At 36.5% G+C, this 72,089-nt stretch overlaps 3 protein-coding genes across 7 annotated transcripts; 2 read left to right on the plus strand and 1 right to left on the minus strand.

The window, feature by feature from the left end:
- Window positions 1–11,019: 11,019 nt before the first annotated feature.
- On the minus strand, window positions 11,020–13,624 carry LOC121241720 (calmodulin-5/6/7/8-like). Of its 2 annotated transcripts, none has more exons than XM_041139608.1 (3): window positions 13,430–13,624; window positions 12,815–13,187; window positions 11,020–11,216 (listed from the first exon to the last, which is right to left on the minus strand). In XM_041139608.1, exons 1-3 carry the CDS (start codon window positions 13,506–13,508, stop codon window positions 11,120–11,122), a joined length of 549 nt encoding a protein of 182 aa, XP_040995542.1. In that variant the 5' UTR covers window positions 13,509–13,624; the 3' UTR covers window positions 11,020–11,119. The 2 variants fall into 2 exon arrangements, with proteins under 2 accessions (XP_040995542.1, XP_040995541.1); XM_041139607.1 differs by having other exon boundaries at window positions 11,020–11,219; window positions 13,430–13,615.
- Window positions 13,625–33,404: 19,780 nt separating this feature from the next.
- On the plus strand, window positions 33,405–57,012 carry LOC121241339 (vacuolar protein sorting-associated protein 26A-like). Of its 4 annotated transcripts, XM_041139071.1 has the most exons (15): window positions 33,406–33,604; window positions 33,919–33,969; window positions 34,063–34,137; window positions 35,132–35,181; window positions 35,272–35,334; window positions 44,034–44,108; window positions 44,224–44,296; window positions 45,928–45,972; window positions 46,320–46,431; window positions 49,024–49,090; window positions 54,860–54,904; window positions 55,372–55,427; window positions 55,531–55,706; window positions 56,502–56,628; window positions 56,721–57,012. In XM_041139071.1, the coding sequence occupies exons 6-15, from the start codon at window positions 44,067–44,069 to the stop codon at window positions 56,818–56,820; spliced, it is 843 nt and encodes a 280-aa protein (XP_040995005.1). In that variant the 5' UTR covers window positions 33,406–33,604; window positions 33,919–33,969; window positions 34,063–34,137; window positions 35,132–35,181; window positions 35,272–35,334; window positions 44,034–44,066; the 3' UTR covers window positions 56,821–57,012. The 4 variants fall into 4 exon arrangements, with proteins under 4 accessions (XP_040995003.1, XP_040995005.1, XP_040995002.1 ...); XM_041139069.1 differs by lacking the exons at window positions 35,132–35,181; window positions 35,272–35,334 and having other exon boundaries at window positions 33,405–33,604; window positions 33,888–33,969; XM_041139068.1 differs by lacking the exons at window positions 35,132–35,181; window positions 35,272–35,334 and having other exon boundaries at window positions 33,407–33,604.
- Window positions 57,013–62,450: 5,438 nt separating this feature from the next.
- On the plus strand, window positions 62,451–62,843 carry LOC121240836. Its single transcript, XM_041138361.1, has one exon. The coding sequence runs from the start codon at window positions 62,451–62,453 to the stop codon at window positions 62,841–62,843; it is 393 nt and encodes a 130-aa protein (XP_040994295.1).
- Window positions 62,844–72,089: the final 9,246 nt, after the last annotated feature.

A 72,089-nucleotide genomic window follows, 5' to 3' on the forward strand; every position in this document is an offset into this window, starting at 1 on the left:
ATCCTGAGGGAGGATTTCCGGAGGAATATCAGGGTCAGGCTCTGAGACAATATCATCTAGCAGAGGGTCCAGGTTCTCATTCAGAGGCACATCTTCCAAACAGGGGGCAGGTTCTTGATCAATGTTAATTGGGTCCTCCAAAATCAGAGGAGTAGGCTTTGCAAAACTAAAAGAAAAAATTGGATTCTGAGTCAAGAGGTTTCCTGCATCCTCACTGGGCGCAAGCACGCCCCCAACATCTATCACTGCTGCATCTGTAGTATTAATCCCCTGGGAAGGGGACGGTGATGCTTCGGTAGTCGGTTGTTCAGATGGTGCACAATTCGAATCAGCAACCTCGTTCTCAAGGGATATAGCTACTAGATTTATCGTCAAATCACCACCCTACATGTTACCAGAATTGTTTCCACCAGAATCTGAGTCACCTTTCTTGCGGACATGATTTTTCTCACCATGCATGGGTTTTCCCATGCGACAGGTTTTGGTATTGTGTCCCTGCACTTTACGTTTTCCACAATACGCAGGCAGAGTCTCATAGAGAACCTCCTACTTCCGACTTGTTGGCAATCCAGGAGTACCAGTCCAGAAGTAAGGAATATGTTCCTTGGCAGCATCCATCTTTAGACAAATTCTAGCTCCATCCGTCCGAGTCGCACAGCAAGTGGGATTGTCCCTGTGTATAAACCAACCAATAGGTGCAGTGAAAATACGTAAGAAGGATTCTTGATAAAAGTTAGGAGGTAATCTGAGAAGCAAGATCCACACGGGGACGCTAGATGGTTCGTGTTTCTCGTTAAATTATGGCTTCCAGTGGAACGCACAGTAAGCCATTCCATTCGCTTTGCAGGACTCACATGGCAGAGCTTTCACAAAGTCAGCTTCCGTAGTCAGCCTTACAAACACGTTGCGGGGGAGTTTCATGGATGAAACCACTGAGGTAGAGGATAGGCCCCAGCGGCTATGAATAAAGGCACGGATTGCATCTAGAGAGGGTATTTGTCGAAGGAACTTGAGCACAATGGAGAAACAAAATGGTTCAGCCAAACGAGTGATTTCTTCTTTTGAAAACTGAAAAAAAAAAGTTATTTATCCATGACCTTAGGTGCACGAGGGGCGACTGGGATGTCAGGAATGGGTTGTGGAACCGCAGCAACCAGTTCAGCATAAGGCTGACGGCCAGCGGTTTGGCCATCAGCAGATGCCATGTAGCCTCACCGAAGCAGCGACTACCAAACAAAAGAAACCCAACGATCACAAGGAAACCCTAGCAGAGCACGTTCTCATAAAGGAAGGTTTGAAACTCTTAGATTTAATGCCCAACATGATATTAATTAATACACATGTTTAGATGTTTGCAAATTAATTAAGTCATTGTATGAATTAAAGCAAGCACCAAAACAATGGCGTGAGAAATTTGATTCGGTAATTTTATTTCATGGATTTAGGCATAATAATGCTAATATGTGTATTTATTCTAAATTCACGGATTGTTATGGTGTTATAATATGTCTTCTTTTTTTTCTTTTTTTTTTTAAAAGAGCTGGTAGCCACCCACATAGCAGCCCCATCCCAAGTTTGTTAATAAAGTCTCACTTGTGGGGGAGGAATACCGTGGTAACAGACGAACACTTGGGATTTACAAAAAGACCCCATGCATCAAAACAAATAAAAATAAAAAATCATCCTATACCAAGCCCAACAAGAAACCACCTAAACTTCCTGCCACACAAAGAAAATTTCTACCTAATAGAAGGAAAACCAATCTCATCCAGTAGGATCATGCCCCTCACAGCACAAGCTAGATGGTCAGAACCTGATCCATACGTCCTCGTGATCCCCGATTCGCCTTGACGAGCAAAGAAATCAGCAACTTGGTTACCCTCATGGAAAATATGTGAAACGGAAAAAACCATGCCTACCAAACATTCAAGCAACAACTCCCAATAGTCCCAGAGGTACCACACATTACAGGCACCCAAAGTCAACCAATGAACAATTAACGCAGAATCACACTCTATCTCCACATGATTTAGGCCAAACTCTTTGCACACCATGATACCTCTCAGTAGGGCCCTTAATTCAACCGCATTATTAGTGCCCATACCCAAGTGTTCTAAGAAGGCAGCCTTGACATTCCCCAAATGATCTCTAATCACTCCAACCCCTCCACAAGATCCCAGGTTTCCCCTACTACTCCCGTCAACATTCAACTTCACCCACCCTACCGCTGGTTTTCTCCACACCACCGCACAAGGTTGGCTCACAGGAACCTACTTAATAGGCATATTAATATCGGATAGAATCTCATAATCTCTTGGAGAGAGCCTCTTACACTTATATATGTTTTCAGAAATTTGGCTAAGCCAAAACTTAACCGCAAGCCATACTTCCTCTGCCGATTCATAAGTCGCCTCCATTCTAGCCTTACACCTTCTTGCCCATAGTCTCCAAGTAACCAGACATGGAAGCAAGCCTACAAGTACACCCTGCTGGGATGCACGCTTCGTACAACTGAACCAACAAGAAATACGTGCATGCCATGATGAAGCTGTCATGCACCAAACACCCAATGTCGTCGAGGCCTTCCTCCAAACTACCGTAGCGATATCTCTAGAGCACAAAACATGATCCAAAGTTTCAGAACTTCCATTCGTACAATAATCACAATGTGAGGCAAGATTAATACCCATAGTTATAATATGAGCATCCACTGGGAGGCACCTGAACCATGCCTTCCAAACACAAACAACCACACGTCTAGGAAGGAGTTTATGCCAAAACCAATCCATCCATGGACAGCTTTCCCTTCGAACCCGTATAATGTCCCAAGCGGAAGACATGGAAAAAAGACCATCTTGATTCGGTTCCCAAATGTAAACTTCCAACCCCTCTTTACCTGCCACCACTGACTGAATTACCTCAAAAGCTTTAATCTCTCCAATTAGATTTACTAGAGTAGATTCATCCCATACATTACCAACCCAGAGGTCCTTGATTTGGAGATTAGAATTTGTAATATTCTAGTCATCAACATTTTGGGGTCCACTCGAAAGCCATTGTTCATGCCAAAAAGAGACTCGTCCTTCCTTAACCTGCACCCTAGAATGCTCATAAACCTCTAGAAAGACCTGCATAATAGATTTCCAAAATCGTGAACCATTTACACGTGAAACCGCCAAAAGAAGATTTCCTGCCTTCATGTATTTAGCTCGGAAGAACTAGGTCCAAAGATTGTCTAAAGTTAGGAGACACCACGCAAATTTCATATGCATGGCTTGCTGAACTTCATTAAGGTCCCAAATTCCTAAGCCTCCTTCCTTGACCGGTTTACAAATAGCAGACCATGCAACCCACTTCTTTTTTGCCTTTCCATTATACTCACCCCAGAAGAAAGTCAAGAGAATAGAAATTTATCTGAGTGAGAAGAACCTTAGGCACATTAAGCTCTGCTAAAAGATGTGAAAGCATACAAGACAACACATGCCTAACTAAAGTGAGACGACCACCTTGAGACAGAATTTTTAATTTCCACCCTGTAACTTTGTTTCGAATTTTAGTCACCAAAGGTTCCAAGGCTCTAGCAGTAAGATGCCCCGTCACCAAGGGCACCCCCAAATAAGTAGTTGGAAAAGTACCCTCCGTAAATCCTGTCATTCTAAGAAGGCCACATTTCCTAGACAAATTAATCTGTTTGGACAAAAATATAGCCGACTTCTCATTGTTAATTAATTTTCTAGACCAAGAAGAATATTTTTCCAACGCTAGTAATAACATTTTAATTGATCTTTTCTCCCCTTGGCAAAAATAAGAAGATCATCAGCATATAGAAGATGAGACATTAAAAGGGCTCCTCGAGGATGATAATACGAACCAATCTTACCTTCCTCAAAATCCTTTAGCAATAACTGAGTGAGAACTTCCTGCATGATAATAAACAAATATGGAGAAAGAGGATCCCCCTGACATAGACCGCGAGTTGGTTTGAAAAAACCTTTGTATGTTCCATTCATCATGATCGAGAACCAAGGGGTCTTCATACAAGCATCCACCAAACCACAAAAGCTTTCAGACAAACCAAAGCCCTTGAAGAACAGGCATAGGAAAGACCAATCAACTCGGTTATATGCATTTGCCATATCAATCTTCAATATTACATTACCTCCATTACTCTTGCGATGAAAAGAATGAACCCTTTCTTGTGCCAATGTGATAGTCTCAAAAATACTATGCCCTGAGATAAGCGCACCTTGTTTCCATGAGATCATGCGAGGAAGAAAACTAGCCAAGCGATTCACAAGGATTTTTGAAAAAAATTTATACACAACACTACACAGCCTAATAGACCTGACCTTATCAAAACTCCACAGATCTTGCACTTTAGGAATGAGAACAACAAAATATGCCGAATAAAACCTTGAGAGAGGCGTACCTAAAAAGAAATCCTGAGCAACTTCAACCACGTCCCTTTTAACTATATCCCAACACTCTAAATAGAAAACTGAGCCAACGTCGTCTAGCCCAGGACTGCTATTTTTTGGAATAGAAGATAAAGCCCTCCAAACCTCCTCCTCAGTCAGTTCTTGATAAAGAGAAATATTCTCCTCATCGTTCACCACTGAAGAAACTAGACCCGTTAAATCTGGCCGCACAGAAGAACCCTCTCTCGTAAGGAAATTCTAAAAAAATTGAACCGCCTCATTGTGAACCACTTCTGGTGAATCCAATGTAACCCCGTTAGGAAGGGTCATTTTAGAAATAGCCGATGCTTTCCTGCGTTGATTTACAAAGGAATGAAAAAACTTCGTATTACGATCTCCTTCCTCATGCCATTTCCTTTTTGCATGCTGCGCTAATCTTAGTTTGTCTCTATTTTCCCACACCTCTAATTCAGCCTTGGTACTTAAATATTCATGCTCCAAATCTGACTGGAAACCATCCTGAAGCTTGAATTCAAGAAACTCCATGCGTTCCTCTAAGGCTTTAATGGAAAAATCCACTCGGCCAAAAACCTCCTTGTTCCATGTATGCAAAACCATTTTTAGACTCTTAAGCTTGGCAACCAATCGGATTAGCCCTGTACCGTTTACCTCTGCCCTCCAAACATCTTCCAGGCACGTCTTAAAATTTTCATGTGTACACCCCAAGCTTTGAAAGCGGAACGGAGAAGGACCATAAGAATTCACTTCCTTGTCAAATCGGATCAACATAGGGCAATGATCTGAGGACTTACGATTAAGAACCTCAAGATGAACTTTCGGGAACCATTAGAACAAAGCAGTATTCAATAGTGTCTAATCTAAGCATGCCCAGCATCTAGACATTCCTCTATGACCATTGCACCATGACATTTTATAGCCACTAAGGCCAATCTCCACGAGTCCAGAATTATGAATGCATGAGTTAAATTCAACCATAGTCGATAAAGGCCTTGGGTTACCACCTATCCTCCTTACGTCATCCCGAATGGCATTAAAATCTCCTACTACAATCTAAGGAGCCTCATCCTTCTGAGCATCCTCAATATCCTGCCAAAGTTCTCTACGTTCCACTTGTGAGCACTTAGCATACACAAATGAAATATAGATCCGTTTGGCTTCCCTTATAAAACACCAATGGATAAATTGGTCTGACATACTCTGCACCTCAAAAATTAAATCAGCATTCCAAAACAGCCAAAGCTTACCACCCATTGCTTCATTTGAACAATAAGATGGAAAAGCAAGAAACCGCACCCAGAACTCCATAGAAGCCTTACCAACAAATGGCTCCGAAATTGCTAGAATCAGAGGCCTATAATCTTTCACCAGACGTTTTAATCTTCTCTTGGATGTACGCAAGCCACGCACATTCCACACCAAAATCTTCTCAATCATACATTCAGTTTTGCAAGCCGAGAACTAACCTATCGAGAGTGACGCAATTCCAGGCTCAATGATTTCTTCAAAGTAGACACCGGATTATTTAAATCTGACTCCGAGCCATAACCCTTCTCTTGGGCCAAATTATGACAAGGTTCACTCTCTTCCTGATCCGAACTATATGCATCATTTACCACAGCCGTTGTGGCAGTATTCTCTAGTGCTAACATTTCAGAAACCAGATCTTGATGCCCCTCTGCAAACTGTCGAACCAACGAGACTCCCTCCTGCATGGCGATATCACCCGTAACCTCCCAGTTCCTCTCTAAAGATTTACTTAGAACCATCTGCAACTCACCACATGCATAATCACCAAGAGCCTCCTTTTGCATATTGTTTGAAACTGCCTGCGCCAATACCTGTCCATCCTCACATCACACCTCATCAAATTGCACCTCCTTAAACTGCACCTCATCACATTGAACTGAGTCACCACCAACAACCCCCTTTCCTTTGAGTTTTAAAGCAAACTCCACACTCCCAGTGCACTCTACTAGTTCACTAGCCGAAGGTTCCTCCCATACTTGCACTACGGGATCTGTACTAGGGCCCTCAGGGGGCTCTTCTACAATAACCAGTTGCTTTGGAGTGCTAGGGGCACTTCAACCTGTTGATCCTCCTGCTCCTGCTAGGCCCCACTTGTACCACTCACCATTCCTCTTTGCTGTCTTGTTTTAATTTCTTCGGAGCTGTACGATAATTCCATTGTTGCTTCTTGACCCCAACACGACATACTACCTCTATATGGCCTTGAAGACAACACCGCTTACAATATGACCCCTACTTCTCGTAACGTACTTCTTGCCAAATTTTCTTGTGCACCGAAACCACTATAGGGAATCCTTTTACTGGTTCCTTAAAAAGATCCACCTCTACACATAATCTTGCACCTGAAGCATGAGTCTTGTTCGTAGTCGCATTATCAGTACCCAAGAACCTTATGAATCTTGATGCCAAAATCTACAAACAGGCAATCATGTACAGATGCAGGGGCAGACCTGGCAAGAAAATCCGTAGTGGGTTCACTCCTTAACTCAAACTCTTTCATCCAACAGAACAGCCGAAAGATGCATCCCTCAATAACTCGCCTTTCCCTCGCCCATGCATGGATAAAATCACGTTCGAACTTCAACTGAACAAAAACATGGTGAGCATCCATGAAGCTGATGATAGGAATCTCCAGCAAGCCCCATGTCTTAAGCATTGCAAGCCGAATGGTATCAATGGAAGGACGTGAACGTAGAAATTTCAAAACAAGTGCGTAATGGAAATCCTCTGCTACCCTCGTCATCTCGGCCTTCTTAGAAAACAAAGCCCAGTTGGCCATCAACATCCATAGGAAAACGCAAAGGCAGTTTGTAAGTGGAAGACGAAGAAGTCTTAGACACCGCCTGGGCAAATGATAAAGACGTAATAGGATTACCCTCTAGTGGAAAAGACACCAGAGGGGCGGCTGTTGCTGTCATGCAGCAACCCTAGGCAGTGAGAATGAGGAAACTCAAGAAGGCAAACTTGGAGTTTTCTTGGAGAGCTGCCTTCTCGAGAGAGTCTCATAATTAGGCAAAGTTTTGGATTACATTTCAATCACCATAATATGTCCTTATGTGTTATATTTGGAACAAATATGGAAGGAATATTTGAAACTAAGAAGTATTTATCTTCAAAGTTCAAAATGAAGGATCTTAATGAAGTTGATTATGGGTGTCAAAGTAAAGAAACATAGTGGGGGTCATGCTTTATGTCAATCTCATTATGTTGAGAAAATGCTTCTTAAATTTCAACACTTTGAAATTAAAGAAGCAAATACCGTGTTAAAATTTAAGAAGCAAATACCCTATATGACTCTTCATTTAAATTAACTGAGAATGTTGGGAGAGCGATTGTTCAGTTAGAATATGCTAGTGCAATTGGTAGTTATTCTATGCAATATATTGCACTAGGCCAGATATTTGCTTTGCAGTATGTAAACTTTATAGATATATGGGTAATCCTAGTACGGAGCATTAGAAAGCAATTGGTAGAGTCCTTGGGTACCTTAAAAGAACTAGTTCGTTAGAACTGTATTATACCAATTTTCCTGTTGTACTAGAAGGGTATTATGATGCTAGTTGGATTACTAGTGCAAGTAATAATAAGGCTATGTCTAGTTGGGTTTTCACCCTTGGTAGTGGAGTTGTTTCATGGACTTCTAAGAAATAGACATGTATTTCACATTTTACAATGGAATCTGAATTTGTAGCCTTGGCGGCAATGGGCAAAGAGGCAGAATGGCATTTGTTATTTTACATAAAGTTGTGGCCACAACCGATGTCAGTCATTTCTTTGTACTTTGATAGTGAAGCTACTATGTCTAGGGCTTATAGTAAGGTCTATAATGGAAAATCTAGACATATTAGTTTTAGACATGAATATGTCAAACAATTAAGAAGTGATGGTATTATCACTATTGTATATATGCGGTCAAGTAAAAACTTGGTGGATCCTTTCACAAATGGACTCTCAAGAGATATGGTGAATAATGCATCTAGTAGAATGGGTTTGAAACCATTCTTTTAAAAAGTCACTTGTAATAGGAATCCAACCTTACACTATTAATAAATAGTCTAAGGTTTAATGGGTGATAACAAGTTACAGTTAAGTGGCTGAGATAGCACTAAAATTTTAATGTGAGAAACCCTTCCAGGATGGTCAGTGTTGTCTGTTACGCTAAATATAGGATGAGTATTATACTCTTAATGAAGTTCAATAGTTGTATAAGTATCTGAAGTAACAAAGACACAAAAGGAACTTTACCTATGTGAACATAAGAGGTGGGGACAACTTCTAGCAAAAGTTTAAGGTTTACTTTTGTAAATGTTCATGAATGCCACGATGGAGCACATGTATTAGTTCAAATAATTGGTGAGTTATCTCGCTAAAATTGGATAAATTATGTGTGTGGTATTTCCGTTATTAACGTATAAAGTCTTGGTTTAAACCTAGGTCACCATTGACTTTGTTAAGAATTTGATATGCTTACACTAATTGAAGGTTTAAATCAAGAGATACCTTCTTGTATGTATGAGAATATCAATATTTGACTGAAAATTTAATATCACGATCTAAGTGGGGGATTGTTATATTTATTATAGATTATGATATTAAATATATGAATTTATTGAATGTTGGTTATTATTTATTTACGTGAACCACTATCTCAAAGAGATGTATTAATTTAGTAGTAATGGTATGTCATTTCAAATGAAATGGTAGGAGTACAAAACTCCACAATGCAATTTGTTTTATTTTGTGAAGTGTTGGACTTGGACAGACACAATGCTTGGGCCGGCCAAGCCTTGCACATGGGTCAAAGAGTCACAACACTTGGGTGCTTGCACATGGGCAAAAAGGCACTTTAATAGGGTGTAATGCTTCAAAAATCTATTTAATTGAAAAGACACTTATGGAGATTCAAACTAGTGTCGTCCCTTCCCCAAGGGAAGCACCTACTGACCACTAAGCTAGGCACATACCCCTTGGTCTACAAGTGAAACATCATAACCTTTAAACCAGTAATTGATAGTTGAAAAGTCACAAGTTAAGAGTTGTGATCTTATACATGCTGCCACTTCATTCTCTATAAATAGAGGATGAGACCCACGAATTTATTCATTCTATTCTCCCATATTTTTCAGTTAGAAATACACATGAATTAATTATTTAGACTATAGAGGGAATAAAAGGGTCTAACAATCACCTAGATTAGTTGGTTACTATTCACTCGCTGAGCCGTAGACTTGTATTTTTTTCAACTTCAAAATTAGGTTCATTTCATGAATGAGGTTGGCGAACAAGAAAGAAGAATACTTATATTCGTCTTTGAATTCTTATCCTTAAAGCCTCTAGTATGGTCTTAATATGTAAACATTCCTAAGTTGACACTTTCACAATTTACAATATTTGTTCTTGAAGCGTTTGGTTTAGAACTATAGTATGATTATCTTTGGTTGTATAGAGTAAATGTGATCTTCTCATATAGAGTTCATGGCTTCATGCTTTAAGATTTGCATTTAGTGCTATAAATGAATCAATCCGTACGATTGTTCGCCCGATATTCACTCTGCTAAACTCGAACCAAGCTCACCTCATAAAAAAATTGATCGTGAAAAGCATAAATCCGCTTGATTAGTATTAATGACACATACTTGATTAAATCTGACTCGACTTGATTAAGATTCGTTAAGGCCTGCTTGTTTGTGTTTGACTTGGCTTATTTGCTCGACTGATTAGAGCTCATCCATACTTCGTTGAATATATAATTATATTTCTATATATTACTATTCTTATATATATATATGTGTGTGTGTGTGCGCGCGCGCGTGCATACGCTTCTGTACATATTAAAATTGAATTATATAAGTATAATAACCTTTATAATTAAACATGTAGTATGTAACCAAATTACTTGCCATTTGCGCCAATATATTGAATATAGTCCATAATTATACGTTTAAGTACTTAAGTGCTTAAATTATAGTAGCATTATTAGAATATATATAATGTATGTGGGATTTAGGAGTTTCATATACTACAATGTAGGAACCATAAAAAAAACGTTTTCATATAATTTTTATAATCTTATAATTCAATATAGGGTTTATATATTAGTTGTAAAATTTCATTAAATTTAATTGCTTTTTTGTAATTTTATATTTTTAATTATTCAATTCATTCAAAAATAAATAATAAAAAAATTTAAAAGGGTACGAGCAAAACTCAAATAATACCTCGACTTGGCTAGTTCGGACTAGTTAAAAAGCAAGGGTAAATATCAATAAATAACTCGACTCGGCTTAAATTTGTGTTTGACGGCCAGCTCAGTGAGCTCCCAATTTAAGCTTGAGTTATTTGAGTCAAACTTACTCAAAAACCCAAAGAATCGACTCGACCTAGATCGATTACATTCCTATTTGCAACTTTGTTACTAACACTTAATTAATTTGCTTCATAAAGGCAACTGAGACAGAGCATTTGGGGTACCGATCGAGCATGTAGCACTTTCCTAGAATGTTTCTTCACTTTCCCATATATAGTTGAACTAAAAACCAAAGCAAAATCCAAGTATTCAGAACTTTAGGACTTTATTATAAGATACTAGAGAGTAGTTATTTGGATGACAACGTGAAGCAAGCACGACCATATATATAATTAGTTTGGTCGACCTAAAGGATACAGCAGAAACGATGACCTTTCTTGTTGGTACTGACCTTTGAGTGTCTGCAGGCTGAGCCATTTCTCTCTTCATCTGCCGGCCTTCCTCTTCTTCTGAAATTAAATCAAATTCAAGTAGATATAGCTCTGTTTAGGTGTTATTCTTCGTCATAAATTTTGTTATTCACAATCATATTTAGCGTCGATTCAAGAGGTAGACATATAAAACTGCTATAAATATGTCCATGCTTGTATAAAAATTAACATATTATTGGAAATGTAAAACGATTCTAAAATGAAGAATAGCTACTCCTACTTATATCATGATATGCCAATGAACATACAAGCACGCATGGTCAAGTCCAGGAAATGTGGTCAAATTCTGATTAAAACTTTGGGTGAAAAGAAGGTAATCTGATTAAAAATGTGGTCAGAATAATTCAACAGAAAAAATAAAAATAAAAAACAAAGAACTCATCACTCCCATATATATATTTGTTACCTTGCTAAACAGAGCGCTACAGAGAGATCGAATAAAAATAAATTCAAAAATTGACATTAGTTTATATGATATATTAGATCTACTTTACAATAAAATTAATTTTATAATCAAACATACCACATCAAGTCATGTCAGTTTATAGCTTTATTTTTGTGAGATCTATTTGGGTCTAATGTATTTCTCTAAAAATTATATAACTTAAGAGGTCAAAGCACAGAAAAAATCATTAATTGATATTAAAGCAATATAAGAGTAGAAAATGTGTGCGTACAAAAGAAGAAAGCACGAAGAGAAATAACCCAAAGAATCTGCATAAAGTTCTCTTGAGTCCACAATGATTTGTTTCAACACGGATAGATTCCCCATCACTCTAGATGGGAATTTGATCGCCATCTTTGTGAAACTTTGGCAAAAAATCAAGGCATCCATGTTTGGTTCTTTTCTTTCTTCCCACATATCCTTTAGTACGTAGGCCACACATTTGTTCTGATTCTAATGCCTCTATTACGTCGAATCCCATTCCATCTTTCAGGGCAATAATGAAACCGAAATGTCATGGTTTGATCAAACACAATACTTGTTAAGAATATAATACAATTACAAATAATAAAATCTACATTTTTCCATCAGCTTAAAATTTTGAGACAAGTCATGATTTTAAATGGTATCAGAGCAGAGATCCTAAATTCGAGCACTGACTCTACACTCTACCTATTTAATTAAATATTACATGTGTTGAGTCTACTCATTGAGGAAGAGACTAACCCACATTTGAGGGGGATTGTTAAGAATATAATACAAATAATAAAATCTACATCTTTCCATTAGCTTAAGCTTTTGGGACAATTGATAATTTCACATGGTATCAGAAAAAGAGAAGTGTTCAAGTTATGTAAGTATGTGAGTTTATCTTTATGAAATATTTTTGTAGTTAAAACATTGCTCAACCAAAAATAAGATAACCTACACCCTCAACAAATTTAAACAAACATAAGTAAAAACATCATACTCATCCAATAGTTCTTAGGTTCATGACACCATAAAGGCAGAAACAAATTACCAAATGTGTAGTTAGTTATAAGACACAACAAGCTAAGCAACAAGAGACTAGGCAAACAAAGTTGAAGATACCAACGAAAAATGTCACAAATATTTTATGTTTTTTCTGCTTTCCAATTTCTAGTTTTAGGTGATTGGTACTCACTTGGCCATCATGACTCTGACAAACTCATCAAAGTTGATCAGGTTATCGCCATCGACATCGGCCTCAAGAATCATCTCATTAACTTCCTCATCTGTCAGCTTATCATGGCCAAGATTTTTCATGACATGACGGAGCTCAGCTGCGGAAATGAAGCCATTTTGATCATTGTCGAACATTTTGAAAGCCGTTTTGAGCTCCTCCTCGAAATTAGAGTCCATCGTCTTCCTTGCCATCAACTTAAGGAATTCAGGTTTGTCGACGGTACCACTACCATCATTATCAACCTCCTTGATCATATCCAAAAGCTCTGCTTCAGTTGGGTTTTGCCCCAGTGACCGCATGACGCTCCCAAGCTCTCCAGTAGTGATGCAACCTGGAGCAGTTCTTGGAAAACCACGAAAGTAAGAGATGTAAGACCACTATAAATCTTCCATTGTAAGTGCATGTGTAAGGAGGGGTGATGTTTACAATTTTCTTGAAAAACCAAATCCATTGCGATGATAAATATATTCATCATAAAATACAAAACTTAGATTATGAACAAACAATGAAACAAGGCCATAAATATATGAAGAAAATACGAAAAACGTCAGAGAGGGATCTAAGAAAGGAGACCATCGCCATCCTTATCGAAAAGATTGAAGGCCTCATTGAACTGGGTGATCTGATCTTGGGTGAGTACTTGATTTGCCATTTCTTTTATGAAAGGGACTTGGCAGGTGTGGAGATTAGCAAAAGAAAACAGCAAGAGGAAATGGAAAAATCTGTGATTTTGTTTGTGTTCCCGGTGTGGCAAATGCAAGCAGATCCGTCGAGTTATGTACATAAAGGCTCTGGATGTTTCCAACAACAAAGGCATCTGGTTCTATTTCAAGCCGACCACACAATGTCGATGCATCGTATCGATTGACGATTCTAATGCCTTTGTTAGGCAGAATCTCATTCCATTTTTTGAGCATCCCACCCTCCAAATTGTCTTTCCAACCCAAATGACAGTCATGGTCAGAGGATATCGCACCAAATATATCATAAATACACAGACCATCACCAATAACATGTTTCGGGATAAGTACTGTCAAGCAACTTCCAATGTTTTAGATTCTGGTTTTTTTAAAATTATTCCGGTTTAAATGCTGAAATAAAACGTAACACCCGGCCCAATCTTAATCCAGGCACATAGAGAAGCTATGTTTCTAAGGAAAACCGCCCCATTTATAGTAGCATATGCACTCTTATTTTATTTATTTATTTTATTATTATTACTATTATTTTATTCTCTTCATTATTTTTTTATTATTTAATTTTGCTCCCTCTCTTCTCTCCACCAATATCAGACGGTTTCCTCGACAGTTTTCCTTCCCCATTACCCACATCCTAATTTCTCTCAACAACTGCTCTCCCTCATTCTTTTATTTCCCTCTCCCGTGCGCCTTCAATGCCATTACGGGTTCTCACATAAACTTTACCTTGTAAATGCTCTCTCTCTCTCTCTCTCTCTCTCTCTCTCTCTCTCTCTCTCTCTCTCTTTGATCTTCTCTGTCAGTTTATTTTTCTTTATCCACTACTCACATCCAGTTTCAAGCGTGCACCATGCACACGACGACAACCAATGGCCCATTTGCGCAACTGCACGCTCTTGCTAAATTGTATCTTTTCCACCAGCATCCAAGCAGAGGAGCACCACTTCACGCCTCCCACAGACAGTCTTCTGGTGCACACACCGCCACATGCAAGCCTCCTCCTCCTCCTCTATTTTTCTACACTGAAACAAACCAAAGTCACCCCAAACTTGAAAGCAAATTGTTGCACGTCTCCTCCTCTGTGAACCTCCTTCCACCTCCAAACCATGCAGGACGCATGACGGAAGCAACCAGTCGCGCCTACTTGCAGCACTGTGGGACAACCCCCACAACCCAGCCTCTCCGTGTCCTCAAACGGGAACCAGCCCCACGCACACGCCAGCCCCTGCACGATCACCCACCACCCTCAGGCAGCTTCGTAGGCAACAAAAGACGCCTGAGATGAAGAATTCCCATTCCGACCTGCAACCCCCACCTCTCGAGTTCTCTCTCCCTCTTTTTTTCTTGGTTGTTTTCTCTCTTTCTTCCAACCTCAAACTCTCTCTCTCTCCTTGCCAAGAGTATGTTTTCTTTCTCTCGCTCTCAGGATTCCAACTTGCACAAAATCAGCCACGGAATCATCTCCATAATTCTAGGAATAGTCATTGATTTGTAAATATTAATTCTTTCCTTATATTTGTTTATTTCCATACTTAGTCTAGCCTCTTGTATCTATTTAAATCAGAACGTATCATTGTATTAAGCAAGTCATTTGCAATAAAATTATTTAGTTCTCTACATTTTTGACATGGTATCAGCCTAAACACGATCCATTCCCTTCCCGAGAACTCCATAGCTTCCTCGTCCTCCTCCACCTCCATGTCTTCTTCTTCTTCAACCTCCACTGTTATCTCTCCATATACCCTCCACCCCTCTAATTCCCCTAGTCTAATCCTCGTCTCTGGTCTCCTTACAGGAGACAATTTCCCAAAATGGCAAAAAGCCATGACTCGAGCACTCAACACCAAGAACAAACTCAGTTTTGTTGATGGCTCTCTTCCCACCCCTGATCCGAAATCTCTAGAATACAACCAATGGAACCAAACCAAGGACATGGTTCTTACCTGGATTTTAAACTCCATCAGTCCATCTCTAGCCAACTCCCTTGAATACCACACCAATCCACGAGATGTTTGGATTGACCTTCAATCTCGTTTCAGCCACGGCAATAATGCTCGTCTCTATCACCTCAAACGTGAGCTTTCCTCCCTGCAACAAAACACCACCTCTATTCATGAGTATTACAAACATATCAAACAAATATGGGATGAATTAAGCCATCTTCAAAACCACACTGACCTCACGGATTTGTAGAAACAAGCCGATGATGAACGCGTCTTCCAGTTCCTTCTTGGCCTCAATGACTCTTTTGCCCAACTTAGAACCCAAATCCTAGCTATGGAACCTCTTCCCCCCATCACAAAAGTTTTTTCTATCTTATTTCAGGAAGAGCAGCAGTGCCTTCTGCACATCCGCCCACTGCCGACGGATTCCATGGCCTTCGTAGTCGCTCACTCCAGCACCGCCCGAAGCCATCTCCGATGCACTGAATGTGGCAAAACGGGTCACACCCGTGATCGATGCTGGAGAGTTATTGGATACCCATCTGGCCGTGACCCACGCTTCAAGCCGCGTCCCTCACTACTCGGAAAACCACCGTCTGACTTGGCTCCAGTCGCAAATCAAGCCTCTTTTTCCTTAGACTCTTCGCCGGTACCAGGATTGACTTCGGAGCTCTACCAAAAATTGCTGGACTTGCTCACCCCGACAACTCCTTCCTCCAACTTCGTCGGTAATGTCACTTCTTCCCCTTCCTTCTTTGACAGCCACCACGACTGGGTCGTGGACAGCGGCGCTAGTGCGCACATGTGCCACGATCGCCGACTATTTTCTGATCGCAAGTCCCCTCCCCCTTCTCTCTCGGTGAAGCTGCCGAATGGCCATACCCTCTCCATTATGGGTATCGGCTCTTGTAAATTGTCCCCAAATCTTACCCTCTCAAATGTCTATTATATCCCTGACTTTCATTTTAATCTCTTATCTGTCCCTCAACTCACAACTAACACAAATTGCATTGTTTCTTTTTCCTCTAAAAATTTTTTGTCTCAGGACCCACAGTCGACGAGGCTGATTGGAGCGGGTGATTTTTGCAATGGGCTTTATGTGTACCGGCCCAACAATGTTCTGGCTCTTTCCGTACAATCCACTGCTAATAAAGACTTATGGCACCGACGCCTAGGTCATCCTTCTCGTCTTCTTATTCCTCAATTATTTAATAATTCTCATGTTCTTTCAAATTGTGATGTTTGTGCTCGTTCTAAGTACACACGTTTGCCTTTTTCCTCTAGTGATAATAAAAGTTCTTTTGCTTTCAATAGAATATTTTGTGACATTTGGGGTGGCTACCATACTTCTTCTATTTGTGGTTCTCATTATTTTCTCACTATAGTTGATGATTTTTCCCGCACCACTTGGATCTATCTTATGCGTTATAAATCAGAGGCATATACAAATCTCATACATTTTTTTGCCCTTGTTCAAACTCAGTTCAATACCATGATAAAAAAAATTCGCACTGATAATGGCCAAGAATTTCTTTCTCAAAAATTTCAATCCTATCTTCACAATCACGGCATTATTCATGAACGTACTTGCGTTGAAACTCCGCAACAAAATGGCGTTGCGGAGCGAAAACACAGGCACCTTCTCAATATTGCTCGTAGTCTTCGCTTCCAAGCACACTTGCCTCTTAAATTTTGGGGAGACTGTGTACTTACAGCAGCATATCTCATTAACCGCACACCGAGTCGCCTTCTTCAAAATAAATCTCCTTTTGAAATTCTCTTCAACACCATTCCAAATTACAATCACCTCCGTGTGTTCGGTTGTTTATGTTACGCACAAACCCTTTGTGCTCATCGAGATAAATTCTCCCCCCGTGCCTCCAAATGTGTATTTCTCGGCTATCCCATTAATCACAAAGCATACAAACTCTATAATCTCGACACACACAAAATCTTTCTTTCTCGAGATGTTACCTTCCATGAAGACATCTTTCCTTTTCAAGATCTTCCAGATATTTCTCATCCCTCTCTCCCTATTCTTCCCTTACCCGTTCCTGACCTATCCTCTCATTACCGCTTCCCGAATCAATCCTACCAACACCACCCCCTCCTCCTTCTCCTACCACCATAGACTCTCCCTCTCCCTCTACTTCTCTTCGTCCTCGCCGCACTACTTCTCGACCGGCTTACCTTCAGGATTATGTTTGTCCGACTCTACACGCAGAGCCCATGGCATCATCACTCGCTACATCAACCTCAGGTACTGCTCACCCTTTATCTGCTTTTCTTTCATACTCTCATTTCTCAACTCCTCATCTTACATTTTTACATGCTCTTACCTCTTCTGTTGAACCTTCTTGCTATTCCACTGCCCTTCGTCATTCCCACTGGCGTGAAGCAATGTCTAATGAGCTCCGTGCACTTGAAGCCAATTATACCTGGACACTTGAACCACTCCCTCCTGGTAAAAAGCCCATTGGTTGCAAATGGGTCTTTAAAACTAAGCTCAAAGCCGATGGTTCAATTGAAAGGTATAAAGCTCGCCTGGTTGCAAAAGGCTACACTCAAGTTGAAGGCCTCGATTATCATGAGACTTTTGCACCTGTTGCAAAAATGACTACTGTTAGGTGCTTGTTTGCTGTAGCCGCTGCTCAGCAATGGATCATTCACCAACTCGATGTCCACAATGCTTTCTTACATGGTGATCTTGATGAAGAAGTATACATGACACCACCTCCTGGATATTGCCCTAAGGGGGAGACTCGTGTCTGCCGCCTCCGCAAATCCCTTTACGGCCTCAAACAAGCATCCCGCAACTGGTTTTTTAAACTAACATCTGTGCTTCTTGATGCAGGTTTTACTCAATCTCAAGCAGATCACTCTTTATTCACCTTGGTCAAACCCACGAGTATCACCATTGTACTTGTCTACGTTGATGATATTCTGGTTGCTGGAAATGATCTTTCCCAAATTGAGACATTCAAACATGCACTCTCTACCAATTTCAAAACCAAGGATCTCGGTCCCCTCAAATATTTTCTTGGTCACGAAATTGTGCGTTCACAAAAAGGCATCTTCCTAAATCAACGAAAATATGCTCTTGATATTCTGAATGACAGTGGTCAACTTGGCGCCCGGATCGCTTCATTTCCCATGGAACAAAACTTGAAGCTCACAAATCAAGATAGCGCCCTTCTTTCTGACCCTAGTGCCTATCGGCGACTCGTGGGACGACTCATCTACCTGACCATCACTCGGCCTGATATTGTCTTTGCAGTGAACATCCTCAGTCAGTTTATGCATGCCCCCTGTCTTCTGCACATGCAAGCCGCCACTCGTGTTCTTCGGTACATCAAAGGCAGCCCAGGCCAAGGCATTTTCTTTTCCTCTTCCACTACTTTACATGTAACTGCTTATACTAATTCAGATTGGGCCAGCTGTCCTACTACTCGTCGCTCTACCACCGGCTATTTCATTCAGCTTGGCACAAGTCCTATTTCATGGCGCACCAAGAAACAAACGACAGTAGCTCGCTCTTCCGCTGAAGCTGAATATCGTGCCATGGCCGTCACTACTTGCGAGCTCACCTGGTTAAAACAACTCCTCACTGATTTTGGTATTTCTCATCCTGAACCTTTCAACTTACATTATGATAATCAATCTGCTCTGTACATTGCTCATAATCCTGTGTTCCATGAACGTACCAAGCATATTGAGATTGATTGTCACATTATTCGAGATAAGATCCGATCTGGTCTCCTCACTGCAGTCCATACGTCATCATATGAGCAAATTGAGGACATCTTCACCAAAGCCTTAGGACGAGAACTTTTTCATCACTTTTATGCAAGTTGGGCATTACGGATCTTCATGCGCCAACTTGAGGGGGAGTATTGACACAACCCAATCTGCTCATTCTCAGGATTCCAACTTGCACAAAATCAGCCACGGAATCATCTCCATAATTATAGGAATAGTCATTGATTTGTAAATATTAATTCTTTCCTTATATTTGTTTATTTCCATACTTAGTCTAGCCTCTTGTATCTATTTAAATCAGAACGTATCATTGTATTAAGCAAGTCATTTGCAATAAAATTATTCAGTTCTCTACATTTTTGACACAGTGCTCTTCAGTCGCACCGTACACCATTGACCTAGCCAACCACCGCTTTCGTCATCCCTGGCCATTTCTCTCGGTGAGCCTAGACTTTATCGCACAATTTTGTCTTTCTCCAGTATTCTGTTTGCTTTTTTCTGGTTTTTGGTTCCTACCTACAGATTTGTTGAATAGTGTAAATAAGCCACTTTTAATACTTTGTCATATAACATTTGTAAAGCATAGTAAAGAAATTGTTTTAAGTATAATTATATTTCTACATCTAGTTTAGAAGTCAGTATGCTTTCTTTCCATTTGATGTTTATTTTGATATTGAGTTTAATTTATTTGAGATGTTTCATGTAAGTCATGTTTAGCATGAAATTATAATTTTATATAGATAGTATTTAAAGATCTTAAATTTTGGTTATATAGTAATAATTGTTATAACTATTTTCAGTAATAAATAATAAGATTTTATTTTATTCTAAATGCTTTAAGATCGATTTGAGTATGTCTTACTAAATGAGTTTTTCTGCTTTATATATTATTTGAGTTTGATATAAATATTTTAATAAGTTATAAATTGTAAGTGTAGATTGGCTTTTATATTTTAGAAAATGTTGAAACATTTTTTTAAATGAGCTTACTTCTTATGAGCTTGATGCAGTTTAAAATGGATTTGTTGTATTTTACAAAAACAATGTTAATAATTTTTAATGAACTTTATTTTATTGTATTAAGAGACTAACGTATTATTTTAATTTGGGTTGTGTTTAGTATTGTTATATTAGGCATGAGCTTATTCGGATAAAAAATATTAGCCATAATCTTGATTTCACAGAAAATATTTAAAGACTTTAATAAAATTATCTAGTATTAATTTTATAATTAGTTTGGTAGTATATAGTAAGTATTCAATCTTTTATTTTAAAACGCTTTAAGCCTATTATATAGAAAGCCTATTATATAGAAATAAATCTTTGATGGTTTAAATTAGATATGATTAGCAGTTTAAATTATTTTTAATATAAGTATTATTAAGGATATTTTATGAATTACTATTGATTAAGAAATTTATGATTTCCTACTATATTATATATTGGCAGTATTAAATTATCGTTTTAATAATAATTTATAGAGAGACAAGTTTTAAATATGATTAAGTTAATTTTCGAAATGAATTTAAGTTGTTTTGCCGTATTTGATAAAACAATTATATTATAATAAGTTAAGAATATATTTATTGATAATAGTATATATACGATTTCTGATATCTAAATAATTATCAAAACTATTTATGTAGTATGAATTTAAGTAGATAGAGATTTTTAGCCATTCTTTTAGAAGTTTAGTAACATTTAGTATTCCATATAGGTGATGATTGGCATTCATTTGGCATATTTGTGGAAAGATTCTAAAAAGCTAAAAAGTCCAAGTAAACGGGGTTCCTATACTAGATTTGCATAAAAAGAAAATAAACTGGGGTTAGTTTGTAAAAATGTGCATATTATGTTTTGAAAAGAAAATGTAAAAACAATCTCAGTTATGTATTCTGCATTCACTCATAAAATCTATATGAAAGAGAAAAACTACTTTTTGACATGAATAGTTTAGACATGAGCAATATTTGACATATTATATGAAAATGTCTGGATCTGTTCTGATCATATAAAAATTATATGAATGTGTTCAGCACGTGATTTGATATGATATACATCTGAAAAATCTTTGGCATGACTTATCTATTTTTATTCTGATTCTGATTTTGGTTTTGATATGATGATACTGATTCACGTGATATAGTTGGTACTAACATGATATAATATGATATGAGTGCATCCACTTTGGAAACAAAGTGGTCTTTTATGTATTTTTTTCCTGTGTGCACAATCGGGACTCCAAGAATGAATAAGGAGAAGTTTTACAATATGATACTATCTAGTTTGGCCACCGGGGATAGCACAATCTTACCTTGAGGATTAAACATAGTATATGATATGATAAGATATGATACGGTGACATGACATGATAAGATATGATACGGTGACATGACATAATATGATATAATACGATACGATATGATATGATAAGATGAAGATGTTTAGTTATGTTATGTCAAAGTGTTTTTAAATATGAACAGTTGGTTTTTTAATATGAAAAGGGTCTTTGAATATGAACAGTTTGAAAAGTCGCTCTGATTTTTCTGATAATACGTTTTGAGATGTGCATATGAAAATGAAATATTTTGTTTCTGTATACCGAACTTTCTGAAAATGCTCATGTTTACATACTAGCATATATTATTTGATTACTGAGTTGTTAATAACTCACCCCCATATCTCCACAATATTTTTAGATGTTTTGGAAGTTTCAGCTAGAGATCAAGAATAGAAAGCATGGGTAAGACTATGTGACCATAGCAGATTAAGTACAAAAAGGGTATTTTTTATTATTAGAGAGTTTATTTAATAGTTTTGTTTTGCTCTGTTAACCTAGTATTTTGAAGAAATGATGTTAATTTTGAGTTTTTGTGGTGTTTAGATTAATCTTATTGGAGTAGTTGATTTGAAATAACGAGTGTTATGTGTCATTGAAAACTTTGGGGTCTATGATTATATGGTTGAGACATGATTTTTGTGTGAAAATGAGTAACTATCCGACCCATCCGGAACCGGGGCGGTACATAAAATATTTTGGCGTTGGTACTTTTTGATGTACCATTTCAAAATTAACTATATATATATATAAACTGATAGTTAATAAAAAATAAATATATGTACATGTAAGTGTATATCATATATGTATTTGTGTGTATATATATAAATTTATATGAAAGAATTGAAATTTTCTAATATAAATATACGTTGAAAACATTAAAAAAATAGAGATATTGATGTCAAAAATATAATATTAAGAAAATCACAAATTTGAGTTGAAATACTACTGTATATATAAGAAAATCACAAATTTGAGTTGAGACACTAGTATAAATTTGAGTGTAGAATTAAGTGGCATAAAAATAAGTTAGTTATTAGTATAGAAGTAATCAGCAATGAATGATTTGATTTTAGTTTGGCTCTATGTGATAGTCGATGCCTTCAACTTTAATCAAAATCGTAGTGCATGTGTTCCATGTTCACTTACAATTTCACTCAAGACCTTTAAGAGATTTTTATTATAATGATAGTCTAAATCTATCTGACACTAACAAGAATCGTCATTGTTTTCAACTATTGTTTATGGAGGAGATTAATGTGCCAATTAAGTCGCATACCCAATCTCTATGCTTCTTTTCGGTTATCTCAATGTGACTTCCTATGCGCATTTAATTGCAGACATATCTAAGAAATTTTCCATGTCAATATAAGTTAGAACAAAATAATTAACACACATCGCAATATCAAAAATTTGCTATGCTTCTTAATTATCTCTTGTGTCATGATGTCTAATTATTAATTTCTAATTTATTTTATCTTATAGGAGATTAATTTCAAGTCAATTTCAACCATACTCCTGGGAAGGTAAGCAATCTAATGAGTTAGTCACATGCAAAAACAATTTCTTCATAGATCAAAAAAATTCATTGGGGCCATTCATAAACATGGATGGCATAAACTCAAGCTACATGATCCTCTACTTTATCATATTAAAAAAATTTGAAGAAAAGTTTCTAAAATTAGAGTAACAAGTTCAAGTGCTAAAGCAAACTCATGTAATTATATGTAATCACTATACATATACAAAATCGTCACATTTGACCCAAAAACATAAAGTAAAATGCCTAACAAATACGATAAAATGACCTTATAATACAAAGACATGCATATATTCAATAATCATAATTATGCAAAAACATATTTTAAAAAAACAAATATATGTTCACTTGGCATGTATTTGTTGAATAAGTTATTTTAACAAAAGAATTTACCAACTATTTTGTCAAAAACATGTTTTTGAGCTTTTCCTTGTGTATCCTACACCACTAGGCTTGGCCACTTAGCTAGCGGGCCGAGCCTTTCTAGGTGCATAGCTGTAGCGCAATCCTGGGCTTGCTGGGTTCACGTCCCAATTCACATCAAGCCACTCTAATTTTTTTTTCTATTATTTAGAAAAACAAGGGTGGGTTTGTTTTTTTTTTTTTTTTTTGTTCTTTTTTTTTTTTTTTTTTTTGAGGGGGTTTCAAACTCCAGACATTCATTTTAGAGATTGAGAGTTAATACTCCAAAATTTTTTGAAGCTGACAACCTAAATACATTACCCAAAAAAGGCACTGTTAGGGCTAGTAGTTTGGGTAGTGGAGTAGAATACTCCACTATTATTTATTATTTTATTATTATTTTTTACTTACTTTTTATTACTATTCACTACTATTTAATATTCTATTATTACTTTTTCATTACTTTTTCACTATTATTCACAAAATAACTGAGATTACCTCACTACTCAAATACAATCTTAATTTTTAACCCTACGGTTACTATTCATCCAGGAATAATTTGTATAGAGTCGCCGACGCCACTACCTCTCTCAACAGGGCCACCCTTCTCAGCTAGTGTTGTGCATGGTTTCCAATATATGCTTCTTCATGGTAGTTGTTCAACACCGGCCTGTTGCAAAGTAACTTTAGAGGCAGGAACGCAAGCTTGCACTGACCATCATTGCACGTCGCGGCATGAGTCACCTTGCATAGCAGCACGGTACAAAGGCCAGAGTGCTGACTACGTGAAGCAATGACGTTGCTCTGTGCACGACAAAGCTCGCTCGCAGCACCTGCATGATGTGTACTGCTCTGGGCGAAGTAGAGATGTTTCTTGTTCTGTGCAGAGCCCATCTGCAACAGAGCATGTGGCAACAAAAGCGCTACCAACTATGGTAGTAGTGCTTGTCGTTGTAGTGACCGTTGTGACCCATGCAATTGACTTTGCATAGTGCTTCGCAACACACTTTTGGGTGTGCAACACACAGGGGCAACATCTGCATGCTGTAGTGCTCGGTGTTGAGGGTGCATGTTGCACTGCGTGCAACCCACACTATACAACAAAAACAGCATTTTGCATCGCATTAAGTCAATGTGAAAGTCCCACAAAACGACGTCAATAATTATTTTCGTTCAAATCCAATCGACACAATATGGACGCTATTAAAGCGTCTCAAAAGGTTTATAGCGTCCAAACTTGTGTATGTCGCAAAACGGCTCATATTTACAGTGAAATATATCGCTACCATTATGGAAAAAAACTAAATGTAAAAGTAAAAGCCGATGGTAGAGAAAAATACATTTGCGGCATTATTTTTGTGATGCAAATGTAAGATATCATCATAACAAAATATTATTCGCGAGTTTCTTTTATGGTCGCTTATATATATATATATATATATATTGCTGCAATTATTTACTATTTGCATCAATAAAGATCTTCACAAATGCAATATTTGTGTTACGTAAAAGGTCATTCACGTGGTCTCGAAAATATTTTTGACTAACTATTTATGTCATAAATATAAATTATTTGCAGGAAAATAGTTTTCCGACACAAAAAATATTGTTGTAAATAATGATAATGCCGCAAATAATGGTTTTTTGTGGCACATATTATCTCGTCACAAATGCCAATGAATTGTAGATAAAGGTCAGTTATATTTGTGGCTAAGTAGCAGTGCCGCAAATATAAACATTTTGCTGGAAATTGAACTATTGCGTCCCTAGAACTAATGACAAAAATGGTGAATTTGTTGCCTCAAACAATGTTGTTTTTGTGGCACTTATTATCTTACTGCAAATACGAATGAATTGCATTTAACTGAATTTGTTAGCATCATAAATTTTATATCATTTTTCCAAAAATTGCATTTCGAAATGATTTTAGTGGACTGGAAAAAATTAGGGATTGAGTAAAACTTTGTTATGGCGATAAAATTTTGTTACTAACATTCTAATGTTAGATAATTTCTGCAATGACGGAAAATAAATAGACGCAAAAGGCCATTTCTGTTGTAGTGCCACTTGTTGCACTTCTCTGAACCACCCTAGTGTAGGAGACGTGGCTAGGTTTGGCTGCGATACCAATTGCCGCAACACCAAAGGTGCAGAGCAACATCACTGATTATCTTTGGTTGAGTTTTCTAGTGTAATACGCCTCCATATATAGTCAAAGTGACAGCTCACTAGTAGCGAGATTGGTATGAAGAGTTGCAAACCGTGACGATGGTAAAGGTTTGGTAAAGTTATCTACAACCTAGTCATTGGAAAAGATGAAACGAACTATAAGGTTGCGGGAATAAACGTGGTCATGAACGAAGTGGTAATCAATGACAATGTACTTAGTTCGAGAATGAAATAGAGGATTTGCAATGAGATATATTGCAACAATGTTATCGCACCATAAGATATATTGCAACTAGGGGTGTAAATTCAAACCGGAAAACCAGTTCGGTTACCGGTTTTGAACAGGTCCGGTCCGGGACCGGTTCTTAGAATATGAAAACCGGCTAGTTCCTGTTTTAGGATTTTTCGGCCCGGACCGGACCGGAACGGTTAATAAAAAATATATATAAAAAAATAATATTTGTATTATTGTATATATAAGTTTTATACAAAATATTATATATATATATATATATTAATATATATAAGTTTTATATATTAGGTATAATTATAAATTTTTATGTGAAATTTTTATATATAATTATATATATTCATATATGAAATAATTTCTGATTATATTTTATAAATTATTACATAACATGTTAATACTAAATCACTAAAAGTTTATAACTAATACTAATAGTCTAATATAGACTAATGACTATAGTTATATTTATAATTAATACTACAAGTTTTTACTAAAAGTTTATGACTAATACTAATATTAAATATATAGTTTATAACTAATACTAATATATAACTTATAACTATACCAATAGTCTAATATTAATACTATTATATAATCTAATATATTATTTAGCTATACTTATATATAAGTCTATAACTAGTAGTTATAGACTATTTAACTATTTAACTAATACTAATAATCTAATATAGGATATAGATTATAGTTATACTTATTATTAATACTAAAAGTTTTTACTAAAAGTTTATAACTAATACTAATATATAATTTATAACTAATACTAATATATAACTATACTAATAGGCTAATATTAATACAATTATATAGTCTAATATATTATATAGCTACACTAATATACAAGTCTATAACTATTTAACTAATATTAATAGTTTAATATAGACTATAGTTATAGTTATACTAATATATAAGTCTATAACTATTTAACTAATACTAATAGTTTAATATAGACCATAGTTATACTTATACTATACTAATATAGTAATATGCTAATATTAATACTATTATATAGTCTAACATATTATATAGCTATACTAATATATAAGTCTATAACTATTTAACTAATATTAATAGTTTAATATAGACTATAGTTATAGTTATACTAATATAGTTATACTAAATCACCATAACTAATACTAATATATAACTATACTAGTAGTCTAATATTAATACTATTAGACTAGTCTAATATATTATATAGCTATACTAATATATAAGTCTATAACTATTTAACTAATTCTAATAGTTTAATATAGACTATAGACTATAGTTATACTTATACTAATATAGTTATACTAAATCACTATAACTAATACTAATATATAACTATACTAATATGCTAATATTAATACTATTAGACTATGGTATATTAAATGTATTACAAATATATATAGTTATATTAAATCACTATAATCACTACAGTCTATTAAATGTATTACAAATATGAAATATATAAATTTTAATTATCATTTAAAATAAAAACACATTGAAAAGAATTAAACTTGAATTAAATAGTAAAGGGCCAAAGACCAAACGGCGCCGTTTTCATCTATTTGAAAACCCTAAATCAGTAAATCATCTTCAATCATCTCCTTCGTGATTTCGCTTTCCGCCGCTCATCTCTCACTTCTCAGCACTCTGCTCTCGCGGCCTTGCCTCTCGCAACTTGCTCTCTCCGTCTCTCGTCCCGTCTCTCACTCTCAACTCTCTCTCCTCTCACTCTCTCGTCTCTCAATTCTTTCATCGTCGCTCTCAATCTCTCTTCTCTCAACTCTCTCGGCCCCTGTCTCAATCTCTTTGCCGATCTGCCCCCAAGGTAAGTATTTTTTTTTTTTTTTTTGAAATTACATACTAGCCTACTATGATTTTTGTGATTGAGTTTTGTGATATTAGGGTTTTTGTGATTAGGTTTTGTGATATTGAGATTGTTGTGAATCTGTAATTGCCGATTGGGTTGATTGGGTTGTGTGATATTAGGGTAGGGTTTTTGAATCCGAAATTTATTATTGTGTTTATTATTGCCGATTGGGTTGATCAGGTCCTTGTTGGTTGATCGAATCGTGCCCATTTTGCGGCCTAGATCAGTGGATGGTTAACATGTATAGAAACCTAAGGAACCATGGGAGTTTTCTATAATCTTGTATTTAAAATCTTGTATTTCTAGATTTTACAATCATTGCGAGTAAGCTTTTCTAAATATGATCATTTTTTCATTAATTACCTCTAAGGTAATATGCATAATACTTGTCTAATTCAATGTAAGAGTGGGTTTATTCTTGGAGCAGAAGTCAAACCCTGGAATCTGCATCAACTGATTTTCATGCTTACTCGCAATGATTGTAAAATCTGGAGATTTTTATAGCAGATTTTTTTACATGGGAACAGTTTTTTTCTTAAAGCAGATTTTTGTTAAAGCAGATTTTTTTATAGCAGATTTTTTACATGGTAGCAGTTTTTTATGGTAGAATTTAAACTATGAAGACTCAACAATTAATGTTTATTTTTGTTACTACAGAATCACATATAGATCCTTCAAATGAAACAGAAATACATGGCAATTTTCAACCTACAATGAAAAGGAGTCAAAGGACTGTGGAATCAATGGTGACTAATGACACGCTTTCTCCCAAATCTAATGTAACTAAGCCATCTATTGGTAGGAAAAGATTAGTAGTATGAGATTATTTTACAAAGATTCGTACTGAGGATAAGTCGAAACCTAGGGCTTCATGTAACCTTTGCGGGATGACTTATGCTTGTGATCTTAATAGAAATGGCACAAAATCAATGTTAGGGCACTTGGAAAAAATATATAAGAAGTCTCCATTTAGGAAAGTAGATAGAAACCAATCTATATTGGGTTTCCAATCTGGATCAAGCAGTGAGAGGCTTGTACCTATTTCTTTTAGTGTTGAAGTGTGTAGAGAAGCTTTAGCATAAATGTTGGTTGTTGATGAGCTTCTTTTTAAACATGTGGAATGGGAGGGGTTTAAGAAATTCATGCTTGTTGTGCAACCTAGATGGAATGCGATTCCATCACATGTAACGATTGCAAAATATATTTATAAACTTTATTTGAGAGAGAAAGACAAGCTGAAAAGTGCTCTTAAGAGGCAGTGCATTTTTCTAAACATGGGTACATGGACATCCATGTAAAATTTTAACTACATGTGTCTCACTGCACATTTTATTAATGAAGATTGGAATATGCACAAAAAAATTATCAATTTTTGCAAGGTTGAAAACCATAAGGGTGAGACACTAGGTAAACAAATTGAAATGTGTTTGCTAGAATAAGGAAGGCCCAAAATATTTACAATTACACTTGATAATGCAAGTTCAAATAATGGAGCAGTTTCGTTTTTCAAAAGAAAAGACAAGGAATAAAAGGGATACTATTTTGGAACATGAGTTCTTGCATATGAGATGTTGTGCTCATATCTTGAATTTGATTGTTCGGGATGAGTTGAAAGAATATGATCAACAATTGCAAGAGTTAGAGGAACTGTGAAGTATGTAAAATCTTCTCTACAAAGGCGGAACACATTTAAGCAATGTTGTGACAGTGAAAACATTACTTGTAAAAGTGGTGTATGCTTAGATGTAGCAACCCGTTGGAACTCCACTTATATGATGTTAAATAGGGCTGAAAAGTTTCAAAAAGCATTTCAACGGCTAAAGGATGAAGATCCGGGATATGTTAAGAGTGTTGGGGAGGATGATAGTGAGGATGATGATGGTGTTAGTGAGTTGGGTAAGGGAGGGGCATCCAAGTTAGGGCCTCCAACCATGGATGATTGGGATAAGAGTAGGTTATTTGCAAATTTTGAAACTTTTTTAAGATGAAACATTGCGTTTTTCGGGGACCAATTATGTCACTTGCAACAGTTTTGTGTTTGAGCTAGCAACAATTCAATGGGCAATTAATTTGGAGTGTGTGGAAGTGCCTCATAATTTGAGGACAATGGCATTTAGTATGAAATCTAAATGTGAGAAGTATTGAGAAAATATTGAAAAAATGAATCTTTTATTGTATGTTGGGTTGGTTCTTGATCCTCGGTATAAAATACGTTGTCTAACATATATTTTTGAAGGAATATATGAGGATAATAGTTTAAAAGTTCTTATGTTAGTGGATCGGGTTCAAAATGCCTTGACTCGTTTATATGATAGAAGTAATGTTGGGGCACAAGATCAAAGTATGAGCCAATCAAGCGAGAGAGAGGCTAGTAGTAGAAGTTCAACTGCTGGGGTAGGTCATGGTGATTTCAGATCATTAATCCATGCACAAATTAAGAAGCATTTGAAGTCGGAGAACTCTTTAGAGACTAACTCTGAATTAGAGAGATATTTATGTGAAAAATGTGAAGAAGATGATGTGAAATTCGACTTGTTGACTTGGTGGAAGGTTAACTCCATTAGATACTGCGTGCTTTCAAGAGTTGCACGGGATGTTCTTGCAGTTCTGATATCTACAGTGGTCTCTTAGTCAGCTTTTAGCACAGCAGGTCGAGTACTTGATCATTTCCGTAGTAGCCTATCTCCACTTATGGTAGAAGCCCTTATTTCTATTTGTACACAAAATTGGCTCCGTTCTTCTGCCCCGATTAACATTCGTACTTTAATGAATGATGTTGAGGAATGTGAGAAAATTGATACAGGTATGTAGCATCATTCACCTTTTCTTTAACTATATCTAAAATCATATTAGTAATTTGTTTTAATTATTATGCTTTTTTTTCTCCTTTTGTGTAAAACTCATGGAAGACCTAGGAAATTCTTTAAGACCTACTTCTTTGGTTGGAGATAATTAAATTTAAGGTAGGTCAACTTGTATAACATCTTTCTTTATTTTTTTATTATTTAATGTAATTACTAACTTTTTATTAGAATTAATTGCTTGATTTATTTTTATACAATTGCAAGGATTGTTGAAGGGATTATTGGAGTTGGTGGCTTGGTGCATAGCTATTGAAGTTTTTTGTTGGATGTTCTAAGTTATTGTAATTTGGACTTGTAATTTGTTGGACTTTTAAGTGTTTGGACTTGTAATTTAGACTATTGAACTTGTAATTTGTTGGACTTTTGGACTTTTAATTTAGACTTTTGAACTTATTTTATTCCATAGGCTCATAGGCTTCTTGATGTCTATTCTTAAATTTCTTGTGACTGCTCTAAAAAATATGTGTAAGTACTAAGTTATTTCCTTTAACATGCAAGGACTTGTTGTAGACTTGCAGTGCTTTGTTTAATGTATGATGTGTAAATTCTATAAGTTGTATCCATAGGACCATTAGTCATAGACTCATAGCGGATGAAGTAGTTTATTGTAGATTTTTTTTTTCAGTTTTTGTAGTAGTTATATTTATAAGTTTGTAGCAAATTTTTTTTAGTAAAACAGTATTTTGGAAATCAGTTTTTACTAAAATAGATTTTAGTTAATCAGATTTTTTGCAGTAAAACAGATTTTTTTATTGAAGTAGCTTTTAGTAAAGCAGATTTTTTTAGTAAAAGTTAAAACATATTTTTTAATAAAAGTATAAAACATATTTTTTTAAATCAGTTTTTTTTTTATAAACAAATTTTTAATGACAAACTGTGAAACTTACATTTTTAAAAAAAATAAGAAAATCGGACCAGACTGGACTGAAAATCGGTAAAACCGGAAGTACCGATTTAGGTGGGTAACCGATGCGTAATCGGTTTTGAAAATTACAAAACCGATACATACCGGTTCGATCCTAAATTTTGTCCAAAACCGGACCGGACCGGACCGATTACACTCTTAATTGCAACAATGAGATATAATGCTATTATGTCTCTAGGTTATACAACTCATTTTGTCCCCATGAGCTGACACCACAATTTAAACACAAACATAAAAAGGTAGAGAGAATTTAAAATTTTTGTTTTCATATTTTTATATTTTCAAGCACCATTTTATTTTGAATATATATTTTTAAAATTTTTATATTTTTTTTTATTAAGCCATATGTCATGTCAAGGGAGCAAAATGAATCACATAAAATATTATGATAATCTTAATGTCTATTTTTCAGTTTTGATAATCTTATTGTTTTATTAGTAAAATGTTAATAATCCGTTAAAAATGTAATACCAACAAAATATTATGCATAGGAAATTCAAAAAACATTTTTTTTTTAAAAAAAAAAAATCCCTGGTGGGTTGACCTAGGCAGCATCTATTTCCCAAACATGGGTCATTTTAGGCAATGCATGACCGCCTCTAAGTCTTTTTATTTTGTTTTTAATTTTGCTTATGATTATATTTTTTTAAAATGCTTGTTTTAAAATATTTTTTTATTTTTTCTTTCATTTTCCATGTGTTATGTGTGAGCAAGTAGTACTTGCTTTGAAATTAGAGTATAGGTATAAATTTATTGAAAAGAAAGGACTTAGACTATTGTAATATTTAGTTTTCTTTTCAAGAAAAATATAACGGTCAAGCTTTCAAAAACTTCAATCAATTCCATGATACTCATTGCATTGTCAAAAGAAGATCATACAATGAAGGCATCAAGATCATATAGAGGTTTTCGTTCATATTCCATGATTTTGATTTAAAGAGAGATTAACTCAAGTTTATATATTTATAATGTTTTATTTCCGTTCACGTAAATCTCCACAGTAGTCTATAATTGATGGAGGAAGCTTCCTTTTTGTCCTTAGCAAGAGAAATAACTCAGTGAAAGGATAAATTAGGATTTTCCAAATTTATAGGGTAGATTTTCCTCTCTCTCTCTGTGAGTATTTACTGATAATTTAAAAAAAATGAAAAATTCTACCTAAAAATCTTACATCACACACATCTACTTAATTAAAGTATGATTTGTCATTTTTATTATTCTATCTTAATGATTAAATATATATATATATTTAAATAGAATGATAAAAATGAAAAATCACATATTAAGTAAATAGAGATATAAGGTGTAAGATTTTCTTATAGAATTTTTCTATATATTAAAAAATAGAGAAATGATATTTGTAGTCGTAAAATGTATAAATACCGCGCAATTTCTTAAAAAAGTAAGCTAATACGAGATCCATATAAAAAAATTAATTTTTTTAATCATGATTCTACTCTTTTTCAAAATGATTGTACGTCACTTGTACACTTCACGATTGCATATAACATTACTTTAAAAAAAATATTGTCATATCTTTCATTACTAAAAATGTAAAATGTGAAGAAAGAATAAGTTGCCGTTTGGATAATGAGTTGAGGTAAAATTTAATAATTAAATAAAATATTATTTATTTTAACATTATTCTTATTTTAAGATTTTAAAAAATTAAATTATTTATTAAATTTTATATAAAAATTAAAAAAAATTATAATAATAGAAGAGATAAAATACTTTGAATATTCAAACACACTAACCTTCTAAAACTGAACTAAACGTGACCGAGCAGTTGTACGTAGAAAGTGGACCCGTTGACAGTTTGTTGAAGAATAAAGAAGTGAACGGAACAGACAAGGAACCCAAGACCGACAGCCAGGGAAGAAGCTGGACGGAGAAGGAGTCGAAGCGGCAAGCAATCGGAAAACCTTCTCATCTATTTGCATTGCGAATTGTAATCTATTTGCTTTTCACTTGTGCAACGCTTCCCCAGGTACCCTCGAAGATAGCCTTGACATACGCGCATGAAAAAAAAAAAAAAAAAAAAAATCCCATAAAAACAGATTTCTTCATTCTTCTTGATAACCACCTAAGTATTTTCAGAGTCTACTTTTAAATTTCGACCATGGAAACTTTTTGGGCGGTGTTTGATATGCTTTCTCCTTTCTTTCACTGTTCTCCTTTTTTTTTTTTTTGTTTTTTCCTTTTCATGTTATTCTTTTTCTGGGTTTCGGTTTTTGTTTTTTGTGGTTTCTTAACTGTTAAAGTTCAACCAGAATCGGAATTTGAGATTGTTTCTATCACTAGGTGCTTCATGTATGACAAAGTGTAGCTACAGCATTCGACCTGAAGATCATGGTAATATTTTTCAAGAGCTAGATGCATGCTTTCTATAGCATCTTGATTGAGACATCTGGATTAGAGGCCTGAAATAATCGCTTGTGTTTTCAGGATTTCCTAGTTGGAGCTTTCAAGCCACCATGTAATGTTTCAATCTCATTTGCTGACGCAAGAACTCGCAAACAGGTATCTTATTAACTTATCAACACTGTGCAATCTTTTCTCCATGTCCGATAAACCTGTTGGTGGCTTTCGGAGTCCATAATAACCAAGAACATGCATTGAAACTCTTTGTAATGATGTGATATAGTATGAAGAAGGAATATCTGTTGCGATATTTTAATAACCCAAGGAAGGCTCAAGGTCAAGCTACATTTGCACTGATACTCAAAAATGATTTGTCAAGGTTATAATTGGAGTTTCTTGGAATCATTATAAATGGCTTGAACTTCTCTCTCCCATACAATGTGGGATCGCATTCATTACCTTTCTACACCAATCACAATCACACAATCTTGGGTATTACAGATATACATGTTAGACTAAAACTAGGCAATCACTTTCCAACATCAATCTCAGGACACCCCATTGAGCACAAAACTGCAGCTTCTTAACATAACTATAGCTTCAATAAAATCAGAAGATATCACCTCTGCCTCCACTTTGTTGCAAGCAACAAGTACCTCACCTTTATGATCTTTGAGAATCACACCCACACCGACTTTTTGTTGATATAAATACATAGCTCCATTCACATTTAGCTTCAAAAAACCAGATGGGGGAGGGTTCCAGCAGCATTCCTTTCTGATCTCCTTACTATCAGCATCAAACACATGAACATATTTATATTTTTGCTGCAAGGACAAAGCATAATTAATCACATATCTAGGATTATGGGAAACTTGCTCATAAATAAATTTGTTCCTTCGATACCATAAGCCCCAGGCAATAGAAACAAAAGTTGTCAAAGCTTCCTCTGAACCTTTATTCTTCACAGTGTTTGCTAAATCCCAGAAAGACAAACCTAAATCTGTATTGTGCATCACAGGAAGATGGACTGACCAATGATGTCTTACATCAGAACAATAAAACAAAGCATGTGCAGGATCTTCTTGTTGTTGTAAGCAGAAAGCACACTTATCTTCCACCATAACATGTTTCTTTTTTAAATTATGAAAAGTTGGCAAGCTGTCTCTACATGCTCTCCATGCAAAAATCTTCATTTATTAGGTAATTTCAGCTGCCATAAACATTTCCAAAAGGCTCTCCATAGAACTTTCACCCACCCGTTGAGCTGATAACTGCTGGAAATACTTGTAGGCACTTCTAACTGAATAAAGACCATTCTTCTCCTTAGACCAGAACAATGTATCATTTGAACTGGTACAAACTCTTATCTTCAAAATCTCTGCTGCTATATTTGGATTGAATAGAGCTCTCACCCTTTCCACGTTCTACCACTAAGTATCATCATCAATCAGGGAGTTGAGTTTTAAATCCCAATCTTGCACCTGAATCTGTTCAAGGAGTTGCTCAACACGAAGGCCTAGTGTCCATGAGTCTTTAAACACTTTCACAGATTTGCCATCACCCACTCTCCACATACAACCTTTCTTCAGGAAGGTTAAAGCTTCCCATATACCTTTCCAAGCATAGGAAGAGTTATAACCCACTTTAGCCTCAAACAATGTTGTATTAGGAAAGTACCTGGCCTTATAAAATTTATGCAGTAAAGAGTCTTCATTTTGTAGAATTCTCCACCCCTGTCTAGCAAGAAGAGCCATATTGAAGAGCCTTAGGTTTTTGAAACCTAAACCCCCTCTATACTTCGAATCACACAATTTCTCCCAGCTAACCTAGTGTATTTTGTTTTCCTCAGATCTCCTTCTCCACTAGAATTGAGCCATCATCCTCTCCAACTCATGGTACAAAAAAGCTGGAAACTTGGAAACAGCTCATAGCATATGTTGGGATAGACATAGCCACTGCTTTAATAAGCACTTCCCTACCCCCTTGAGACAAGAGATTACCCTTCCAAACCTGAAGTTTCTGCCAAAGTCTCTGTTTAATCCCAGAAAAGGCACGATGCTTAGATCTGCCCACCATAGGTGGGAGGCCCAAATACTTCTCATATTGCTGAGTATGGCTTCCACCCCAAAGAGCCATGATCTCAGCTTTCAAATCCTCCTTCACATTTCTACTAAAAACCATAGAGGTTTTTTCACGATTAATACTTTGCCCTGAAGCTTTCTTGTACTTATGCAACAGTAGTTGTATTTTGACATTTGTATCAACATTAGCTTTACAGAAAATCACACTATCATCGGCAAACAATAGATGATTCACTCGAGGATCCCCTCTACAAATTCTGATGCCTTCCACTACTTCATTACCAACACTGTTCTTTAATAAATTGATTAGTCCTTCAGTGCACAAAAGAAACAAATAAGGAAATAAAGGATCTCCTTGTCTCAACCCTCTACTAGGAATAATTGGGCCTTTAGGATTCCCATTCACAAGCACTGAAAAGGTTACTGTTCTCACACACTTCATTATGATGCTAATCAAATTAGGAGCAAAACCAAGGGCAGACATAATCTTCTCCAAAAAAATCTCACTCTACTCTATCATACGCCTTGCTCATATTTAATTTAATAGGCATAAAACCTTTCTTACTACTTTTATTTCTAAGAAAGTGTATGAGCTCATAAGCAATAAGAACATTGTCAGCGATTTGTCTTCCAGGGACAAAAGCACTTTGAGACTCAGAAATAACCACAGGCAGAACCAAAAAAGCACTGCTCTAGGGTTTGTAATGCAAGATATTCGAAGACTATTGAATGATTTCCAAGAGGCTAGGGTATTACAAGTTAATAGGATGGGGAATGAAGCTGCTTACCAATTGGCTCGGCATGATTGGAATGTTTTAGACATTGAAATGTGGTGGGATTTTATACCATCTTTTGTATCTCACGCTATTAGGCTTGATAAGAAGAACATTTTGTAAGCTATTTTCAATGATATGGCAATCTTTCTATAAAAAAAAAAAAAGAGAAAAAGAAAAAGAAAAAGAAAAAGAAAAAGATATACATGTTAGAAATAACCTGTGTAGAAGATTATTTAGTACCCAAGTTGTAACGCCCCAGGGAGGGGCAAACCACATCTGGGCCTATACATCAAAAAGACTAGTCAGTGGTACAATTGGAGCCCCCATTGTAAAGAGCAAGAACTCATTTCCAAGTAATGTGGAATCAAATACACCACCTACCCTTATCATTCAATATGAGCTATCACAATCCCCCCCCCCTCCCCCCACCCCCCCAAAAAAAAAAAAAAAAAAAAATTCTCAACGTCCTTGTTGGGCCAGTTCATCGTAGGTGGCAAGACTTAAGTTCGACATTTCCGGTTGGGATAGACTCTGATACCATTTGTAATATCCCAAGGGAGGGACAAGCCACATCTGGGCTTAGGACTAGTCAATGATAGAATTATAGCCCCCATTGTAAAGAGCAAGAACTTCTTCTTCCCAAGTAATATGCGATCACATACACCACCTACTGTTATCACTCAGTATGGGGTATCGCACAAATATGCCATATATTTCTACAGCACTTTGGAAAAGTTTGCCACCAACTTTTCAGCAATTACTAATAATAGGGTGTACAAATTCCATTGTGCTCCATCAATTACGGAGACAATTGCACTTCAATTTTTTCTCCTTAAAAAAAGAAGAAGAACTACACCATTTTTTTTGTTCTTTATTTTTTCTTAGCATGCTTTGTTTCATTTTTTGAGGAATAACAAGATCATTTCATAATTTGGGTCCTGGGTCTCTTCTACTTGGTTCGAATCAAGCTTATAAAAAACTCAATGTTGTTTTGTTTCAGAAATAGATGATTGATTAATCAAGTTGGTTATTATCATAGATTTCTTAAATCTCTCTTCTGGTTCTGGAATTATAAACTAAGACCTAGATATTTTCTAGAAAACCCACTGACCTTTCACCATCACCGAACATTGCGGGAGATTATTTTTTTAGTCAAATAGGGTGAGATTTTTTAATTTTTCCTGCATTAAAAAATAATTTCTTTTCCATTTCTCAAATATCCTCTAAAATAGGCAAAAATGTTCCAACTTGATACTAAAGTATCGAAAGTAAATATTGGGGCAGTACAATTGTAACACTCTTTTCTTTGAAGGATATATATTTAAAGTTAAAAATTGTAACACTCTTCCTTTAGAGTTATAGATGCTATTAATGTTTATATTGCATAAACCAAGTTATAAGAGGATTCCACTAACAACTAAAATGGAACTGAAAATTTTATTAATAAACTTAAGCAATAGTGAAATCGCTTCTGAATGTTATAATAGACATTGTGAATGAAACTCTCTAATAGTTAAAACTGAGTCATGTTCTCCATGTGCTAAGACAAGCTTCTGGCTCATTGTTGATCCCTTCAATACCTGAGATGTTTAAAACAAAGATTAAGTGAGTCGAATGTTTAGTAAGCAAATGCATCATGCAATAAACGAGATGATAAATAAGTTTTGATTTTTATATGGCATGCATACACTTATAGAACATTCAAATCACAGACTGTTTTCCTTTTATCTCTAGTTGGCCAACACAAATTTATGCCTTGTGTGTAAGGATTGACGATCTACAATCTCAAAGATCGTGGTTCCATGTCCGTGGCCACAAGTGGAGCCTAGTCATGGAGATTGTCATCACTCGATAAACTAGGTACACTCTGACAAGCCATTCCTGGCTGAGTATACAAGATGGCTTGCCATCTGCCTCTCATCTTTTGGTACCCCATTAATCCTCAACAGTCATAAGGACAGGAAAAACATTAAAATTCATCACATTCATTCATACAATCACATTTTCATTTCTTCTCCGTCTGTTTCCTTTTTCTTTCATCTTGTTGCCTTTCCTTTCTTTTCTTTTCTTTTCTCTCCCTACATTTCTTTCACACTACCATAGTGTTACTAATTACATCACATAATGGAAGCATGCACTTGAAATATTTACATTCACCCTCTTTCATGGTATTGGGATGGATAAGTTGGGTACCAAATGAAAAGGGCTTTACCTCATCTTGATTCTTTCTTATATATGTAAAAGAAATTTTATTAATAGGATTGAAAAATAGGCGTAGCCCAAGTACACAAAGCGTATACAAGAGAAAACACCTAATCAAGATCTAGAAATAGATTCATGAAACCTGAGTCCTCTGAAGTCTATAGCAATTCCCAAACTAGTAAAGTATTGAAGGAAAAAAGTTTTAGTTGACCCAATGAGCATTCGTTGCCTTTAAAGTTCATGTCGTTCCTTTCCCTCCAAATGCACTATTGCAGGCATATGGAGACCATCTTCCATACTACTGTGATTTGCGGGATGCCATAAAGACATTTCAAGTTGGCAAGGAGATCGGCCACCCTCTTAGGCATAACCCATGCTGGATCCACTCTGCTGAAAAAATCAACTCACAAGGCCCTAGCCACCTCACAATGAAGAAACGGATGGTCCATTGTCTCTCCAAGTTTCCTACACATCATTAGTCTATTACTACAATCCATATTTTCTTAAGGAAGCTGCCCATGAAGAAAGCAGCCTTAAGAGGCGCCTTATTCCTCCAAGTACTCCCCCCTTGGAAAATGTTGTTTTGACTAGTGATGTCCTCATAGAACGAGTGGACAATGAGTTTTCGCTTTACTAGGAGTCCAAAACATCTTATTGACTCATTCTTCACTAACTCCTGTAGAGTATAGCAGGTCAAAGAAGTCAGACAAGACACCAATTTCCCAATCATGAGTCGCCCTGAGAAAACTGACATTTTGCTGCGGACAACCTCCTGAAATTTCCAATAATCCAGCCATCGAGTTCTCCTGCTCGCCGGCAATCCTATAGACCACTGAGAAAGTGTCTTTAGGGGCACTAACTCTGCATCATATATTATGCCAGAATCTGATCTTGGAACCATCACCTACCACAAATCTGGTTTGTTGATATAAAACCCCCATCCTCTTCTTATATTCTTCTAGGACCCCACTTCATATACTTCTTGTACCTCATTGGAATACCACCCACCAAGCTCCACCATACCTAGAATCAATCACAGCTTTCTACAATGCATCCCTCTCTCTTGATAAAAGCGACCCAACCATTTCCCTAAAAGTGCCTGATTGAATACCCTTAAATTTTGAACCCCCAGCCCACTACCTGAGATTGAGGAGTTAACTTTCCCCAATTAACTAGGTGAAATTTGAAATCTTAACCTAATCCACTCCACAAAAAATCACATTGGAGCTTCTCAATACAATTTTCCATGCTAGCTGGAAGAGGGAATGGGGAAAGGAAGTAGGTGGGCATATTGGAGAGAGTGCTCTTCCAATCTGCCAACCTGCACTTGATCTTCTCATTCACATCATCCCAGTTAGTCTTAGCTTTGAAGGAGGCTCCCAAGAGAAGGCCAAGGTACTTCATGGGAAAACTTGGAAAAGAAAAAATTCATTGATAGTAAAGAAATAAAGGCATGGTCATCATGTGGTTTTATTTATAAAACTGGCAGTGGCAACTTTTTCATGGAGATTTCTAGCTAGCTTCCTGTCATCAAGCTAGAGAATCCTAAAATACTCCTAGATGCTGGCTGCCTTAGAGGACTATGATATTTAAGGTTTTTGGTTAGTGCAAGCTATCTTTGACAGATTAAGAAGTCCTAATCCATATAGGAAATCTATGGAAAACTTGCCTTTTATGGCAAGTTTACACCAAAAATACAATCTGCCAGCTCAAAAATCAGATCCAATTAACTTATAAACTTAGTAAGCATTTAATAAAGAATTAATGGGTAGAAAATAGTTGATCCAGGGGCCTAAATTTGAAAGCTTACTCCAGATTTTGGAGCTTCATGGGCTCAGGCATGACAACAATTCAAGCTTCTATCAAAAACATTGAATGTCATATTAACGCAGTCCAGTGGTTAATCCATTACTTGCGGCCTCTCAATTGGCAGATGAAAAGCTTTAGCTCTTAGTTCTTGCTCGTGTTTTTTAACCATATCATTCACTTGCTCATGTTGATTCTTTTCTTCAGATTGGAATTTCTTCCCTTTAGCATGATTATGCCTATTATCCTCTGACAAAATGGTATCTCCTCTCATGGTAAACGAGGGGTAGTGGATGAGTTCAAGGGTTCAATTCTCCATGTGTGTACAAATTATACCTATCTAAGATGGCTAGAGAGATATTGTTATCAAACATTTGGAAGGCTTGAAAATCAAAAGAAAGGTTTAATCTTGTGTGGGCTGAATATAAAAAATGAGTTTTATCTTTTGTGGGTGTATAAAATATGGTGAAGAATAATAGAATAGTCATAGAAAATATTTTCAAGAGGACGGAGAGAGAAAACCCTAAGACACCCAAACCCGCCGCCACCTTTCACCCACCCTAGACTTGCGAGTGACACCTCACCACCGACACAGACAAGGCCGACGAGCCCCGACGACTTCATTGAGGGCCGTCCGGTGTAGGTCCTCCCTCCAGTGACCTGGACCTTCACAAGATTCTCTCTCTTTCTTTCTCAGAGGCGACATCGACCGTCGAACCTGTGCCTCCGCCACCGCCACCACCACTGACAAGACCGACGGGCTCCAACGACTCCATTGAGGGCCCTCCGACATCAGTCCCCCTCCAACAACTGGGATTTTGATTTGCATTTTCGTCGGCACAGATCTGGTGTAGTACCTATTCTTATCTGCTTTTTATTTTCATATAACATCCTTTTCCTTGAGATGACGAAGCGAGATGATCCTGGGAGATGTTCTTGTGACTTGGGATCAAATGATGACAACGTGTGACGTGGATTCGTCTCAGATGGAAGGTGAGAGGTGGTTGAAGATTGAAGGTGGAATAAAAAACTTTCGTTTTTACAAAAGAGGGAGGAAATAGTTTTCACATCTCTGAACATAATAAAATGATGTCTAAGTTCATGTGTCTAGGTAGGACGGCAGCTTCGTGGGTGGCTAAGGGGATAGAGGATTGTTTAGAACTCAACTGTCATGAAGGATTCTTTAGGGAGCTAAGGATGGGTAATGAAGTTCTCATCATTCAACATCATATTAACGCAAGGGGAAGCTTTCTGCAACTCTCAGTGGAATGGAAGGAAAAAAGGTTTGTTGATGATTCCAGAAGGCGTAAATGGCATTGGAGGAAAACCTTTTCTGTAGTCCATTCGAAGCGTTACTGGGTCCAAAGCCGCTATTCTGAAGCATGCAAACAGAGGGGAGTTTGTTGATGGAAAGAAGGCCTTCCTCGGTCAAAGGTGCCTCATACGCTTCGGTGTTGAGGTCACTGGCAGGTAGTCCAATCGATAATAGCTCCGCAACGGAAGGAAAGGCTAAGACACTTGTAGGAGACAAAGGCTGTCAGGTGACATTGGGAGAAGTGGAGGGGGTCTTGTGGGCTGTCAAAGCTCAATTGACGGGAGTTATGGAGTATGTGAGTGATCTCATGATTAAAGTGGATAAGGGGCTGGACCTAGTCGTGGGTTTGGGTGGTGGGTCGAAAATGGACCCCCGGGGGGGGGGGGGGGGGGGGGGGGGGGGGGGGGGGTACATCCTACGGGTTTAAAGGCCTCAAGTGCGCCAGCAAAGGGCATTTCGACGCCGTCACAGATAGGGTCGTTGGACGCTGGTATCACTGTTCACACCGGTGTCACTCAGGACATTGGTAGCTTGTCATTTGATTGCCTTTAGTCACCAATTGCTAATGGGGTTGGTACTTTTTTCTAGGGTTCACTTTCAGTTGAAGATGGGAGGTCCTTCCAGGGTCTTGAGTACTTTGGAAGAAACTGACGAGCCTCTTTTAGAAGATGAAAATAGAGGGTAATAGAAGGTAGTGCTTCCCCTACCTGTTCTATGCCTCCTGAGGGAGCAGTAAGGTGTGACAAAATGGCACATAAAGGATCGTCAAGGGGTGGAGCACATACAAGCAATGTCCTCGTCAATGGAGGGGAGGAACCTTTAATGGTGACAACAACCATATAGCTATTAAGGAGGTTCGGGATTTGAATGCAAGATATGGTGGGGAGGAAATTATGGGTATGTCATTGGTGCCTTGTGAGGAGGAATGTCTAGGGTCGGGAGTGCAGTTGTGTACTGTGTCTGGGGATAAGGTTGTTCCCCTAGTTTCTCTCCCTCTAATAAACAATATAGCGGGTTCACCATCAGTTTGGGTTCTGCATAAGGTTAACAAGTTTCAGCATATCGTGGAGCTCTCACAAGGAGGATGTGAAGACCAATTTAAAGCACTACTCACCGCAATTGAGATGAACCACTCGCTTGAAACCAAATCAAGTTTTAAAAAAAGCAGGGAGTTAAAGCGTCTTTCTTGGGAAATTAACTACGATGCTAAGGGTGGTAGCTCAAGTCGAGGGAAGACAATAGGGAGGACATTATGAAGACGTTCTTGTAGAGGGAGTTTCGGGTGGAGTATTAGTCTTACGGGAAACAAGGGGTTGGGGTTGAGGAGGTGTGTTTTATTCCAATTCGGGCTTGGTGTATTTTGGGTAGTTTTTCACGAGCTTTTTGGGTCATTAGGAGCTCTCTAGTATGGGCTAGGTGTTTTCTTATATTTGTCCAGTGTACTTGGTTACTCTTATTGACATATATATATATATATATAATATTTTTACTTATAAAAGTAAAATAAAATATGGTGAAACAACTAGAAAAAGTTTGTACATGCAGAGGATAAAACTCATTTGACTAATCAAATGCAACCACATCAAAATAAAGGTTTAAAATTAGTCCAGGTTTTTAATGGTTTCACAACTAAAAGTGGGCAAGGTTCTGAAGTAGATTCAGATTTGGATTGCTGGTTAGGGTCCAGGATCAGTATCCCAAGAATGGTAATCTAAGTAACTTTTCATGATGGGTTTTTACGTGGCTAATGGAGGCAAATGAGGTGTAAGTGCAATTATAATAAAAACAAAAGAAGAAACTAGACCTATGTCACTCAGAAGAACTTTAATGGAGTTTTACTTTCAAGAATATAATCTTTTCTTTTTTCCTTAGGTTCCGTTGAAGAAGGACAATGGCCAAACCATCATGGTTCCTCTCTTCCAAAGTCAAGAAAATATCATTGGGGAGGTATCATTGATTATTATCTTTCCAATCTTATGAAGGTTCTTTCTAAATTTTTTTTGCGTAATATTACCTACTGCAAGCATTAATTGGGAGCTAACTCTTGCTATTGTTATCTCAGGTTCTTATAGAACCAACTCAGGGGAAGAAATTTGAACATAATGGTGTTAAAATTGAGCTCCTTGGCCAAATAGGTTTGCTTTCTTTGCTTTGAGCCTTCTGTTTTATGTTTGTTTTAACATTGAGAAGGGCATTTTTATGTGGTTGCATTTGATTAGTCAGAGTTCTTTTATATCAAGCACAAAATTAGAAGTGTGCTATTGGTAGTAACACAGATTTTGGGGTAAAGCAATGTTTGGCATGTGCTGAATTATTCTGAGTTCTTGCAATCTGTGTTTATCAGATAAATCATAAAAGCATTGCAAAGATGTTTTATTAAGCACTGTAGAAATATTTATTATTTGTTGTAAGAATTTCTTCAGAGAATAATGGACTGTGCAAGTTTTGAAAAGGTAAGGTTCAGAATAATTTTTTCCTTTCCTTGCATTGCCAAGGTATCCATTCAACTTGAAGTTATTACTAATAACATCTATACCCTTCCCCAGGCACTGGAGAAATGATCATATCTGAAATTCTTTGTCATCCACTACAAAACAAAGCCCACAATTAACGCGAATACAGAGTTTAACCTGCCAAATATAGGCATTGAGCCAAAACCTAGGTCTGTCTAGATAAAATATCATGTTCAAAATATTAGTCAGAATATCCTCTTCTATGCACCCTGTGACCATTGAAGAAACCTCTAAGATTTCTGAGCTTCTCAAAACCGTTTATCTGTGAAAAACAAAACATGCAGTCATCTGTTTGCATTAACACCTATAATCGAGAAAGAAGTCCCAACATCCAGAAGCGTCTAAGATGTTTGCACTAAATTTTCTGAATTTAAGGTCTGATGAAGTCCCAACATCAAGTTATTAGTTGCATTTCGTAGAACTGCTTTATGAACAAGAATTTATACAAAAGACATGCATTGACAATGAGGCTGTGTTATATGTGTCTTAATAAGAAAGCAGAAATTGCATCCCAAATAAATCTTCTTTGTGAAGATTGAACTAACATTTAGATAATTTAAATCAGAAATGGAAACTCTAAATATGCAAATGAGCAAGATACGCATACCCCCTGGAGCCAGCAGGGCTACTTCAATGATTAATTTTCTCCAACACCAAGTATTCTTCATGTTAGCCAAGTTACTTTCATTATTCTGCTAATTTCTGTTTGCGCAAACACATCTACTAGTACGTCAGTTAACTTAATAGATCAGTTAAGGTCTTATTTCTGAATGTATTTATTCTAAGGGCACAAAGATTGGAAAGCTTGATTTTGATTGTTCTCTAGAAGGTAAAAAGCTTGGAATCCTGAGATCAGGGAGGTTATATCTAGGATGCAGCAAAGTTGATAGGGTTGAGATCTGCCTCGTATCATTGGAGAAGAGAGAAAAAAAAGTTAAGTCGTTACTCTACCCCCCCACCCCCCCGTCCCCCCGGCCCTTTCCCAAATCTAATATGGCTGACTCAATCTTAATGGGATGACGTTGGCGTCAAGAGCATATCTTTTAACCTGGTTCAGATTAATTCTCCCTTAGTGGTGTTCCATCATATATGAAGCGTTTTAGTGTTGCTGTTTACACTTAGATTTGTTTGGAATCAATGTACGACAGACTTTGTTTATCATGTGTCAGTAGTTTTGGTCATTGGAGGGCTATCCCATTATACATGACCTGACAGTATTCTTACCTCATCTGTTTTGTTTTCCTTTGTTGCAGAGCTATATTTTGACAGAGGAAATTTTTATGATTTTACATCTCTTGGTGAGTGTAGTGAAATTTCTATTTCTGAAAAAAAAAAGAGATCAGTAATTGAATTGTTTCATATCACACTTGCCATCATTTTAACTGGCAACCTATAAATTTCATTTCCCAATCAGTTTTCATTGATTTTTTTTCCAGCAAAATAATAATCTCTAACTTACTTATCAAAAAATAATAATAATCTCTAACTTGAATTTTTTTTATAAGTATAATCTCTAACTTGAATTCTTCATTGGAGATTTCTTTTTCCTTTTTACAACACCTTTTAGGTGCTACTATTGTCCTTCTATTAACCAGTTAGTTTCTTGTCTGCCAAATATCCCTAACTCCCCTTATTTCATTTGCAGTGCGTGAACTTGATGTTCCTGGTGAATTATATGAAAGGAAAACATACCAATTTGAATTTTCTACTGTTGAGATGCCACATGAATCATACAATGGAATCAATGTTAGGCTAAGGTATGCTGTCATCCAACTTCTATTTTTAATGCTATATATAGAGCTTATATGTTTTCCTTGAGAACACACACACTCTCTCTCTCTCTCCAATTAATGATTGGGAAGTAGATGATTCACAAGATTTTTTGGTCCATTCTACCATCTTACCTGTGAAAGTATGGTTGATTTTTAATTTAAGTTGCATTTTCAAAGATCTCAGAATTGTCAATCACCCATCTCTTCTTCCTCTTGGTAGCATCTGGTCTGTGCCACTTGTTATGTCTTAGGGGAAAGGTACACTTTTGTACATCAAACTACCACTTCTGTTACAAACCCCTTACCAAACTACAATTTTTCGGACATGGCCTCACATATAATTTATTGCTGATTCAAATGAAGAAGGTTGACCTGAATTTCTGTTGCCGTGCAAGTTTGTGGCTTTGCAATATTATGACGGTAAAATTGAGATTACTTTTTGCTTATGTAATAAACATTATTGTAAATTCTATCTTTAAATAGTTGGGAATTGTTTGGCTATAAAACAATAGTTGGGAAATTGTTCGGCTATCTTTAAATAGTTGGGAAATGTTTTTCTATCTATATAAAAAAAAAATTGTTCGGCTAGAATGAGCCTGTTGGGGATCCATTGTTTTGCCCAATGGGGAAAATAATGGCTCATTTCGAAGCCTCAAAATGCATTTGTTAGAGAGAAAAATCCTAAACCGAATCATTATTGCTAATGAAAGTCTAGATAGTAGATTTAGATCCAAAGATCTGGGGGTGTTGTATAAAGTAGACATTGAGAAGGCCTATAATCACGTCAGTTTGGAGTTCTATTATATTTCTAAAGGATATGTGATTTTGGCGAAAAATGGAAATTGTGGATTCAGCATTTTATCTCTGCCTTATGCTTTTCTGTCTTAGTGAATGGAGCTCCTTCCTGTTTCTTTAAGAGCTAACGGAGCCCACAACAGGGATATCTGTTGTCTCCTTAGCCTTTTGTCATAGTCATGGAAGTGCTCAGTAGAATGTTATCTGTGGCTGTTGATTGGGGGTTTCTCTCTGGTTTTTTAGTTGGGGCATGACTTCTGGAACCAATCTATTACATGTTTTGCATGGTGACGATGCCCTGTTGTTTTGTTGGAATCACCTTCATTGTGTATGTGCCCTATTCAAAAAAATAATAATTTCATTATTTTTTCATAATAACGCCCCCTTTCCTTGGAATAGAATAAGACTAAGGTATCTCCAAGAGCTGCATTTTTGCTTGGATAATATCTCTCAAGAAGATTCTTATTATGGAAAATCTGAGAAAAAGATGCATTGGTGTGATTGAGTGATGTGCACGAGGAGTGGATAGCCTGTAGAACATATTTTACTGCATCACCAGGTGGTTAGTGCTCTGTGGAATGATGTCTTCAGCCAGGGTGGTTTGGCTTGGTTCATTCCCACTTGCTTAGTGTGCATTTGTTTTACTCATGGATTTGGACAGAAGCTGTACGTTTGGTCTGTTAAGTCTTATCGTGTTATATTATATTTAGAGAAGTCCATATGTGGGTTTTATAGGGTGATTTTTGTTTGAACTCTGTAGTCAAAACTCCATGGCAAATTTTATTAAGTGGAAGTCTTTTAAGTAGTCGAAGTCATATTCTGGTTTAAAATCTTATATGGAGTTCAAATCCTTTTAGGTTTGGCATCAAACGCCTATAAATATTGGAATGTGATGGTTACTACTGAAGGAATGATGACCTTTATGAGAATTTTCAGTATCAATTGCAGATTGCACTCTTAGATTTGTCAATTTCTTCTTTCTTGTTCCCTTTTAATTTTCTAGAAATCCATCAAACTCCAGCCAAAGCAATAGATACAGAATTTGAACCATTTTTCTTTCTAAAATCTAGATCCTTAAGACCTTAAACCATTGGTCCCTCAAAGCAAAAGATGAGAATTAGAATACTGTTCATGTTACTCTCATGCTTCTCTAATAATACTGTTTGTGGTTCTATTAACAAACAAGAGAAAGATAAAGTTCCCCATTTTACAGTCCCATTGAACAGCAATCAACCTTTACGAGCACTAGTCCTACCTCACTTTTGTAGACAATTGCTCCTCTTATTGAAATTGAAATGGTGTTGATTGCTTTCGTTGTGTGTTGGATTCAAAGTGTTTCCATGAGTACCATTTTATTGGACAGTTTCATCTACGGTAGGTAACAAATATTGGAATAAATAAATGTTGTATTACTTGTTCCAATTGGAAACCAAAATGAGTTTCCAATATTGCTTTAGTGATCATGGTAATAGCAAAATCTGGAGTTCTATTATGCTTTATTATATGTGGATACTTTTGTAAGAGAGTAATAACTTCTATTTTAGGTGGGTTGAGTTGGATTGGAATCAGTTAAATCTATATTGGATGGATACTTTAGGCAGCCACTAGTTAATCATTTTCTGGTTTCATTGCCCTTGTGGGTTTCAGATTGTAATGCAATTTGTACGTTTACTGCATATTCCATATTCCTTTCTTCAATATACTTCATTATATTTAATAATTGAAAATAAGCCAAAATAAAAAAAAGAACTTACCCCTCTTATGTTTCTTACAATCTTGTAGGTATATTTTGAAAGTGACAATTGGTCGAAATTATATCAGCAACATTGTGGAGTGCCAGGATTTTGTGGTAACTTGTTTGTGTTTTTTTTATTGAATAACGGTGTTGCCTATCATATTATGGAGATTTTACTACTTTTACTACTTATTTAGTCATTGCGCTCTACTTTTAGTGAGTGGTTAAAGCATTGACACAATATTATTACATGTCTTCAATCCCTGAGACTATTATTCCTGCAGCTCTCTTTATCTCCACATACTCATTTTGTTTGGCTTGAGAGAGCAATAGCTTGGATAGTAGGCTGAGATGTGGAGAGCCTAGAGTGTTCTACACAATAGATATTGAGAAGGCCTATGATCATATCAATTTGGAGTTCCGTTTATACTTACTAAAGAAATGCACTTTTGGGGGAAAATGACGATCTTAGATTGAGAAGTGTATCTTTACAGTGCACTTTTATACTCCATTGAAGAGGTTTTCTCTCTGGTTTCTCTTTGGGATCTAGGAATTTTGCAGTCCTTAATTTAACACATGTTATGTCTGCCGATGATACTCTGTTGTTCTGTGGGGCCAAACCTAAATCACCTTCTCTGTTTGTGTTCTTTATTCCTGTAATACCTTGAATTATGTATAGGAAGTCTGTGAATGGGAATCCTAGCAGATGGGTTTGTAGAGATGGTGCGTGCTTGGTGGTCTTCATATCAGTTTTTTGGTACTCCAAGTTACATTCTTGCAAGCAAGTTGAAGGCACTAAAACAAGACTTGAAGAAGTGGAATTTGGAGGTTTTTGGACACATTGACAATCAGAAGATTACACTATTGGAAGAACTGCAAGAACTAGAGAATAAAGAGTTTTTGGGAGATAATTCGGAGGAGGTGTTCTTGAGGAAGGGCTTGGTTATGGCAAACTTGGAGAGGGTCTTTTTATCAGAAGAGATTTCATGGCGTCAAAAATCTAGGGCTTTTTGGTTGCAAGAAGGCAATAGGTGTACGAAGTTCTTTCACAAAGTGGCTAATTCACATCGGCGTAACAATACCATCGAGTCACTTCAATCAAGTTCTCAGGTGATATCTTCTCCTTCCAAGTTAGAAAATCACATAGTACAGTACTATGAATCCCTTCTCATAGAATCGGTTCCTTGGAGGCCGAAGCTTGATGCCTTGCATTTTGAGGCAATTGACATGCAGAGTTTTGAGTGTTTTGGAGAGACCTTTTGTTGAAGAAGAAATTTACAAGGTCATATCTGGCATGGCCAAAGATAAAGCGCTAGGGTCGGATGGTTTTTCAATGGGGTTCTTTCAAACTTGTTGGGATATTGTGAAAGGTGATGTTATGCAGGTTTTCAGTGAATTTCGCTCTTTTCAAAAGTTTGAAAAATCCCTTAATACAACCTTTATTGCTCTTATTCCTAAGAAACACGGGGCTTCGACTATTGAAGACTTTCGGCCTATAAGTCTGGTTAGTAGCATATATAAGATTATCTTAAAGGTTCTTGTTAACCGGCTTAGTTCGGTGTTGGAACATATTATCTCCAAGTCCCAGAACGCATTTATTCGTGGGAGACAAATTCTTGATTCAGTACTTATTGTAAATGAGTGCTTGGACTATAGATTACGGGAGGGAGGTTCAGGCGTTCTGTGCAAGCATGACATGGAGAAGGCTTATGATCATGTGAACTGAGAATTTTTCTTATACTTGCTTGAGAGATGTGGTTTTGGGGATAGGTGGATTGCATGGACGCGTCATTGTATTTCAACCGCCCGGTTCTCAATTCTAGTTAACAGCACACCTGCTAGTTTTTTTGATAGTTCGCAGGGACTGCGACAGGGAGATCATTTATCTCCTCTTCTATTTGTTATAGTTATGGAGGCTTTAAGTAGGATGGTGCAGGCTGCTGATGGGGGAGGTTTCTTATCGGGCTTTCAGGTAGGCAATGGTTGTGGTGGCCCTATTGTCATCTCATACCTTCTTTTTGCAGATGATACGTTAGTTTTTTGTGAAGCGAATAGTAGCCAGATCCAAACTTTAAGAGCATTGTTACTTTGCTTTGAGGCAGTGTCAGGGCTAAAGGTGAATCTAGGCAAGTCTGAGATGGTTCCGGTGGGTGTGGTCTCTAATATCCTCAGTTTAGCTAGCCTTCTGGACTGTAAGGTGTCCTCTTTCCCAATGAAATATCTGGGTCTCCTGCTGGGAGCAACATTCAAGAATAGAGCTATATGGGAGGGTAGTGGAGAAAATAGAGAAAAAGGTTGGCTGGCTAGAAACGGGTGTATTTATCAACAGGGGGCTGTCTCACTCTTATCAAGAGCACTCTCACTAATCTCCCCACTTATTTTTTATCTTTGTTTCTTATGTCCGTAGGGGTGGTGAACAAAAAAGAAAAACTCTTTAAGGCGTTCTTATGAAGAGGCATGGGGGAGGAGAAGAAATTCCATTTGGTTAGATGGAAAACTGTATGTGCCTCAGTTGTGAATGAGGGATTGGGTGTATGTAACTTGAGAACTTTTAATAAAGCTTTATTGAGAAAATGGCTTTGGAGATATCATTTGGAGGGGGGATCATTGTGGAAGGATATTATTGATGCTAGATACGGTGTCGCTTGGGATGGTTGGTGCTCTAAGGAAGTGAGTGGGGGGTATGGGGTGGGTTTATGGAAGTATATAAGGAAGGGGTGGCCATGTTTTGCAAATCAAATTCGCTTTGTAGCTGGTGAGGGTAGTCGTATCAGATTTTGGGGGGAAATGTGGTGTGGAGACTATGCATTGGAAAGGGCTTTTCCGGAGACTTCAATGGCTAACGTGCGTTTATTCTCTCATGGTGCGCACCTGTGGAATATCCTTTTTAATAGGGATTTACATGATTGAGAATTTCTTATTGTTTCAGCTTACTATATTCCACGGAGATTCCATTGACACAGCGATATAATTTGAAGTGGAGATCTAATAACCACAAGTTATGTACAGTTAAGGCCTATTATAGCATCTTGACAATACAACTTGATATTACTCTGTTCCCTTGGAAGAATATTTGGAAGTCTCGTGTGCCTTCTTAAGTAGCTTTTTTTGTTTGGAGTGCTGCTCTTGGGAAGATATTGACCACGGACAACTTGAGGAAGAGAGGATGTGTAGTGTTGGATTGGTGCTACATGTGCAAGAAGAATGGAGAATCTGTGGACCATCTCTTACTGCACTGTGAGGTAACAAGGGTGTTGTGGGATGAGATCTTTCTAAGGGTTGATGTTGCTTGGGTTATATGCCTATGAGGGTGGTGGATTTGTTGGGATGTTGGTCAAAGTTGCAAGGCTGTCATCAAATGGCAGCAGCGTGGAAGATGATTCCGTTGTGTATTATGTGGTGTATTTGGATGGAAAGGAACGCGCGCTGCTTTGAAGATAAGGAACACACAATGACCGAGTTGAAGATTTTTTTTCTCCACACTCTAATGTGTTGGTTTTCTACTATTGTATTACATGGGGAAAATGTTCAGGAATTCTTGTCTTTAATTTATTGCTTTTAGAATGTATGTAGGAGTTCCTATGTATACTTCATGTGTACACGGGCTATGCCTATTTCATTCATATATATAATATCTATCTTTTTACTAATAAAAAAAAAAAAAAAAAGAATGGGAATCCCACATTGCTTTATTCCTTTATAATGCTTTAAAGGGGTTCCAATTCTGATATTGACTAATCCTTTTAGAATATGTGCCCGTATGTGGCTTAGGTCTTCCTTGAGTCGTTTCAAATGGTATCAAAACTAATCCCAAAAAAATATTGGACTTGAGCTGTGCCACCTATGATGGAATTTCCCAACGAGGACACTGAAAATTTAAGAGGAGAGATTGTAATATCTCGGATTCTGTATAGGAAGTTGGTGAATGAGGATCTCATATTGCTTGGCAGGGAGAAGTTCAAGCCCTTTATACTGCTTTCAAGAGGATCCAATTATAATGATGGCAAGTACTTTTAGAGTATGGGCGTAGATGTAGATTGGTCCTTCTTTGAGTCATTACAATGCTTATGCCTTGAAGTAGTTTCAGGGTAGAGGGTGAATCTAGAAACAATATAGATACTCTTGCTGGTATTCTAGGGTATAAGGTGTCCTATTATCTAGGTACTTGGGTCTACCTTTGGCAGCCACTTTCAAGATTAAGGCTATTTGGGATGTGATTATCGAGACAATCGAGCATCGGTTGACTGGTTGAAAGATGATATATTTATCTAAAGGGGATTGAAATTTATTTTATTAAGAGCACTATTTCTAATCTACCCATGTATTATGTCTCCCTTCTGACTTGTAGTATGGCTAACAATCTAGACAATCTACAATGAAGCTTTCTCTGCTGTGGGTTAGAAGAAGAGGTCAAATTCTATCTCGTAAGCTGGTCCAAAAGTATGTTCTTCAATCTCTGAGGGCAGAGTGGGAGTTTGGAATTTGCTCTTGTTTAAAAGTGCACTCTTGGGAGAGTGGCTCTGGCACTATCAGAAAGAGAGAAAGGCTTTGTGGAGGGATGTGGTAGATTCTAAATATGGATACCAGTGGAGTGGATGGTATTCTAACAAGGTTCTTGGGCCTCTGGGAGTGGTTCATGGAAAAGCATAAAAAAAGGTTCCGCCATAATGTATTTGAGGTGGGAGATGGCTTTAGGGTTGGCTTCTGGCATGAATTGTGGTGTGAATGAAGACAGGGCTCTGAAGGAAGTTTTCCCTTAATGTGTATGGTGTTGCTCTTGTTAAAGATGCTTCTATGGTGGACCATTTGGAGATATCTAGTGGCTTCCTTTGGTAGAATGTAAGCTTTATCCAACTGGGAGGTAAATGCCTTTACTGCATTGCTTAATTTGCTGTATTCCTCCAAGTTGAGAAGAGAGGAAGACAAGCTTATTTAGATAACTGCTCCTTCGTTGGAAGAGCATTTGGTGGACATTGGTGCCTTCGAGAGCCATGCTTTTTGTTTGGACAGCCTCTCTAGGAAAGATTCCTTCAACAAATAATCAAAGGAAAAGGAACATCATTGTGATTGATTGGTATTGCATGTGAGATCGTTGTGACATTGTTTGACTAGAAACGGTTCTAATGCATTGCCACATTGCAGCTGTAACTTAAACCTTGAAAGGAAGTAGTATTCTAATGCTTATAATGCTTTAAAAATTGTACTCTGCGTAGTCCAACAGGAGCCTGACTCTGCATCAAGTGGTTTAAAAATGGGAAAGCACTGTTGCTAGGTCGCTATCAACTTAACCAGCTTCACTGTGCCTGGTGTGGGTGTATGTACTCATCTTCATTGTTGCGGTGATCTAATAGCATTAACTACGGAAATTGTTAATGTAAATGGGAAAAAAAGTGTTAGAATTTGGGGCAAGCCCAAGGACGTTTGACATGAGTTGCCAAGGACTGACTGGTACAAGGTTTCTATTTAAATTGAATATTCTGCATAAAATATGGTTAGTGTAGGGCAGCGAATTAAATTGTCAAACAGTGCTAGAAAATGTTTGTCCTGTTAGTGCCTAATGGTCAGAATAAAAAATGTGTTCAAGATATTTAAGGGGGTGTATGTATGTGTATAATGTACAAAGGGTAGTGTCTAATTGCTTTATGGACGGATGATAATCTACTAGGAAATAATTTAATTATATATCAATGAAACAGAGAGCCCAAATAATGTATTAGTCACCTCATCTCCTTTCTTAACCCTCCTGTAGATTCTAATCTTTTGCTCAATTGCTATAGTAGTAGATTGAAAGAAGACCATCTTTAAATGTTCAGATTTAAGAATATTACAAAATGTTCTCTTTTTAATTATTATGTTTTGAATGATTTTTTTTACCTGTATCAGGTTCGCAACTACACTCCGCCTCCATCAATCAATAACAGCATCAAGGTTAGAATGATGATAATTTTGCATGAATTGGTTGCTTACACTATATAGATGGTTGCTGTGAGTTCTTATTCATTAACAGCATTAAGTTTAGAATGGTGGTTCTTTTCTTAATGCATCAGCTTCCATTATATACATGGTTGATGTGAGCTCCTTCCTGCTCCAGTATTCTCAAATTTCCTGATGCTGTTGATATTTGTTACAAGTGGATGATGCTTAACCCAACAAGCAGAGTTGAATCCATCTAATCTTTTGGATATTACAGATGCTTATTCTGATTCTTGTTTACTTTCTTGCTTTCATAATCAATCCTATCCGATGTCTGCATTTTTATGCTGTGGAATTCAGTGCTTGTTAGGGAATTTGTCAAAAGATGTAATTATCTGCATCTTAACGCAAACCTTTAAAAAAAATGGAATCATTGTGTTGCCTTATTGCTTGGTTTGTTTATACTTGTTGTTATCATGCAGATGGAGGTTGGAATCGAGGACTGTCTACACATTGAGTTTGAGTATGGTAAAAGCAAGTAAGTACCAGTGAGGGTCACTGTAAAGTGGTGGTTGGTTTTAATTTTCCCTGCAGAAAGGAATTGAAGATTATTTTCGTATTGAATCTCAAACATTTTGAAGGTATCACCTAAAGGATGTCATCATTGGCAAAATATATTTTCTTTTGGTGAGAATCAAGATTAAAAATATGGAGCTCGAGATTAGGCGTCGGGAGTCAACTGGATTGGGGCCCAATACATATGTTGAAACAGAGACCCTTGCGAAATTCGAGTTGATGGATGGTGCTCCTGTTAGAGGTGCGCAGTTTCATAGTGTACATATCATAAAGTATAATTTCTGTCCGGTACTACTCTTCTGAAATTTTTATTTTTTACCGAGGTCTTAACCAAGGGTGTAAATTGTCAAAATTTATTAACATAGGGTGCCTATTGTCAGTTTTGATAGTTTATTGTAACTGAAAAGCAGTGATAATTCACAAATATAGAAGGTCATTTCCCCTTATGCCCTTCCATGTTGAGGTCGTTCCTTGATATGACCTGTCTTTAACTTACATGTCTTATATAATTTCAATGTGATACCGTAACTTGGTCAATGTGTTATAATCCTAAGGGTTAAAGGCTTAACCAAATTAATATCAAATAGTCTTAGGGCTTTTGTATCAATGGTTGGGTCTTTGACAATTGGTATCAGAGCAGAGACCACGTCACGAGTTCAAGTTACGAAGGAGACGACCTATAGGCCTAATTAAAATGCCTTAGTACTATGTATGAGCATGGTGTTAAGTCATTAAATACTGATAGATGAGTGAAGCAGCCAAAAGGAAAAGGGCTATCACCTGGTCAGTGTCGATAGAGTAGGCCACCGTGGACGTCGAATTCGGAAGCGTGGTGGAGTGTTATGATCCCAAGGGTTAAAAGCTTAACCAAATTAGTATCCAATAGTCTTAGGGTTTTTGGATCAATGGTTGGGTCTTTAACACAGTGATGGGCATTCTTCTTGCACCAGTCAATTTCTATACCGTGCTTCTTCTATCATACCATGCAACTCTAGTTTGCTTTAATTATTGGGTGCATCAACCAATGCTCTTGCAGGAGAATCTATTCCAGTCAGACTTTTCCTCAGTCCATATGAACTGACACCAACATATCGCAACATCAACAACAAATTTAGTGTGAAATACTACTTGAATCTTGTTTTTGTGGACGAAGAAGATCGGAGGTATTTCAAGCAGCAAGAAATCACAGTCTATCGGTTACTCGAAAGTTAAACTACTTCAATTTTGAGCTCAGATATTCCACCGTGTGAAACAGGCAGCACACTATGGCTTCATCTAGTGGGATTCTTGTCTGGTTCTTTTCAGGAGTTGGTGGATTCATCTTCATGAGCTACTCCTGTGACTTGCAATTTTAACGAGGTTGCTGTTTGGCTTTGCTTTTTCTTGATAATCAAACACATGAAATGACAGCATTAAACTCCAAAATCTTGCCTTCTTTTTCTTGTGTCTAATATAAATATTTTTGAGTTTGGGTCATAGATTTGTGATTTACATTGCCATTGTATCATCTCATTTTTCAATTTAAATATATGGAGCCCCTTTGTGTATATACATACATATGTGTGTGTCTATATATATATATATATATATATATATATTTGCTAAGCCCCTATGTATATATTAGTTGAATGAAGTAATTTAAGCATGGCACAACCATGCACTAATCTAGTCCTAGTGACAGCAGGTCTCTTTCAGTCAACATTGTGTAACAACCCGAAAGAATTTCAATAGATGAATTTTTTTGGATCTTAGAAATGTTGCGAGACCTTACCGATCAAAAAAAGAAATGTCGTAAGACCTTGAACTGATTTTACGAATCGAGCAATCGATTAAGTTTTAGTCTGTTAGAGTAGTCAAATCCCAATTCACTATAATAATAAAATTGTCTTTCTATTTAATTAAGGCATTTAGTAGTATAAGTTTATGAAATTAATTGTACCATTGAACTCATGAAAATTTAAGATTTTACAGTGCAATAATAAATTTCAATTTTTCGGGTGAATAATATATAGGATTGCCTTTCTATTTAATTAAGACACTTAGAAATAGAATTTTATTTTATTAAATGAATTGCACCATTAGTCTCGTAAGAATATTTAAGATTTTATGGTGTAATAAAAAATATTTAAGTTTTTGCGTTTGAATAGTAACCCTTCGAGAGAGCGCCAAGAGTCAACTGATTCAAACCATTGTCAAATCGCAATGTAGGTTGTCTAAATACATTTTGGATCACTAAAAAACCTTTTAGTTGGACACATGACAATTCTAATCGTCCACTTGGAATCCCTAGGACACATGTTGTGAAGAGATGGAGTATGATTCAAGTTTGTCATCATGCTTTTTTACACCAAACACTATTTGGTAAACCAAAACAGGTTTTCAACCCATAATGAATCCCCAAATAGTTTGAATCAAACCACCCACTTAGGGAAACCAAAACCCTAAATTGGTTTCCAAACCCTAACTATACCCAGTTTGGTTAAGTGATTTATCACCTGGTTGAATCACTTCCATATGCAATTAACCACTAAATTACACACTCTTACATCCTCACCCACTCCCTTACATCTTGTTAATTTCATTTGACCAAGAAAGATTGCATTTGAACCAAACTATGACCACAAACTAGATGCATTTTGGTTAGCCCATTTAGTGCCACCAAAACTACCACTTGGCCCAAGGAAGCTCCTTACAACGGCATACCATTGTCATGTCACCTCATGACTAGCCCCAAATAGTGTTTTAATGGAAAGTCAAAAAGTCACCCATCCCACCCACTCGGCTAGCAACAGCAACATGACAGCCTCACTTCAGCCCTTTCTCTTCCACTTGCACAAGTCTACCTCCCATCACTTGGTTCGTCACCCACCCAGCCATGTCAACCCTTCCTTATACCTCACGCCCCTTGCTTTTCTCCTCCACACTAAGCACATCTCATCCCTTTCTCCTAGAGCAAATCGAGAGAGTGCAAGACAAAAATTATGGGCAATTTTTGTATTCTTCATTCCAGGCTTTGTGTTCGCATAAAAATATATTTACAACTGCACAGAATCGTAACAAGTAATAAAGTGTTTTAAAGAAAATGGATATTGAACCCACAAGGAATAATTATGTTATTGAGTATAGAAATTGACTAAATTAATTATTATTTGGAAAACTGAAATTTGAAGAATGGTTTATCTAAATTAAATTCAAGAAAATAACATTAAATTAAGATTTTAAAAATAATAAGAATAGATCTAGAGCGTTTGACTTTACCTAGCAAATCCCACACAATTTATTCTTCCTTATTATAGAATCCCAATTATCCCAAGTTGATGATAAAAATCTTTTAACTATTCAATATTTTCTCTCGAACAATACCAAAAATATATCCAACTAATAACTCCATATCTCTATGTGAATTTAACTAATTGGAAACTCATTAAGTTTTTTTGAATTTTTCTTGAAAATCACACTAGTCGCAGTAAAGCATATATGCTTTTGCTCAATTAATGTTGTTTAATCCTAGAGTTTTAATCACAAATCACCTCTTGGTCTCATTACAATCCAAAAGATTAAACAATAACTAGCTAAAAAATTGTAAGCATTAAGGATAAGGAATAAACACTCAATCATGGAAATATTGAAAATAAAATAAGTTGGAATATAAACTATGTATTCAATGTTAGGCTACATCAAAGCTCTAGAAAATAGAATTAGTTCATAATGGAATTGAAAATAAAAAGAATAAAAGCGGTGTTCTTCGTTGAAGTCGATTGATGAAGAATGTGGCTCTCGCCTTTGCCCTCCAGTTCTGCCTTCTCGAAAAAACACTTAAGAATAAATTCTGGAACTTTAAACTCAGACTCAGATTCTAAAACATAAAAACTCTCAACTTCGATTCCAAATTCTCTAACTCAGACCAAGACTAAAATTAAGAACCAAGACTCCCTATTCATCCCACAAGACGGGATTAAATAAATGTCAAAACTCAAATCCGGAAACAAAATAAATGCAGTTACAATCTAACCTACAAATCTAGAAAATGGTTTATAAATATAGATGTTAACATAAAAGGAAATTATCCCAAGAATATCAGAATTATCTAAAATGGAAGATTCAGTGATATGCAGCTTGAATTGCGGAGTTTGGGAGGATTTGGTCGTCAACAGATTGATTGTGGAAATCGGAAGGGTCCCATTGAGTAGATGCTGTGTGCGCTGAATATAACTGGCGGGAAGGTTACGAATGAATGGGTGTGGAGGTCACAAAGACCACACGACCCTCTCATTGCCTACCAAGTGGAAAGACACCCGACCAGGATGAAAGACTCCTCTCGCATTTTCTAGTTATTGACCATGATGTCGTTTAGGTTAGTCTTTTAAGTTGGTCGTTTAGACTAATCACCCAATCTAACCTCTTAGAACCTTGTCACCAAGTCTTCACGCCTTCTGGTTGCGAGTTTTCTCACCTACCGAGAGGTAAGTCTTCTCGCCTTTGAGCGAGAGAAATCTCTTTGCTGCCCACGAGACAAGGCTCCTCGCCCAAATCTCATCGTCTCTCTTCAAATCTCACTGCTTCTCATCTGTCTGGATCCGTAGTCTCTTCTTTTGTACCAAAATGCTCTCCTTTTACACTAAATCTTCTCATTCCTTCAAATTCAAGAAAATAAATAAAAATATGTAGAAATAAAATAAAATCAATAGTATTGAAGGGAAAATGATATTTTCATAAATAAAAGAGTGATAAAAATCACATAAAAATAACACTTATCACTTTGTAAGTTATTTTCTTTGGCTTAGTCCTATTTTATTTTGTTTAATAGTGAGTCTAGTTTACTTGGGTGTGTATTGGATAATTTTTATTGGAGGTTTGATTTATGAAAGTTGGTTCTTTTGGTTGAAAGGTTCAGTGTTGACAAATTTTGAGGTTGATGAACTTTGATTGTTTTGTGAATTTTTTTATGAAATTATGGGTATATCTTGATAGGATGAAGTGTTAACAAGTTTATATGAAAGTTTCTGGCATGACTCAAGCATGTTTGGTTTTTTATAAAAGAGTTTTGCATCATCTTCAAAGTGTTAGAAATAGATTGGCTCAAAACAGTTTCTATTTTGGCTTACTTTATGATTTTGGTTTTAGGAACTTGATCCTATGACTTTGATTTTCATATATGTTGATCTTGAGGCTTTGGTCTATGGATTAAGATCTTATTTTTGAAGATTTATGGTTTGTATCTTTGTTGAAATGATGATAAATATGCGAGAGTGAGAGTTTGTTTTAAACTCAATCTAGAGGCTCTCGGGTTTGATCATATGTTTTGATGAAATTTTTGCCATGATATGCAAGATTAAATGCTTAGATCAAGTTAGAACTTGAATTTAGGTATATGGTTATGTTATTTGAAGATCTATTGCATAAAAATAAAGGATCTAGTGTAACACCCTGGTCCCAGATGGGTCAGAGAGTTACTTTTTGTCACTTAAAATCATATCTCACAGTATAGATAAAATCTCCAACATCTCATTTACACATAAATCTCACTGTATTAACTCAACTACTCCAAATAATTAACTAGGAACACCACAAATTCTTAATATGAACGTTAAACTCTCAGCATATACCACGTCATCAGAACACAACAAATTTACAGAATACAATTCTCCAATAACCATGACATTCTTTTTGTGCTCAATCCACTACACTCACATAGCCTTACCCATACTTTCTATTCTTGATCCTTAGCTGAAACATGAAAAACATCTAAAAATATTGTGAGATAAAGGGTGAGTTATCAACAACTCAGTAAGCAGAGAACATATATTAGTATGTAAACATGAGCCTTTTCAGAGAGTTCAGAATGCATAAACAAAACATTTCAGTTTCAATCTGCAGATCTCAAAATGTGTTATCAGAAAATCAGAGTGACAGTTCAAACTGTTCATATTCAAAAATCAACTATTCAAATTCGAAGACCCTTTGGCATAACATGACCGAACATCTTCATCTTATCATATCATATTGTATCGTATCATGTCATATCACTATATCATATCATATACCATATTTAGCCCTCGTGGTAGGGTTGTGCTATCCCCAGTGTCCAAACCAGGCAATATCAGAATATGAATCTTCCCCTTATTCATTCTCAGAGTCCTAAGTGTGCACACACGAAAGAACACGCAGAAAATCACTTTATTTTCAAACTGGGTGCACTCATATCAAAGATGTTGGTACCAACCATATAATAGAATCAAAACCATCGTATCACAACCAGAAACTGAATCAGATATAGAATTAGAACGTTTTCATATCAAACGTTCATTCTCAGAGTCCAAATTTTTTTCAGATGCCATATCATATCAAACCTCTACTGAACATTTTCATATCATTTTCACATAATCAAAATGGATTCAGAACATCTTCATATAACATGTACAAAATTCATAGATTTCATATTCGCTCTTTTGCATATTTCAAAAACAGCATGACAAAATGTTGCTCATGTCTACACCAGTTGTGATGACCAACAACTAGTAGAGACACGCGGTTCACTTCACCTTTTTGGCAAAGTTTATAGAAAATGTTGGGCATAAATCTAAGGTTTAGTAGTGCCTATCATCCGTAGACAGACTGACAGACAGAGCAAACTATTCAGACATTGGAATATATGCTACGTGCTTGCATAATGGAGTTGAGTGGCAACTGGGAAAGGCATTTGCCATTGATAGAATTTGCTTACAATAATAGCTTTCAGGCTACAATACAGATGACACCTTACGAAACATTATATGGAAGAAAGTGCAGATCTCCGCTGTATTGGGATAAAGTAGGTGAAAGGAAGTTGCTAGGACCAGAATACTTACAGGATGTACGAAAGCAAGTAGAATTGATCCAGGAAAGGATGAAAGCAGCTCAAAGCCATCAAAAGAGTTATGCCGACAAGCGACGAAGGAACTTAGAGTTTAATGTGGGAGACTAGGTGTACATCAAGATATCACCTATGAAGGGAGTTACACGGTTCGGAAAGAAAGAAAAATTGAGTCTTAGGTATGTAGGACTGTTTGAAGTTATGGAAAGAGTTGGTGCAATTGCATATCGTTTGGATCTACCAGCTAAGATGCAAGAAGTGCATAATGTCTTTCATGTATCGTATTCAAAGAAGATTTTTGGTGAAAGACAACCTATAGTGATGGAAGCCGGTAGCATTCGACTTCAAGCGAATTTGTCTTATGAAAAATGGCCTGTACATATCGTGGATAGCAAAGAACAAGAACGAAGAAACCGAAAGGTGTCGTTAGTGAAGGTTCTTTGGAATAACCCAGCTTTTCAAGAAGAGACGTGGGAAAGAGAAGATTCGATGAGGACTAAGTATCCTTATTTGTTTGTAATTTAGAACTTGTGTATTCATGAATTTCACTTTTTGAGCAATTGATTGTTTGTATCTTGTTTTCTTGTGTGTTACTGTTTCTACGTTATCTGTGAATTTTAGTAATGATATGTGCACCTACCATACCCATGAACAAGGCATGGCTTGTAATAGTTATACCCTTCACATGTCTGTATCTTTGGTAGCAGAAATTAGAGCAAGACGTGAACGTAGTCACCAGAATTGTCAAATAAGGAGGGATCAAATGATGAGAGCTCATTGGTAGCAAATGGAAAGATTCGAACATCATCGCATTCATATGTTAGACATAGACTTTCGAAACAATATCATTCTAAGGAGAGCTTTACCAGATGAAGAGTGTCAACCCCCAAATGACCCGTTGGTATGGAGAAATGCTAATAGGTTACGTTTTCTCGGACTTAACCCAAAAGCAGAATCCAGTCTTGTCACAAAAGCTCGTGCTTCTAGATATGAACCTTTTGAAACCTCATATACGTTTGTTGATCGTATTCGTTATCGTGAATAGGGACAACCTATCGAAGATTCTAAGCTCGAGATTAGCATAGGTTAAATGAAGTGCGAGTGAACATGTATTATGATTATGACTTGACATGATATTCTATTTCTCGTAAGCTTTGGTGACAAATAAAGAAGGCGAAGTACCACAACCATCATCATCTGAGGAGTCTACAGCCTCCAGTGCAAGAGGTAATAAGGAGGATTGATTAACTTCCCCTAGTAAAATTTTAGTGAGACTATTGTATCGATTTCGAGGACAAAATCTTTTTCTAAAGGGGGAGGCTGTGACGACCAAGACTTTCTAGGCTTTTTGTGTAAAATTTTTTTTTAAAACAACCCATGAGAGTTTTGGCCTTCATAAGAAATTAGTGTTTGGAGCCCAATGGAACTAGGGCTCCCGCCCAACTCAAGTTCTTGTATGCCACTTGTCATCCAATAGAGCTATTTCTAGGACTTGATGAATCTAGATAGAAATGAGGGAAGAAAGGTGAGAAGGATCTAGGGTTTGGTCTTACATGCCTACCATAGGAGATCAACTACATTCTTGCCATGTGTCACGCATGCAAGGAGGTTTGTTTGTAGGAAGAACCTCTGTGACACTTGTCACTATGAGAAAGAGATTTTAGAAGGAGAATGATGAGGCTATGGAAAAGTGGGGCCTAGGAAAGGCTAAGAGGCCTTGCACGGCATCCATGGGGGAAGGAAGATTTAATTTTTGCCATGTCACACATGCAAAAAGTAGGTAAAAAGTTTTGTCTTGGAAAAGGGAAAAATAAAGCTTGGAAAGGAAGGCTTACACACCTACGGTTTCTAGATAGGGCAAGGGAGTTTGTGCAATTTTGGACCAATTACATGCTTCTCCAAAAGTTTGGTGAAGGAAGATTTTTCTAGGGAAGAGAGGGAAGTTTCGGCAGCCCATGTACACACACACACACACTCCTCACATACCACTTGGCACACATGCACACATGTAGGAGATTGAGGAAGATTGCTAGCTTGACAAAGACCTTTTAGCCACAAGATTCATTGAACCAAGACATGAAATGAAAGGGGAAAAGAGGAAAGAGGCTTCGGTTTTGAGGAAGGAGGCGCCACTTGTCCAAAAGGGAATCCCATTGTGTTTCCAATACAATCAAATGATAAGATAAGGAAGGAGCCTTAGGATGGGACACCACTTGGCATCCATGCAAAGAACATTGGCTTGTGTAGGAAGTTTTTTTGTCTATAAAAGGGAGAGGAGTCGAAAACCCTAAGTCCTTTTGTCATTTTGGAATTTGCTCTTAAGGTGTTTGACCATCACTCTTCTCTCCAACTTTCTACCATTTTCTCACCATTCAAACACTCCACAATATTCTCTTCTCACCCAAACATTCTTTTGAGGATAAGCAAAGCAAGAAGATATTTCCAAGAGGATAATCATAGAAGGTATGAAGCCAACATCACCTTTCTAATACACACACACACACACACACACACGTCATTAAGGGGTGAGGTTTTGGTTCTAGCAAGTTTATCTAGAACTCATGCTCACACATACACATTCTTGAGCTAGAAGAGTTAGCTCATATTTTGAGTGGCTTATCCATATGAACCTACGTTTTTATGCACATGGTTAGATTAGGATTTTTCTTCGAGGAAGATAGATGCAACAAGCATGTTGTTTGAGGATAAAGGCCATGGCTCTGGTGTCTCTACGAGCTAGGGTTTTTGTTGTAGTTAAGTTTCAGATCCAAGGAAGGAGGGTCAGAATGTTTGGAGTCTTTTTCGTGGAAAAAGATGTCAAGAGCACAACACTTAATCACACGGGTGAGTGTTTTTCTTGAATGATGAACCTAACAAGTACTATATGTATTTTCAGTTTGCTTGTTATATATTACGGATTTTTGTAAGTAAACTTCTAACTTGTACTTGGATATTTTATGTATATGTCATGTGAACTTGTTGGTTGTTTGGTTTTATATGATTATTTGTGACATTGATGTTTCTTCCATGTGTTATGATCTTTTCTTAGCATGACTATTTCATGAATGAATAGAATGGTCTATGGAATGTGATATTGTTATGAAAATGGAATAAGAATCCATGTTAGGGTTTAGATTGCACAATGTTTATTTTATATGAATGTTTGTTACTTGACCGAATCTTGTATGGGACTAAGTTCAAGAAAATTTTTGTCTGACCACTAGAGTGTTTCGGCCACCCATGAGTATTCATTATTAAAGGTTTTGCTTAACACATTAGGAGATTCTAAGTCCATGAAAATTGATTGGAATGCATGTTTTCAAACTTAAAAGTCTCGGCTATTACTATGGATGAGGTATGATCATTTGGTGATTTAAGTTTAATGAGCTAAGACCGATTCTTGGATGTACTAGGGTTTACATGTTTCGGCCTCTACATGAAAATTATTGAATGATTGTGTCTTGATTGATATTCATTACTTTAGAGTTTTTATAAAAGAACATGTTCGCATATTCTAATATTTTCTAGTCATAACGTGAAATGTATTGGAATTGCATGTGTGAATGTCATATGGTTATGATGGAGTATTCAGCATTGCATGTGTCTCATGAAAAGTCTAAGTCTCATTGTCATCTCACATGCATTGGGATTGTTAAAATCTTTTGAAAGAAAAAGAGTCTTTTAAAAAAGCTTTTATCACCACCCCAAGGGCCAGAACAGAGAAATGTCCTAGTGGAACTCCTCTGTCCACTCAGGAGTATTTAAAATGGAGTGGTAAGCCCTGGGTCGACGAAGTACAATCAGTGGATCTCAAATGGTTCCTAAACGAAAAGGATACAGGAGCGGAATCACACCTAAAGCTAGTGGGTGCACCACAGTGAAGGTGAAGTGAACTGCCGCAATATGAAAGTTTAAAAGTATGACATAGTCACCTTGGTCAAAGTGGCCAACAGTCGATGCGGTAACTAGCAGAGAACACACGGTGCATAGGGAAACCGTGAGATATCCCATTTATTAAGTTAAGAAAGGCCTCGAGCTCAAAGCTATGTTATATGATCAAGAAACGAGCTCACAAGTATGTTAAATGAACAAGCACGAAATGAAGAAATAATGTTTTATGAAAGAAAAGGTTATGAAAGTCATGATTTACACTATGTCTATTTGAAAGGTCAAATGCATAAGTAGAGTCTCATGTCCATGCATTCATTGTTAAGTTTGCTTTCATATGTTTACGATATCTATTACATGTTATTTGTTTATTTATTGAGATTTCTCGAAATCTCACTGTTCTATTTTTCCACCATCATTCCTCTACTTGGAATGGTAGAAGCTGTGCCAAGTACGCAAGACCCTTAGATATGAACGAGATTTGTGAGATAGTGGAGGCTTGTCATCAATCCACCCTAGAATTGCTTAAGGTTTTGGTTCAGCGACTCAAGAAACTTTTGGCAAATCTCAATTAGTCCAATGTTGGAGTTTCATCATTGAATACTAAAAGGATGTTAAGATTTAAGCACGATATGAATTTTTTGTCGAGATATCTGAAGCAAGCCAAAAACTCCGTTGTAGAAGCTAAGGAAGTCGCCACGGAGTTGAGATTGCTAGATGTAGACCCCCGAATGTCTAGGGGAGTATTCTTAAGTTTGCTTAAGGATGAAACCTTGGTTCTGACACACTCCACTTTTGGGAAATGACCTCTTTTGATGATTGGATGTTTTGGTTCCGTGTTTTGAGAGTTCTTTTGGAAACGCTTAACTACTTTTGATAACTCTTATGGAATATGAATTATTGGGAATTTATGTTTTTCTGTATCATGACTATTGTTCTATTATTTGACTTAAGTTGACTTCCAGCAGCGATATACTGCATACTACTAGTTATCATTAGGTGCATTGCATCTTATCTGTCATGTACGAGGGGTATGGAACCTTATGTTGCCTGTCCCGATGCTTCAGTTTTACACCAAATCCCAAGAGGGAGTTGGGGGTGCCACACTAGTCATGTCAGAAAATACTCTCTTTTATACAGATTTCATGAGTAATGCAAAACACACAACTGAGGTTGCTTCCACACTTCTTTTCAAAACATATCATGCACATTTTTCATAAAATCAACCTCAATTTATTTTCTTTTTATGCAAAGTCTAATATAGGAACCCCGCTTACCTTCACTTTTAACCTTTTTGAATTCTCTCACAATAGTGTCAAGGGCAAATAAACTGTCACCTATAAAAAAAGTCACGTAACTTGTGTAAATTTTCCAACAGAGCACATACTTCATAATTAAAACCTGAAATATAAAAATCTATATATTTCCTTAATATACTAAAACAAATCCTAAAAAAATTGTCCCTCTCCAAAATACTTTGATTTTCATATAATTTCTCCAAATAATTTCATAAGTAATTCAAAAAATCATATTAGCTCCATAATATTGACATTAAAGTCATAAATCTAATATTCACATGTTCAACTTCAGTTTTCCGAACACGTCTATTTTAAGGCATTCGCACTTAAAATCTCTTTTCAGCCTAGCCCAACTTAAAATGCTATACTAGTTTCCTAATTACAATAAAACCAAGTCCAAAGTAAAAATGCATTTCACATTTTATACCAACTCGCACAGAACAAAGCCTAGTCCAAGTCTAGAATGCTTTCTGGCATGACCTACACGCTATGGGAAGCATGGTAATTGAACTTAAAAAATATACCCTTTTCTAAACACTGGTAACGGGTTGCACCCAAGGCTAGAAAACATGAAAGGGAAGATATGTGTTTGGCAGCAGAGCTTACCAAGAGGAGAAAGACGCAATGGCGTAGCGAGCTTGGCTGAGGTCGCCGGTGGTCATGAGCGCGGTGGCACGACACTGTGAGAGAGAGAGAGAGAGAGAGAGAGAGAGAGAGAGAGAGAGAGAGAGAGTGCTATGAGAGCAAAATTGATACCTATAGAGAGAGGGTTAATTATATGCTGAGAGTTTGACGTTTATATTAAGAATTTGTTGTGTTATGTTCCTAGTTAATTATTTGGAGTAGTTAATTTAATACAGTGAGATTTATGTGAAATTGAGATGTTAGAGATTTTATCTATACATATATAATTTTAAGTGATAAGAAGTAACTCTCCTACCCATTCGGGAATGGGGCGTTACATCTAGTCACTTTATTTCAAGTCCAAACCATGCTATACTCGGTTTCATGGGTTTTATGCAAACCGATTGTTCTAAGTTGTATTTTGTGATTTTTAGTTATTTAGTCAAGGATGCTATCACTTAGGTTTGAATGATGAACATGTTAGAAGAGTATTTATGAGCTTTTGGAGTTCTTGGAGTTGATTTGAAAGTATTAAACCAAGAACATCAAGAGTTAGTTCATTTTGACCTAATCGGATGTTTTGGCATTTTCCTTGATATGATGTATCCAAGCTTTTATGGAATGTGTGTTTTAGTATTGTAACATGACTTTAGAATTAAGAATATGATTTTTGAGAGATGTCATTTTCAGTTTAAGCATGTTAGAGTGTTTAAATGGCCAAGTTGCAACAAAACATGATTTTTAGCGTAGGATATGAATTAGCCAAGAGGTGTTTTACATAGTTGTGAATAGTTTAAAATTTTTCTGAGTTCATATTTAGATTTAGGATGAAATTTACATGAGAAATGTAAATTTTGGTAAGTTTTGGAGTTTGTTTGCAAAATTATTATTTTATGGACAAATTTGTAATTTCTCATAAGTAGAGGGAGTAACTTTGCAAATTTAGTCCTAAGTTAGTAGGGGTGTAACCGGTCCAATTCAGTCTAGTTTTATACATAGAACGGAATAGGTATACACCATTTTTGAAAATTTAAGAACCGATACCGGACTAATTCACTACTGAAACCAGAACTTCTGGTTTTTCGGTCCGATCCAGTATGGTTTTTTTGGTTTTACGGATTATCTATATTAGTAATAATATAATGTTTACATATACTAAACTATTAGTCTATTTATATTATAGTATAAGTATATTATTTTATAATAATTAACACATATTAGTATAGTATTGAATTGAACTATAGTTTATATAAGTTCTATACTTTTTATGAGTATATATGATCCAATGTGTAAAAACGCATTTACAAAAAGAATATATATTATAACAATGGCTTTACAAAGAGAATATGTATTATAATTTAATAGAAAAGATATTTGCAACCATGAATTGTGTAACTGCCACGTAATCACTTTGAAAAAAGTGAATAAAATATGGGACTCACATGAAAAATATTAATTTTTTAATAGTAGACCCTACTCTTTTTCAAAGCGATTACGTGGCGTTTACGTAATTCACAACTGTATATAGAATTACTCATAATTTAATAACTTAGTATTAATGTTTATGTTTAAAATTACAATTTTATGTTATATTAATTTTATATTATAAGATTAAAATTTATATGTTATTTAAATGTTATATTAAAAACTGTAAGATTTTATGTTATATCACATGTTAAATTAATTTTATATTATAAGATTAATAGACTTTTTTTTTTTTGAAAGAGAAATCTGATCTCATTAGAATAAGATAGAGCTTACGTGAATAAACCAAAAGACATAAAGCTTGAGGCTTATAACATCTCTTTAGTAACAACAGGGCACAATACAACTTGGACATTGCTCAATATCATAGAGATCCTCCATGACTTCCAGTCCAGCTTTTGCCAATTGATGAGCTGCCATGTTGGCTTCCCGATTGACATGTGAGACTATCCAGGTGGTGCATGAGTCCAACACTTTGCGAGAGCTCCTATGAGACAACCTCCTATAGTCCAATTTGGGGTGCTGGTTTGTAGAAGATCAACCACTTGCTTAGAATCCCCTTCAAGACAGATCTGGGATAGGCCTAACTCCTTACAAAATACGGCTGATAGCAATAAACCATAAGCCTCTGCATCAAAGGGAGTACCTCTAAGGAGTTTGTTAGCACGAAGAGTGCCTGTGACATGACCTTGGTGATCTCTAATGTTACCCCAATGCCAATTTTCCCCTCTCTAGCCCTCACAGCAGCATCCCAATTCACCTTGAAACAGTCCTTAACAAGCCTTGACCATTTTGGCTTCGCACTTGGGGGTTTGACAGTAGCCATCCCTTGAGTCCTTGATTGCCTTTTTGAAAGATAACAATTAGTCTTGGCCTGTTGGTAGAGCATTGTAGGATGCTTGAAAACTTTGTCATAGTTAAATTCATTCCTCCTTGTCCATATGCCTCTCAAGATGGTGGCAACCTCTTCTAGCTCTGGTGTGTCAAGAAGGTCCACTTGAATTGCATAAATGTCAAAACAAAATCACTGTAGAAGTTCATCTTTTGCACTTTCTTACCAGTTTGACACCAAACATCTTGAGCTGCTATACATCCCCATAGCACATGTCCAGAGGTTTCAAGATACTACTTACAAATGGGACAAGAGTTGTTTTCTACTACCTTCCTCCTTTGCAGATTAGCAAGAGTTGGGAGAGCCTCATTACATGCTCTCCATATGAACATTTTTGTTTCAGGAGGTATATCCAGCTTCCATAGTTTCTTCCATATCAGTTTCTCTCTAGCTTTAACAGAGGTCTCTCCCCTTCTAGATATCTATCCATGTCACTGCTGAGGTGATAGCAGCTTTAACAGTGAAGAGGCTATTGTTTGTCCAAGGCTAGATCATCACATCATCCCTCCCACCCAAGCTGATAGGAATAGCTTTTATGGCTTCAATTTCCTATTGGGAGAATAGTTCCAATAGAAGGGGTTCCATCCATTTTTTCTGTTGGGGGTCTATGATTTCACTAACTTTCTCACACTAGCAATCTGCATCTCGAGTGGATAAGACCTCGCCTGACTGAAAACCTAGGATCCAGCTGTCTTTCCAAATGTTAATTTTGGTCCCATTACCTATCCTCCACATGAGTCTATTCCTTAGTAAGTTTAGTCCTGCATGAATGCCTTTCCGAGCAAAGGATGATCCTGGCCCCAGTCTTGAATCTAGTAGTCCCACCTGGCTAAAATACTTATGTTTAAGAACCATGGACACCAAAGAGGTTGGATTCTGTAATATCCTCCACCCTTGCCTCGATATTAAAGCTAGGTTGAATCTTCTAAAATCCCTGAAACCAAGGCCTCCAAACTCCTTATTGGTGCTGATTTTGTCCCAACGAACCCACTAAATTTTAGAAGTATCTTCATTGTAACCCCAAAAGTATTTTCTGAGTAGTTGGTTCAGTTTTCTAGTGATAGAAGATAAGAGCATAAACATCCCCATGGCATATATAGGAATGGCTTGGAGAACTGCTTTAAGGAGGGTTTCTTTCCTTGCTGCAGACAAGTACTTTGTCTTCCAATTTGCTACTCAAGACCATGTTCTGTCCACAAGAGAATGGAAGGCTGGAAGTTTTGCTCTTCCCACAAAAGCAGGCAGCCCCAAGTATTTTTCAAAAGCTGATTGAGCTGAGTTATTGCATATTTTATACATTTAGAACCAATATATTTTATTTATTTCATTACATTATTATTGGTTTTAAATGTAAAAATTGTTAAGTTGAATAAATACGAGTTGTGATTTAAATTAATTAATAGCATGATTTATGTTTAATTTTATAACTTGTGATTTAATTAGACAATATTCATTCACATGCACAACATATTTTTTTATATTCTATTCATTTTTTTTATTTCATTTTTTTATTTTTGCTGATTTCTATTTTCTTTTTATTTATTTATTTTTCAAAAGCATGAAAAAAAAAGTTAAAGAGACACC

The sequence above is a fragment of the Juglans microcarpa x Juglans regia genome, chromosome 7S (genome assembly GCF_004785595.1).
Source record: "Juglans microcarpa x Juglans regia isolate MS1-56 chromosome 7S, Jm3101_v1.0, whole genome shotgun sequence".
NCBI lineage: Eukaryota > Viridiplantae > Streptophyta > Magnoliopsida > Fagales > Juglandaceae > Juglans > Juglans microcarpa x Juglans regia.

Bases quoted from the DNA above. Each gene is read 5' to 3' on its own strand.
- LOC121241720 (XM_041139607.1), bottom strand. From the start codon at position 13,508: ATGGCAAATCAAGTACTCACCCAAGATCAGATCACCCAGTTCAATGAG. The intron at 13,188-13,429 runs GTCTCCTTTCTT...GAACTGCTCCAG, and splicing joins TTTCGATAAGGATGGCGATG to GTTGCATCACTACTGGAGAG. The intron at 11,220-12,814 runs GTGAGTACCAAT...TAATTTCAGAAG, and splicing joins GTCAGAGTCATGATGGCCAA to AAGAGGAAGGCCGGCAGATG.
- LOC121241339 (XM_041139069.1), top strand. The intron at 34,138-44,033 runs GTATCTTATTAA...TTTTTTCCTTAG, and splicing joins ACGCAAGAACTCGCAAACAG to GTTCCGTTGAAGAAGGACAA. The intron at 44,109-44,223 runs GTATCATTGATT...TTGTTATCTCAG, and splicing joins AAGAAAATATCATTGGGGAG to GTTCTTATAGAACCAACTCA.
- LOC121240836 (XM_041138361.1), top strand. From the start codon at position 62,451: ATGAAGGGAGTTACACGGTTCGGAAAGAAAGAAAAATTGAGTCTTAGG.